Below are 68,194 nucleotides of genomic sequence, written 5' to 3'. Positions count from 1 at the left end.
TCAATAAATATTCTTGTTTGTGACAAGAGGAAAATAAATAAATAAATAAATAAATAAAACCTTCATAGTGTATTATATTGATGAAATTTTTTCTTCACAATGGGAGCTATATCTATGATCATATATATAACTGCAAACTCAAATATATGTCTACTTGGTTTATGTAACCAATTGTAGTTAGGAATTAGCACTTGCTGTGAAGCGTGTTGGCTGAATGCAATGCTAGGAACATGAATCCAACAAAGACTATGAGTCTAGTTAGTGGTTAAAAAGTGATAGGTGCAAATTGAACCTTGATTTCTGGGGTGATAGTTTATATTAGTCAATTCAATATTAATTAATCATCGTTTGGCTTTTAATATAGATCTCCTTCAACCCATTATGTCTGAAGATCCCCCGCCTTCCGAGCTCAAAGTAAACGTATATATATATATATATATATATAAAAACTTTTATATTTACATTAAATTAACAAAATAAAAGTTGCATGCATGTTAGAGTACTATACATCCGTGTATATTTATATAATTGATTCTTTCTATGAAGATTTCTAATTGGAGACTTGAACCTATATTTTGGACCAAAAGATTTGAACGCCCAAGGAAAAGAAAAAAAAGAAAAGAAAAAAATTCAGCTTTATAGAGACATAATATTTGTCGCCTTGTGTTTATCAATTTGTTGATTGTCATTATACGTATTGGTTAGGGATTATTAGTCAATAATTCTTTCAAAATTACTTTATAGCATAAAGCAGAACACATTATTGTAGTGATACATATAATCCGATTAAACAAATTTTTGTACATGATAATGTTGGTAGTTAACCATGTTAAATTTTGTTGTAGCTGTGTGTATGCATATGGTATTAAATGTGTGATCATCGCATCATTACAAATAATCTGTTTTACAGATAATCAGGTAGCGGATTATATGTAATTCGGTATGCACACATTTAATAGCAAAATTATAACTATATTAAGTTTAATTATGATTATACATTATAAATGTATTGCAATGCATATATTGTTTCCCTAATTGGAAGCTTATCTGCCAAAAGGGTGCCCCGCTTTCTTTTTCTAGCTAGCAGGAAATCATGGTTCATGGTAATAGGATTAATTATATATCTTAGTTTGCATATATCTAATCATATATATACACCCACTTCCTTTACATTATTAAAAAGGAGCTCATCAATTACTTTAATTGGTATGTTCCTTTGTAATTATTTGAAAGTGCTGCATTCTTTAGAGATTGGATTTATTGGGTCGGAAAGGGATAAAGCTTGCCACGATGTTAAGACTTAAAAGCATCGAACTTCAAGGACTGTTTGAGAGTGCTAAAGCCATATATATTTGACCAACCTACAGTTGCAGTTTATTATTTAATTATTGTTTTAACGTTAAGCACAGTAAAAAAGATAGATGATACAGCTTAAACAAAAGTCATGGCCGAGATGGTTATCGGTAGTCGGGTTTAGTCCAACAAAAAGGGAAAAAAAAAGAAAGAAGGAAATATGATATATAGAAAAGTGCATTCCTTTTTCATAAGTGCAAAATATGGAATGCAACATATAAAACTACCTAGCATATAAAAATAAGCATTTGTAGCTTTCATGGAAATTAACATGGCACCAAATATATAAGGGTATTGGAAATCTATATCTATATATTACATAATTTTTTACATTTCGATATAAAATACAAAGTGAAAAAGAAAAAAAAAATGAAGGGTTGGAGATTGAGGAGAGAGAAAGATGATTAAAAATTGAAGAAAGAGATGATTATTTTGAAAGTGATAAACAATTTAGTTAAAAAATAAATAATGTTTGGATATGTATATGAGATATTTATTAATGGTTTGTTAAAAAATAAATATTCACCCTTAGATTAGATAAATTAAAGGATTTAGATAATTTGCAAGAAGATATCTTTATTAAAAAGCTTTGTATGGTAAATACTTCTCATCTATATTATATATAAATTTTCACTTTTGAATATTTGAATTTTGTTAAAATATGAAATTAATGCAATTGACCAATGTTTTAACCGAAAAAAGATTGATCATGCATCTTGATTTTATTAAATGGAATATCGTATTGTGAAAATGATTTGTATATATATATATATATATATTATCACACAATTCCATATTCTTCAATTTTATTTTCTCTAATATAATTATCATACATATTTTTGTTTTTTTAGGAGACAACTGAATGATAAAATTTACATTAAAATCTTGAATCCAAATCTCATATCAAAATACACCATAGCAAGAAATCCTGGCATTCACATTTCTGAGTAATAGTAAGGCTTCCAATATGGAGCCAAGAGTTTCTTAATTCTTATGATATGGAGCTTAATTAAGGAGAGAAGGGGGAATAATCAAGAGAGGTTACCCATGCCATGAGTGCTCACGACAATTCCCAAAAGGAAAATTGCTGTTTTCAACTTGATCTTCTATATCTTGACTCTGATTATATATGCACAAATTTCAAGATTCTATATATTTAACATAAATGATGACAAAAGGTTGGCCTTCTTTTCATGTTTGACATATATTAAGTTTTACTAAATTAGCGTTTTGATAATTTTGACCTATGGATGCATGAGAATTATCTCTTTCATGACGTAATCAATATGGATAAAATTGTAAATTCAATCATCAGCCTTTTTTCTGAAACAACCAAATATGGACAAAATGGTAGATTTCAAACCATTAAAAACAGTAATTTTATTTTTCAATATATCAAAAACTAGAAGGGAGCGATCTAATTGTGTAATGTCAATCGTTTTGCAACTAAGTCAACTCTACAAATACTCTCTTTTATCTCATTTTAATAACAAAAATTAGTTATATATAGAGATGTTAAATTGTTTATCAAACAGATAATGTGAGAATTTTAATTGATTTATTGTTGAATTTTCATATATATTTCAATTCTCGCATATTGATATATATATATATATATATATATATTTTTTTTTTTTTAAGGAAAGGGAGAGATTTTATATTTAGATTATATAATTTTTCAATCATTAATATATAACCAATTAATCATATTATTTACGGTATCATTTAATAAATACATATGATAAACAATTTGATGCGCCTAATTCAAAATTAATATTGAATAAAGGGATTTTCCAATTTGCTGACACGAAGAATACAAAAGGCAGTTTCTAAAAAAACACCACTACCAAGAATTTGAAAAGAAAACCTGTTATTGCCACTTGGCGCACGTTAGATCTAAAGAAATTAAGAAAGCATGCACCATCCTCAAAGCTCCAAATTAAAGAAAAGAAATACAAATAAAATATATAAATTCCTTTCACATATATTTGCACACCTCTATATAAACATGAGGTATTCTTCTCACTACTCTATATATTCAAAACCACTTCGCAATAAAAACCCCTCCATTTTCCACCTTGCCCTGCAGAGACATACTTTCCCTTTTTCTTCAAATGGCTCCCAAGGGAGATAACGTTGTTGTTCCTAACATGAAGCTCGAGAATCTTCTCAGCATGAAAGGAGGCAAAGGAGCATCTAGCTATGCCAACAATTCCCAAGCCCAGGTTTTTTTTTTTTGTCTGTTATTATTAATTTATATATATATATAATACTCTATCTATATGTATCTTTTAAGCTTTCATGGGTTTCTTTTCCATTTCTTTTTATTTTATCTTTTTCCCTTATAGATCTATATTAATTCTTTGGTGGATTTGCACTTGATTGCAGAGATTAGCTTCTGAAAAAGAAAATATATATATTAGTCATTTAGAAAACTATATATATAAACACCTCCAACCTCTATACTATATATTATTCCTTCTCTTTTATCCTTTTGTTTCTACAACATATATATATACACACACACTAAGCTTATAAGTTGAGAGGTATATACCAAAAGAAACGTGAAGAAATTAATAAAAGGTGAATATGTTCCATGCACAGGCAAGACACGCTCGATCCATGTTTCATCTTCTTAAAGAAACCCTAGACGGCGTCCAACTAAGCTCCCCTGAGGAACCCTTTGTGGTTGTGGACCTCGGATGCTCCAGTGGCACCAACACCATCTTCATGGTAGATGCCATTATCAAACACATGACCAAGCGCTACGAGGTTTCTGGTCACGAGCAGCCGGAGTTCTCAGCCTTCTTCTCCGACCTCCCCAGCAATGACTTCAACACCCTTTTCCAGCTCCTCCCTCCTTTGACCAACATCGACGGTGGAAGTATGGAGGAGTGTCTTGCTGCTGATAACCATCGCTCTTACTTCGCTGCCGGAGTTCCAGGTTCCTTTTACCGGAGACTTTTTCCGGCTAGGTCCATCAACCTCTTCCACTCTGCCTTTTCCTTGCATTGGCTCTCCCAGGTTATTTTTGGTTGATTATTTATTTATTTTAGCTCTCATTATACCTTGTAGTATAATAATACGTAAAATTAAAGAATATTTAGCTTGCTGAAATTAATTTATATACAAAAAGTTTGTTCCCGAGGATAAGTTAATAAATAATATGCATGATGTTGAAATATCTTAGCCATTTGATTTCTTGCCGGCTTTTAGATAGTCAAAAAGTTAATGCCAACAATTAATATGGTTTTCAGGGTTAAAAAGAAAAAGAAAAAAGAACTATAATTCATAAAAAGACAATATATAATAATTTATATGCTTTATCTATGTTAACCTTTCCAAAAAAATTGTGAAACATATATATTAGTGATTTTTTTTTTTACAAATATTTTGGTGTTATATATTTAAATAATAAATTTTATTAGGTGGATCCGATGATGACAATTGTTTGATTTGTTTTTTTAATGGGGCTGAATCTATTTTTATTTATCTATTTGTAAAAAACTTATTTAATTTAAAAATTTTTGTTTTCTTATTTGTAACCTATTTTTTATCTCATAGGCTTTTTTAGAAATAATATTGTATTATCGAGTTGATTTAATAACAGAGTGAATATACATGATATTGATGGGATTAGCAAGAGGGTGAGGTTTGATTAGGGGGAAAAAAAATTAAGGGGAAAAGAAGAAGCTAGAGGGTGTAGTTTTACATATGGATACCATGCATGCATCTTATGTATTTTAGTGGGACCACCAGGTGCCAGAGAGTGTGCTAGACAAAACATCAGCAGCATATAACGAGGGAAGGGTATTTATCCATGGTGCCAATGAGAAAACAACAAATGCGTACAAGAAACAATTCAAATCAGACTTATCAAGCTTTCTCAGATCAAGATCCAAGGAGATGAAGAAAGGCGGGTCCATGTTTCTTGTCTGCTTAGGGAGGACCTCACAGGACCCCACAGACCAAGGTGGGGCAGGTCTCCTTTTTGGGACCCATTTTCAGGATGCTTGGGATGATCTTGTCCAAGAGGTAACAATCATATTCTCACAAAACATTCTGATTTTATGCTCTTTGTTTGTGTATGAATGTGTGTGAATAGTAATTTTTTGTTTTTTTTTTTTAACCCATTTGGCCACATTTTTTCTTTAGCTTCTTGGCAGACCAGAAAGCAACCAAACACCATAAAAAGGAGCTATAATTGAATGTTGTTGGTCTTACCAAGACCCTTATTATGATTTTTCACTGGTCATGATTAAATCACATTGTTTTTAGCCGTTAGATGATCTCCCAAAATTTGATCTAGCCCTTCCACTTGTCGCTCCTTGTGTCGGCAGAATTATAACTATTGGATGGTGGGTGTGGGCCATGTTATTGACCTTGGAAAATTGGGACATATAGAATGTGAGTATTAGTACAACATAATCATATACGGCTTGTAGCAAGACAAGAAGGACGTTTTTTATCCTTCAGATTATTGGTTCTCAAATAATCATATAAAAACAATTGGGACCCACTTTTTCAATATCTTCTGCCTTTTAAAAAAGTGAGTGCATTGAAACCTAACTATACGATCCTATCCTGTTCCATTAACTAGATTGATCATATCAGTGATACAATACAATGATCATTTTTCATGGTTTTTTGTCTGTTAGTTCACGGTGCATGTTACTTTTTTCAACCAGGAACGAAAAAACAAATGTTTTTGACATTTGAATTAGGTTAGTCTATAAGTTGTAGATACTAATTTAATTTAATTGTGAATGTCATGATAGATTATATATGTCAACTTTAAGATTTACTAGGTAATTTTGATTTGTCATGTATAGTTTACATACATAAAAAATCACTTATCATGCATCATCAAACAGCTTATATTGGACATTTAACATCCTATTAAAAATAATAAACGTAACTGCTCCTAGATCACATGATCATGATGTCCAATATAAGAGTGTTAGTGAAGCATAGCGGATAATATTTGTATATTTATATAAGCTAATTAGCTAGAGATTTGTTATATACGATATGCAGGGCTTCATAAGCAGAGAAAAACGTGACAGTTTCAATATTCCAGTGTATGCTTCAAGTTTACAAGATTTTAGACAAGTAATAGAAGCAGAAGGTTCATTTGGGATAAATAAGCTTGAGCTTTTCAAAGGAGGAAGCCCACTGGTAGTGAACCAGCCTGATGATGCAGCAGAGGTGGGTCGAGCTCTAGCCAATAGCTGCAGAAGTGTTGCTGGGGTCCTAGTTGATGCCCACATTGGGGACCAGCTGAGTGAGGAACTCTTTTTAAGAGTGGAACGCAGAGCAGCAAACCATGCCAAAGAGACACTTGAGCAACTCCAATTCTTCCACATAGTTGCTTCTTTGTCTTTTACTTAAGAGATTACCTAGAGTACAAAACAAAACAAAAGGGATTCAAATAAAGATGCTGAAAAAATCTGCCTCTTTACTTGATCTCTTTTACCCCTCCTTTTCTTTTCCTCTTTTTTGTGTGTTATTTCCACTACATAGAAAAAAGAAAGAAAAAGAAGAATCCAACATACAAAGAGAGCGGAAAAAAAAAAAAAAAAAAGATGGGCTAGCTTTTTACTCCTCTGTCTCTTCTCCTTTTTTCCTCTTCTTTTTGTGTGTGTTTCTGAACGTGTTGTTACTGACTGTGTACTTACCTTTAGTATCGATGGGCTTTGTGACTTTGTGTTCCCTTGAATGCAAGCTAAATAAATAAAGCTAGTAAAAATCCCAGTTCATTTTTGCTTCCTTTATAGCCTTATTATTACTGTCTATATGTGAAAGTTTTTGTATCAATGAAGGATTTTGCTTTCGTCTACTTGAAAATTTGTGCAATCCCATTTTGAATTACTTACTTTCATTTTTATTTTTATTTTTTACCTCACTTTATTTTAATATTAGAAACTAGGTGATGAGTTATGATTTTGGATGGTGATAGTTATTTCAGTTACAAACTCAAACAAGGTTTTGTTCTTTTCCTTTTCATTAATAGTTTTAGAGCATTTGTTTATATATATGTACACTTCTTTTTCTTTGGATATAATCTTATGGCCATTATTCCTCAACAACTTGTACTTAAACCTATTTAATTAAGTTTACATCCCCAGACAAAACTAATTTATGAATCTTCAAAGCGCCTTTATATGCTTTACTAACAGAAGATAAATGATACATGCAAAAACTAATTGCTAGATTTCATACATCCAATCAATGTCATTATAATAAACTTACATAAAGAACCTCTCCATTATTTTTCTCTACCCCAATATATTACACCAGTTTTTTATATTACACCAGTTTTTTAATAGATTTTCCACTAACAAAACCCACAAGCCAAAAAATTCTTCCAAATACATAGAAGCAAAGAGTGTATTTCATACAAATACAAAGTAAATGTTCACTAAATTCTCAAACTTGACAATCCACCTCGGGTGAATAAAATATAATTATGTCAGAGTCTTCAGGTAGCTTGAAGGTTACCCTTTTCTTTTTCTTCCCACTTTCAGTTTTGCTTACTGAAGAAAAATCCATTTCTCCAATATCAAGTACCTCTTCCTTCGTCAATAGCTTCCCCAAAGATACTCTGTCCCTAGATTCAGTGACAAAATCTGCACAATCTCCAGATAACGATGGACAAATTAAGTTGGACAATTGTTTGAGAACGTAGTAGTCTCCTCCTTTGGTCCAAAAGCAATAGTTTCCCTTGCCTGGTGAAGCTAAAAACCACTCCTCTAAAGTAACCACTTCCTTCACCACTTTCAGCTGCTGGTATTGTTGCTGCTCTTTTTGCTGCATTTTTCTATCCTTCTCTGTCCATAACCGTGATGGCTTCAAAAAATCGATAACCCAAATTGCTCTTGAACCAACACTTTGACTATCATATTCCTCCTCAGGCAATCTCTCAGCACTTGAAAATGGGCGAAAGCAAGAATTTTTGGCTCCCATGTTTCTTCTCAGATATAACAACCGCCTTAAATGAAGGACCAAAGGTGTATATATATATATATATATATATTGATCAAGTGGTTTGCATAAATGTATTCAATGTGAATGTAAGAGGCTGCTAATTGTTAGATTTGACGGAGTCTTCAAGAGGGAAGAAATTCATAGGAATGTATGGAAACTTAGTTGTTATCAATATCCAAGAAAAGGAAGAGTTATGAAATATATATATATATAATTAATTACAAACTATGATTAAATGATAAAACTACTCAATGCCTCCAGAGTAAAATTTAGATAACAAAGAATCAAAATACTTGGACACTCTCATTGCTTGTTCATACTTGAAGAAGAATCCTAAATTGCACAGAGATGAGGACAAAATCTCTTGGGCTTTCATTCAGTTTTCGACCACTGTAAAAAAGTTCATGATTTTCTTGGTAGATTTGATGATGGTGAACACAATGTGAGCTTAGCCAACGAAAGTTAAATGGGTACAAGGGAAGAAAGACAAAAGCCTAGCATATAGAGGACAAAGAAAGTACTTGTAGGTGGGAAATCATAAGCATGTATCTTAGGAAGTTGCAGTTGCTGCTCATATGGAATAATTTTATTATCATTATTTTTTTCATTTAGTCTCCAACTAATGGCAGCTATACATATCTTCAAGATGCACTCATAATTTTTTTAAAATCATTGTCTTGTTTATATCAATTAATCAAGATACTCCTCCAGAAACCAAAAAATAAGAATCAGAAAGTTGGATTTTGGGAATCGATTTCCAAAACTGGCCCTACACACGTGATGGACAAATCCTGAAATGGCCCAATATCATTTTGCTATTTTTATTTTGTTTCCTCCCCACCAAACTCATTATTTCTTTTCTTGTGTTTTCTCCTACCAGTATGTTAATTAGTTTTCGAGTTATGGAATTGCCTGCCTATTCACTTCTTTTATTGTGATCCATCAACTCCCTAACAGGACAGAATACAAGGGGTTCAAACACAGGTTTTCGTAATTGTTTAGTGACATGGTTGGGTTTCATAACTACAACTCCGAAATGGGAAAGGTTTCATTTTAAACTTGAGACATGCAGACTAACAACTCTTATACGAGTCGTTCTTGTCTGAAAATCTTAAAGAAAGTAAATGTCACTTAAATGCTCAAAAAAACTGGAGGCATATCAATACATTCACAAACGTGTATGGTGATCAAGATTAGATCGTGTGTATGTATATCCAATGACATTTACATATCAATCAAGCAAACTGACAGAAACACATCCCGGTTCCAACCAATCACAAGAACCTCACTGTTTAGCTGACGGGTTCGTCAATAATTCAAGTGATTTCCTCAAGAAATCCACTGCAACTGACACATCATCAAATGCCAATGCTCCAACTGCAAATCTGGCAGCCTTATGTGCCTCTGCAATTTTCTCTGGTGGTGGCTGGTAGTTACTGTCATACTCGTATGTCTTTGCGGGGGAAGGGACTGGTTCTGTAACCTTCCCATTTTTGCTGCTTGACTGAAATTGGGTGGTTGAGGGATAGTCTGCGGTAGGAGGAGCTGATTGGGGAGAGTAGGAAGCATCAGGGCCTTGAAAGTAGGACGGATAGTGAGATGGAACAGCCGGAAGACTACTCTCTGAAAAACCCGGATAAGATTGGAAATGAGTATATGAGTAAGAATTAGCTTCATGTGGAGGATAATTATGAGGCAAATGCTGTTGGGGTTCCTGTGGATAGGATTGGTGGTGGTATGGCTGAGAATAATCAAAACTATCTGATCTGTTTGCTGGAGGAGGTGGATGGAAATCATGGGAAGGGTAACCAGCAGTAGGGTACGATGGAAGAGTTGGTGGAAGGTTTGTAGCATGGTGGTTGCTGACTTCATCATGGAACTGCTGTGTTGGTGGAGTGTGTGGTGGAAGGTTTGTAGCATGGTGGTTGCTGACTTCATCATGGAACTGCTGTGTTGGTGGAGTGTGTGCTGAATGCTGGTCGTTGACTTTATCATGATACTGAAATGGCGGTGGGATGTTTGTAGAATGCTGGTTGTTCACTTCATCATGAAAAGATGGCGGTTCAATGCTTGTAGAATTTTGGTTGTTAACCTTGTCAGAAGAGTAGGGTGATAGACCTGATTCTGGCATGGAATTGTTAAAAGTAGGTTCACTTGGCCCAACATCCTGCAAAGATAGATATAGATGAAGCTTCTAGGATGAAAAATCACCTTTCTAGTGGCTTTGTAAACTCGTAGGATTACATGATTATAATGAAACTAAAACCTCATTCTGAACCATGTTGTATATGCAAATATCTGATAATCAGAGTAGCACATGTTCACCATCATTGCATATTATTCTGAATGAGTCCAATTACTAGAAATGTTGAGCTAGTCCTCAATCCTCTCGTTCAAAGACAAGGCCATGTCATGCTATACAAAAAACTAACAAATTAATAACTAGCCACCAAGCTGCCAACAATCAATATGCTTCTTCACTCAACTGAAGCGAGCTTAGAGGGAAGAGGTGGGAGATATATAATATTATTGTATATATGTTTCTATAAACATCCCATGTAAAACTCTGCCTAAATTAAAGAACTAGCATGGTGATCAGCACTATATGTATAGTGAATACACACACCTCCATACATGAATTACTTCAAAACTAATTGTAAATATTTCTAAGAGAAGCCCCTTTTCTAAAATGCTTAAAAATAAAGTAATGTGATCCACTGCATGACCCACAGTGAAATATTAAACCACTTAATATGGATTATATGAGCACTATATCACTTTGTTCCCATTGGTAAAAACACATATCAGTATATTGATGCATGAAAACTAATTATATCAGACAATTCTATGAGAAGCCCACTTTTTTATATTATCAAGATGTTCAAAAGTAACAACTGTCAAGTTGAGAACCATACATGTGCTCCGCTGGCAGTACTTGAAGGAACCGATAGGTCATTGTCACCAGAAGGAGGGCCTGCAATAGGTTTCCTTCCTTCTTTTAAAGCTTTCCTTATATCTGCTGCTTTCCAAGCTGCATACTTCTGCTTCTGCTCAAGCTGCAAAAGAACATAAAAGCCTTAATTACCCAAAAAATAAGCTGTCCTGTGTATATGATCTCTTTGTTAGTAATAACATTTAATACAAGGATGTATGAGCTAAAAACATTAACATAAGATTGTCTAAATCCTAAGGAAGGGTTAATGCGGAGCGAAAAAGCTTAAATGCTGCAGTATTGAACATGATTAGAAACTCACATCAGGCTGAAGTACACCAAACTGATTAAGAATCTCAAAGAAAATGCTTGCAGCATAGAATGTTTTCGCAGTATTCCTGTAAAACAGATCAGAAGAACAGACTCCTAAATCACAGACATTTATTAACTTCTCAAGAATATATATAACACATCTAACATGAACAACAGATAAATTGCTGTCACCACCCATTATTCAATATATTTAAATATGGTTACTTCAGCGGGATCATGGTCATGACCAGATACTGATGAGTTATTGATACATTCCAACCTGTTTAGATCCTAAAACTTAAACAGAAAAAAACCACAAACAAAATAGTGCGGTGTATGGTGAATACACTAAAAAGTTATTTTCCTTGTCTAAATCAATCATCAGCAGCCTACATGAATCCATATACTGTCCATTTACTCATGGGAGTATTGGACTATATGATGCGTGAATGAAAAATATAAAAATACTCAATAACATGATCTATTTTCACAAGTGCCTATTGTGAGCCACTGTGAAAACCAAAAATAAAAAATAAAATAAAAAATAAAAAAACTGAATGCAAGCAATCAAAACATAAACACCAAAATCCATTTTCAAAATTATTAGCATAAATAAGAAAATTAATCTGACATACAAATCTGCTCGTCCAGCATGATCTTGCTTGTCTGCCTTCCCGAACACATTTAAGGCAAATCCCTCCACATACAGATTGTCTTCAGGCCCCAACTTGAGGGACTTCTTATCCTGTAAAAGAAATAGACCTTGATAAAGAAGAAGCTATAGTTTCTTACAGCCGGTTTCCTATTCAAACTCTGTTCATTGGCATTACAATACATCAAATAGAAAAAGATATCATCTTTGTTCTTTCAAGACTGACAACCATTTCACAACCGAGAGGAAAACATATAAACAAACAATGTATGGGCATTACAGGCAGCAGAAACATATTATAGTTTCGGCTGCAAAGCGGATCCCAAAACATTTTTTTAGCACACATTTGAGATTTGGCAACCGGCAATCAGATGGTCAACCGCAGCCTAAGTACAGGTGCATCTAAATAAACTAATAAATTTATTATATCGAATCTAGTTTCCGAAAAATACAAGATAGTATGTATGCACAACTTTCTTATTTCACAAAATAAGACATGGATGAACGAAGAAATAAAATAAGACCCAATCTTGCAAAACCCAAAAAATAAAAATAAAATAAATAAAAAATTGACCTTTTCAAGCTGATTCATGAGAGAAACAAGGATGGAATTGGTGGTCTTGGTACGCTCGCTCTGAGGGATCTTCAACCCTCGTTCCATTGCGTATAATCGACCTACATATAGTCCCCAACCAAAAATTAAAAAAAAAAAAAAAATCGTATTAATGCAAATTCAAATTTAACGGAAGCGAAAAACACTGCGGGCAAGAAGATAATATGTTATGTAAAAATTAAAAAAAAAAAAAAGATTGAAGAGGTTTAGAAAGAGAGTTACAATAATAAGCGACAAGAGGCTCGTGCTTCTGCAATTCATCGGCTCGTTGAAGGTATGGTAACAGAAGCTTTGCAGGCTCATTTTCGCTCGCCATCTTTGGATCACACAGAGTTCTGAATTCTCTCAAAAATTCACTAGGGCTACGCCAGCTTAAAGTCCGATTTGGTCCTCTTTGACGACGTCGTTCCAAAATCCAATTCTATGTTCTAACCTTCATGGCTAAGATTTTTGAAATTGAATTTTTGTTTGACGTTTATTGGTTGAAATGTTTTTTTATTTTTTATTTTTTTTAATGTATTGGTGACCCATTTTTTTATTTTTTTATTCGATACTTCAAAGAATATTCATTTAAATTATGAAGAAAATGATTACTAATAAAGAATTCTACCAACTATTTTTGAAAAAATAGATAAGGATCAGTCCCCAGACACCCAAAAAAAAAAAAAAAAAAAAAAAAGGAAAAGATAAGGGTACAAATTTTTTTTCCCCTTTACTATAACTAAAATTCCTAAATAATACCAAAAAAATAGAAAAACTAAGTTCCTAAATGATATCTATAAACATAAAGTTAGTTTTAAAGCTTTCAAACACATTGGATTCAATAAAATTGAAAACTTAACATGCCATTACCAATCTTCATGGTATGTTGATAAGAGATTTTAGAAAAGCTCTAATCATTGATTTAACAGTCATAACAGAATGTATTATTTATAAACTTTTAACCCAAGAAAATGTGAAAAATATATAATATAACTGTATAAATCATATCAATTCTCCTATACTTTTAAGAACACAAAGAAAAAGAAAAAATAAATAAATTGATAAGCTTTAAATGCCAATATATTAATATACAAATGCTATTAAAATAAAAAATAAAAAAAAATAGAGACTACTATTCTGTTTCATAGATTATATAACATTGCTAAACGAGTGGGGAATAAGACAATGAAATTGTCTTTCGGTCTTTTCCCTACAAACAAAATAAAGGAGATAGCAATATTGACATGCTTATGGGTTTTACTTCCTCACCCCTCCAAAATGCAGTTGTCTCCTCCTGTACATAACTGATAGCTAATAAAATTCAGGATTGATCATTGTTTAACTCACACATAGATGATAACAAAAACATAGTCCTCTCAATATCAGCCATGGCCTTATCATGCCGACTATTGATCAGTTCCAAGATCCTTTTATGCTCTGCTAGTTGTTTAGCAGAATTTTGCTCCTTAGCTTTGGCTTCCTCATAAGACTTCTCAAGTCTGTTGCATTCTTCTTGCCAAGCACCAATCTTCTCATTTCCTTCCTTCAGCTTCTCTTCAAGGTCATTCAATATCTCTCGGATTTGTACAATCTCATTTTCAGTTTCGGCAAGCGAAATATTAGCACCAAGTAGTGCTTTGTGTGCTTTATCTGATTGATCACAAAGATCAAAATAATGAACTTCCATTTCCAAAATACATCCTTTCATTCTAAGTTCTTTCTTGGCCTCTGAGAGTTGCCAGTGGTACTGGATAAAATCTCTAACTGAATTATATAAATCACCAAAATCAGCATGGAGTGAGCCCAATGACACAAAAGCATCATTTGCTAAATCAACCATGGATTCCACATCAAAATTGTCTCGAGACTTGAGCTCACAAACCAAAGCCTTTTTCACAGATGCAGCTGCTGATGCATATGCTTGGCGTATAACTTCAGGCAGTTGATTCTTGTTGAGTGTTGTATTTGGAATGCGGTAGAGTCTCAGAAGAGGAGGTGGAAGGTCCACCTTCTCTTCGTTCTCAGACTGCAGGCTTACGGTCTTTGCTACAGCAGGATTTAACCAAAACAAATTGTAAGCCAAAAAATGACACATGCATTTTGCACATAACCAATGTGAGACAGTGAGAGTGCAATTTACCATCACCCCCTTCACTCCTACCACCTGGTTTCTTAGTTTGATGTAGTGGTTCGCTATGGCTGTTTGCTGTATGTCTCTGCAGTGGTGGTGGCAGCTCCACCTCCTCTTCGTTCTCAGACAGCATGTTTATGGTATCAGCTGCAGCAGGATAAAAAATTGTAAGCCAAGAAATTGACACATGATTTCGCACAAACCAATATGAGACATTGAGAGAGTAATTTAACATCACCCCCTTCACTCCTACCACCTGGTTTCTTAGTTTGAGGCAGTGGTTTGCTCTGGCTGTTTGCTCTATGTCTCTGCAGTGGAGGTGGCAGCTCCACCGCCTCTTCGTTCTCAGACTGCATGTATATGGTTTCAGCTACAGCAGGATAAAAATTGTAAGCCAAGAAATTTACACATGATTTTGCACAAAACCAATATGAGAGTGCAACTTACCATCACCCCTTTCATTCCTACCACCTTGTTTCTTGTTTTGAGGCAGTGGTTCACTCTGGCTGTTTGCTCTACTTCTCACCAATGGAGGTGGCAGCTCCACCTCCTCTTCATTCTTAGACTTCATGTTTACAGTCTCAGCTACAGCAAGATTTCATCATAACAAGTTGTAAGACAATAAATAGATACATGCATTTATTAGAGATATTAGACAGTGATCCTTATTGTTACAGTTGATAATTGTCGATGAAGGTTATCTTAACGATTGGTACATTGTTAGACTAGTGCTGTTACTTACAGATTAGTATCAGATTTAGTAGTTATCATTTTATCATTCTGTGTATATAAATATGTTGTAGCCTTTGTACTGTATTCATTAAGGTATCAATATAATTTTATTCATCACCAACACTATATAGTGCATTTTGCACAAAAACCAATATGAAAGTACAACTTACCATCACCCCCTCCCCTCCTACCACGTGGTTTCTTAGTTTGAGCCAGTGGTTTGCTCTGGCTGTTTGCTCTACGTTTCTGCAGTCGAGTTGGCAGCTCCACCTCTTCTTCAGTCTCAAAATGCATGTTTACGGTCTCAGCTACAGCAGGATTTCACATAATAATTTGTAAGCCAAGACACTGACACATTTATTATGCATAAAACCAATATGAAAGTGCAACTTACCATCAACCGTTTCACTACTACCTCCTCGTTTCTTAGTTTGAGGCAATGGTTTGCTCTGGCTGTTTGCTCTACGTTTCTCAGACTGCAAGTTTACGGTCTCAGCTACAGCAGGATTTCACATAAGAATTTGTAAGCCAAGAAACTGACACATGTATTGTGCATAAAACCAATATGAAAGTGCAACTTACCATCACCCCCTTTACGCCTACCACCTGGTTTCTTGGTTTGAAGCAGTGGCTCCCTCTGGCTTTTTATTCTGCATCTCAGCTGTCGAGGTAGCAGCTCTACCTCCTCTTCATTCTCAGACTGCACGTTTATGGTCTCAGCTACAGCAGGATTTCACCCATATCAAATAGTAAGCCAAGAAATTGACACATGCAATTTTGCAACCAAAAAAAATAAAAAACCAATATGAGAGTGCATCTTACCATCACTCCCTTCACTGCTATCACCTGAATTCTCGGTTTGAGGCGCTGGTTCCCAATGCCGGTTTGTTCTTCTTCTTGCTTTGGGCATTGTTACACTGGTAGGAGGCACTGGGGGAAAAATTATCTCACCCTTTTCCAACATACTCAAAATCAATGATTGACCTTTTCGCAAGCGACCCATTGTTCCAAAGTCTAAGCATCATACCTAACCCATAAAATGGAATCCATAATTTTAAGGTAGCTCAATCAACAGGAGAGAATCAAACAGACCACAAGTTGTACCAATTAAAATGTTCCAAACAACAAAGAGAAGCACCATAAAGTAACTCTCAAAGCAAATCAACAATGACAAACCAAGCTTCAATTAAGTTTTCTAAAATAAAAAAATTAAAAAAAAAATGCAAACAAATTTTCTTTCTTTTTTTTTTTTTTTTGACTCAATCAAAGGATTATAAATTAGAGAGGAAAAAAAAAAAAAAAAACCATAAGGTGTACAAGTGCAAGCAAGTGAGCAAAAGTGATTTAGCTTTTAAAAATGTCCTAAAAAAAATATAATTGCAAAAACTTCAAAAAAATAATAATTATTATCAGCGACAGAAACAGAGAGAAAAAGAGAGATCCGGTGCTGTACAAAGTAATGGCACGGTGGTCGTCCGACGATTTCGTCTGTCTCCTACTTCTTCTTGCAGTGACTGTGAGGACCGGACAAAACGCTTATGTGGCTTCACTCTTTAGTAGGGTAGGGCCCGCCAAGCCATCCCAGTTTCCCGCCAAGTCATACAGTTAATGTACTTTGGAATTTAATTTTACTTTTATTGAATCCTTTAATAAGATGCTTTTTTTTTTTTTTTAATTGAAAATTTTAGAAATGTATCAAATTTTGTTTCACATTATTGCGAAAAATGTTATTTTTTTAATCACATTTTTTTCTTATGGCATTTTCCAAAAGTGGCTTAAATTGGGAGGGACCTAAAAGAGAAAAATAATGGATTGAGAAAAATGCAAAAGAAGAGCTTGGTTTGTAATAGGTTATTTATGGGTCCAAAGTACCAGTGTCCTAAATTGAAGCTGTTTGAAAAGTTTGCATTAAGAGTGGTAGAGATTCTTTGGAAGACAATCACAAGTAACACTTCCAAGTTAGAAACATAATTGAAATGGAAAACTTTCAAATGACAATGTATATATATATATATATATATACAAATGCTAGAAAAGGGTCCTATGCTGATTCATAAAATTATATTCCTAAACTACAGATTTGAGTAACAAAAAATATACTTGTCTTTCCTCGCAAAATATGTATATATATATATATATATATATTGCCAGAAAATGGTGATTGGAAAGGTATATATATATATATATATATATATGTCTTTCCTCACTAAAACTTCTTCTATTTCGATTTCCATAAAATTGAAAACTTAACATGCCATTACAAGCTTCATGTTTTTTTCCCTTTTTGTATTTTTTGATAAGAATCTTCGTGGTATGTTGATTGAAGATTTTAGAAAAGCTCTAATTATGATTTAACTGACATGACAGAATGGTTGTATTATTTATAAGCTTAATCCAAAAAATGAACAATATATATTGTATAAATCATATCAATTCTCTTAAGATTCAAGGACATTGAGGGAGAAAAAATAAAAATAAAAGCTTTTCAAATGCCAATATACAATATATATATATATATATATACATACACAATGCTAAAAAGACAAACATACTGTTATATATATATATATATTATATTCCTAGAGGAGTAACGAATAAGACAGTGTAGTTGTCTTTCGGTCTTTCCCTACAAAGATATAAAAGGAGATATCAACATTGACATACCTATGGTCATGGGTTTCACTTCTTCACCCACCAAAATGAGGTTGTCTCCTGCACATTACTGATAGCTAATACCATTCAGGAATGGCCATTATTTAACTCACATAGAGATGATAACAAAACCTTAGTCCTCTCAATGTCAACCATGGCCTTATCACACCCACTACTGATCGGTTCCACAATCTTTTTATGCTCTTCTATTTGTTTGGCAGCATTTTGCTCCTCAGATTTGGCAGCCTCATAAGACTTTTCAAGTCTGTCACATTCTTCTTGCAATGCATAAAGCTTCTCATTTCCTTGCTTCAGTTTCTGTTCAAGCTCTTTCAATAACTCTCGGGTTTCCACAATCTTAGTTGCTATGGAAGTAACTTGCTTCTCAGGTTTAGCAAGCGAAATTTGAACACCAGGGAGAGCTTTGAGTGCCTTATCTGATTGATCATAAAGATAACTATGGTAAGCTTCCATCTTCCACAGACAGCCATTCCTTTCTAGTTCTTTCTTGGCCACTGAAAGTTGCCAGTGGTACAAGATAAATTCCCTAACTAAATCATATAAACCAGCATAATCAGCATGGAGTGAGGCCAACGACACGAAAACATCTTTTGCTAAATGAACCATGGATTCTACATCAAAATTGTCCCGAGAAGTGAACTCAGAAATCAAAGCCTTCTTCACAAACTCAGCTGCTGATGCATATCCTTGCTGTATAATTGCAGGCAGTTGATTCTTGTGGTGTGTTGTACTTGGAATATTGCAAAGTCCCAACAGTGGAGAAGGAGGCAGCTCCACCTCCTCTTCGTTCTCAGTCATCATGTTTACGATCTCAGCTACAGCAGGGATTTCAACATAACAAACTCTAAGCCAAAGAAAATGACATGCATTTTGCACAAAACCAATGTGAGAGTGCAGCTTACCATCACACCATTCATTCCTACCACATGGTTCATTGGATTGAGGCAGTGGTTCATTCTTGCAGTTTTCTGTACGTGTTTTCTTCCTCTCATGTGTTGGTTCACTGTTTTGGGTTAACTCTTCACTGGCTGAAGGCACCTGGGGAAACGATTTCTCACCTTTTCCAATTTACTCAAAACCAATGTCTGGCTCCTCAACTGAACTATTGCTCCACAGTCTAATATCATAAGTTAACAAGCCATAAAAATGGAGGCAATATTCTAAGATATAGCTCAATCAACTGGAGTGAAGCAACAAACACAATAATGTTCCCAATTTAATTTTCTAAAACAACTAAGAGAAGCGCATAAAATAGTTTCCAAAAGCAAAAAAGACAATGACATTTCTATACAAAGCTTCACTTAAATTTTATTTTCCATACATTTAGGTGCTTTGAAGGGGAAAAAAAAAAAAACAAAATAATTTATATTCAGTAGCATTCTTCCAAATTTCTTTTCAAAATTTTTGGGATAAATTTAGAGCCAAAGAAGCCACACTTTTAATTCAAAAAGAAAAAAGAAAAAAAAAGCCACATTTAAAATGCAAGCCCACAAAGCCTGGTGAAAGGATCTAACAAATGAAACTTTTTTAGACCCAATAAAGATCATAATTTTTCCAACAAACTGGTTCTAGCTTTATTAATGACACAATAAGGGTAAGTGACAATTAGGGACAGTAACAATACCATTTTCTATCTCCTGGAAGTTTCTTTTGCTAGCATTACCCGTATTCTTAAATTCATAAATCATTTAGACAGAACGAAAAAAAAAATCCTAAGTTGTACAAGTGCAAGCAAGAGCAATAGAAGTGCTTCCCCTGTAAAAGTGACCTAAAAAAGATAATTTTAAAACTTAAAAAAAAAAAAAAAAGTAATAATCGGCAAAACAGAGAGAAAGAAAGAAAGACCTGGTGGTGTAAGTAGTAATGGCGTGGTGGTCTTCTATTTTCTCTCTTTTACGTGGTCGTGGTCTTGTTGTACTTTTTTTTAAAAGTTCTTTCATTATTATTATTATTGAGAATTTTGTTTCACAGCATTGTCAAACATACCCAAAAAAAAAAAAAAAAAAAAAAAAAAAAAAAAAAAGGGAAGAAGAAGTTAATTTTTTATTCACTTTTCAATGATCACTTTACAATTCTAGGTTGAATGAACCATGGTTTTCATATCTGTTCCAAAGCATCCACCAATAACAGTGGCAGAGATGATTTGAAAGTCAATAAAAAGTCTGAAATTGGTTATGCTAGATCAGACTTGAACTGAGAAAATTAACATGCACAGCTTAAAAAAAAAAAAAAAAAAAAACACCTTTCACTCCCCAAAGTTTCCCTCTGCTGTTTCATAGATTGTCATCTGGGGAATGAGCAATTTCTCCGTTGAAAGATTAACATACGAAACCAAAATTGAGATGGGAAACTTTCAATATGACGATCTACTTGCATATACAAATCCCAGAGAAAGGCTTATATATTATGTTTCATAAATTTGTATTCCTAAATAACTGTTTGATTAACAAATATGTAATAATAATTGTCTTTCCTTCCAAAAACAAAAAAGGAGATATTAACATTGTCATGCTCATGGTTTTCACTTCCCCTGCATATTCAGTACTGAATGCTAGTTTGCAGTTTTGAAGTGATCACAGTCTAACTATCGCATAGATAACAAAAACTTTGGTTCGCTCAATGCCTGCCATTGCCTCGTCGCGCCGAATATTGACTGGTTGGATAATCTTTCTGTGTTCTTCTACTTGTTTAGCAGCATTTTCCTCATCAGCTTTGACACCCTTATAAGACTTCTCAAGTTTGTTGCATTCTTCTTGCAATGCATCAATCTCCTTGTTTCTTTGATTCAGTTTCTCTTAAGCTCTTTCAATAGCTCTTGGGTTTCTACAATCTGATTTACAAGGGGAGTAACATGCTTCTCGGTTTTAGCAAGGACAATTTCAGCACCATGTAGTGCATTGCCTGCTTTTTCTAATCGAGCACGAAGATCACTGTGATGAGCTTCAGTATCCTTCAGACATCCACTCCTTTCGAGTTCTTCCTTGGCCAATGAGAGTTCCCAGTGATACAACAGAAAATCACTAACTATATCATAGAAATCAGCATAATAAGCATGGAGTGAGGCCAATGATGCAAAAGCATCATTGACTAAACCAATCATGGATTCCATATCAGAATTGTCTCTAGACGTCAACTCAGAAATCAAAGCCTTCTTCACAGATTCAGCTGCTGATGCGTATCCTTGGCGTATAGTTTCAGGCAGTGGATTCATGTTGAGTATTGGATTATCGTACAGTCTCAACAGTAGAGGAGGAGGTGTCAGCTCCACCTCTTCATTGTTCTTAGACTTGATGTTTAAGGTCTCAGCTACAGAAGGATTTCACAATTGTGACTTGTAAGCCAAGAAAACAGACAAAAATACATTTGGCACGGAACAAAAATGTTATAATGCAACTTACCATTGCCATCTTCACTGCATATTGTCTGCCAGTGACAATTATATCTTCGAATCCTGTTTTGGATACAACGTTTCTTGGTCGGAGGCACAGGGAATGATTTTTCACCCTTTTTCAACTGACTCAAAACCAATGTCCCCAAGTAAACCATTGCTTGCACAGTCTAAGCATCATAACCAGTAAACAAAAATCATCATAGCAAAACCCCCCAAAAATGTAAGCTTGATTATTAAGATTGTTTAATCAACTGGACTAAGTTACCAACAATATAAACATGCGGCAACTCAATTTGTCTCAAATAGCAAAGAGAATCCCTTAAAGCATTTCCAAGAGCAAAAAAACCAATTACATTGCCACACAAAGCTTCATTGAAGTAGACGTTTAGGTGCAACAAAGAGGATTAAAGGGGAAAAAAAATGTAGAACTTCTTCTACTAACATTCTTCCAAAATTTCTCCAATTTTTGGGGATAAATTTTGGAGATAAAGAAGCCACATTTAGAAGAAAGTAACCTACAAGCTTGGTGCTGGAATCGAATAAATGATATTAAGACTCAATAACGCTGCCTTTCCAGAAAGTGAAAAAAAAATATATATATATATATATATATATACAGAGAGGCTAGCCTAAGGACCGACCGCATGCCTTACGTGCGGTCCAAAAATGTGATTAAAATTGGGCCCTCTGATTGGCACATTTGGCATCAACGGTCCTGGACAAAAGCTGGTCTCACGTGAGAATTCTCTTCTCTTCTCCCATTCGCAGCTTCGTTTCTCTGGCCAAATCTCCCATTTTCCATTTGCAAATTCCCTTCTCTTCTCCTCCCATTCGTAGCTTCATTTCTCTTCTCCATTCCAGTGACGTTGCAAGCCACCAATCTCCAGTTCTTGGGATAGCCGTTCAGCCCCACCCATGCCAGCCCTACCCCAGATAAAATCTGCAACTTCTCTGCTGCTTCCATCTGTCACCGGCCAGCCCTACCCCAGATTTTCATCGTTTTCCTTTTGCTTATCTTTGATTTTGTTCTTTATAAATGAAATTCAGCAATCTGTGTTACTATAGTTTCAGATCGGTTATCAGAACAGTGGAGGAAAATATTTAAATTATTTTGACTATTTTTTTTTGTTTCCCTATGAATATTGATAAGGTCTGAGTCGAAATGGTTTAATTTGTTTTTCATGTTGAGTAGAGCTTTTTGTTCCCTCAACACCTAGATATGATTTATCAATAAATAGGCTTGTTGAAAGTTCAAACTTGGCTGCCTCTATCGGCCAGCCCTGCCCCAGATTTTCAACTGTTTCCACTATCGAGATTGTCCAGGTTAAATCTACAACTTCTGCTTTTACCTTATATTTAGTGGTTGTTGATTGTTTATTGTTGATTGTTGATTGTTGATTGTATATTCCAGTATTAATTAAATTATAAACTTGGGAGATTGAAACATTAATGTTGCAACTAGATATGCTGCTATATATATATTTTTCCTTTTACAATGCGGTCCCCAAACTAATTATCTTGATTCCGTTCCTCATAAAAAAAGTCACATTATATGGACCATATATAGGTTCTACACAATTGTGTGGAAGTAGACCATGTGATGATCTCACTAACATCTAATTATTTTTATCAAAGGTGCAAATTTCATGTGATTATAGGACTACTTGATTCCTATAATAAAGACTTTCACGTCATATAAATTCCATATAAGTTTTTGAAATGGACATGTGATCTTTGGACCACCTAATTATTTGTTTTTTTAATCCAAGGAGGCAGTAAATTAGAACTGAGCCCTTTTAGCACCTACCTTGTCTGCTATGAAGTTGCTAATTGGTTCATTCCATTCTACTTCCAATATGATTCCAATGCTACCTCCTTGTTCTTTCTGAAAATTTATCAGAAATATATTAAAAAAGACTAAACCGATTAATCGTCTTGCAATCCTATTTGGACATAAAGCAATAAGAATATAAACCTGATATGGTCTTATGATCGAGGTCCTATGATCCTTTTTTTTTTTTAAATTTGTTTTTTTTAAATTAGGTCCTACGATCCTTTATTTTTGCTTTCTTTAAGAATCTAATTGATAACATGGAATAATTATTAGTCTATGGATGCATTTCATGTTCTTTTTAGTGATCACACAGATAGTCTAGATTAAAAAGCAAAGAAGACAAGACGGGCACTTGTCAAGCCGATGAAAACTCTTGGTAAAACTATTTGTTGAATATTAATTCAAAATACTATTTGACTGATGACAAAGTTTTACTGAGAGCTATTACAATCCAATGGGAATTACTTCAGTAGAATATAGACAAAGAAAATTGTCTATTTATTTATTTATTTATCATGTTTATTATTGTATCCTCATAATTGGATGGTATTGTATACATTTGCCCAAAGAGAACCAATTTAAATGCTAAGATGGAAGAAATATCAAGCCTCGCATGCTTAGTGGGAAAAATGCATGTAAGCTTTTGAAAAAATTAAGATAATTAATCGAAGTGAAAAGGTTCGAAAAGATATAATATATATTTAGTGGTTGCTATTGCTATTGCTTTATAGTCATTGGTATTGCTAAGTTAGATTCATTCATTCATGTAGAAAGGTTGCTGGTGGTTTTTTATCTTTTTCATTTTAGGTCTTTTGGTTTTTTATAGCGTATTAAATCCTGCCTTGTGTTCTTTAGAAGTCATAGCTAGAGATTAGTTGTGTAAGTATGTCAACAAGTACTAGTGGTGTTCAACTGATCCGGATGTGCTCATGTGGGCAATATATGCATTTAAAAACATCAAGGACAGATAAGAATCCAAGTCATTAATTCTGGAAATGCTTAGATGGAAAACAAGTTGTATACAATTTTTTATGTGTTGAATTTTTATTTGTTTTCGTTTATAAAATAATTAAATTATATATGTTTACTTGCCACAGGAAAAAGGCTGTGGTAAATTCATTTGGGCAAAAGAAGGGGAAGCTAAACTAGAAAAAATAGATGTACTTATCGGTGAAGTTCGTCATTTATCTTTGCAAGTGGAGAAATCTAATAATATGCTTGAAGCAATTCAGAAAAATACCAAGAGGAGCTACCAATATGACATTAAGACTGTCATATTTCCTGTACTTTTATTATTTATTTTCTTTAAAATGTTAGCCTACTAATGTAGTCAAGCAATATATATGTTTTTTCGGTTGGTAAACTAATTATGTAGCACCATATGTATCCTATTAAGCTCGCTTTATGTTTTGTTTCTATTAAGTGGATGTTCAGATTCCTATTTTGGTGAAGCTTTATCTATACCTCTTGCCGTACAGCCATGCCTCCCTCTCTCTCTCTCTCTCTCTCCCTCTCTCTCTCTCTCTCTATAATTCATTACAGCTTGCATGGCTTTGGAAAAAGCAAATAATATTAGTTTAGTTTATTCATTGTTACAGCTTGCATGGCTGTTGCTGGTGCTGCCGAGCTTGCTGTGTTGCTGTTGTTGCTGTTGCTGGTGCTGCTGTATTGCTGCTGAGCTTGCTGTGTTGCTGCTGGTGCTGTTGCTGGTGCTGCCAAGCTTGTTGTTGCTGCTGCCGAGCTTGCTGTGTTGCTGCTGGTGCTCCTGTATTGCTGCTAGTGCTGTTGCTGGTGCTGCCGAGCTTGCTCTAGTGCTGTTGCTGGTGCTGCTGTATTGCTGCTGGTGTTGTTGCTGGTGTTGCCGAGCTTGTTTTTGCTGCTGCCGAGCTTGTTGTGTTGCTGCTAGTGCTGTTGCTGAGCTATTGTGTTGCTGCTGAGCTACTGTTTATGTGTACTGTTTATGTGTACTGTTTACCTGTGTTTAAACATCCTTTTTTTTTTTTTACATTTTTTTTTTTGCTAAAATACCTATGTATAACCATCAATCTCCAGCTTCTCCTTCCTACTAACTGAAGTAAACCACATTGGTAAATAAATGGAAAACTAGACTAAAAGCAAACTAGCATACATTTAGTCAAATAATCAAACAAGACTTCATGTTTCCAATACATGGCAATTTAAGGAGTTTATAATCATAACTCAACTCTTTTTTAGTAACTAAGCTGATAGTTATTGCAATATGACAAAAAAAGAAAAAGAAAATATCAGAAAAAGAGGAATGTTTAAACACAGGTAAACAGTTCACGTGAACAGTATGCGTAAACAGTAATCGTGAAGCTTGCTTTCTTAAGTTTCTTGCTTTCTTAAGTTTTCTGTACTAGTTTGTACTATGGCTTTTTTATTCTAGTTAACAAATATACCAACCAATGATAGAATCCCATGAAAATAATCTAGTTTTCTACAAAACCAACGAACAAAATATCAGCTTTTTGTTCTCTGCAGAATTTACCACAGCATTGAGCATCCTATTTCTTAGAGCACTTTCCTTTTTTGTTTCGATTATTAATGTCCCATAGAATATTTCTGTGTGCTTCATCTAGCTTAAGACTTTTTAGATCTTTTTTTGAGATGCCAATCTATCCATTGACAAACACACCTAAGTAGAGGCCAGAAAATTCCTAATAAGCATAAGTCCAATAAACAGGCATAGAAAAAACATGAGAAAGATGAAATAAACAGGCCAATAAGTCTTCTAACAAATAAACTAAGGTGGTGAAGTACAATGTGGCATTTTAGAAGTAAATCAATAACATGACAGATTAGAATATTGAAGTAGAGCAAAATGGCAGTGGTATGTGGAAGAACATAATCTGTTGTAAAAACGGCTGCTCTTCTCTTCATTTATCATGATGTACAGAAATTAAACGTTCCAAACATAAAGAGTAGCATGTGAATATACGGCAAAACCAGCATACATTCAATCCAATAATCAAAACACATCTCTATTTTACATAGTCAGCTGATAGTACTTGCTATAAGATAGAAAATCCCAGACAAACCAAAATAAAAAAACAACTTCTTCTCCCAAATCTGTTGCAAGATAGGTCATCCTTTCGTTTTCTCATGCAGACCTGCCAAAGTCCAGCAAGTCCTTAGATTAGCAGCATGTTAGTTCAATAAAATATCGAAGACCATACGATACCACTTAGTTTCATACCTGTGGAAGACAAACTATCAGCTTTAGAATCATATTCCGAGGCGTGTTGAGGACTTTCCTCATTTTGTGAGGACCTATACAGATGAGCAGTATGGTTTGTACAAAGTATGATCATACAAATTGCATAAGAATAATAAACAGTAAATGTATTATTTTCTTACGAATTGTTGAGGAGTGGACAGTTTCTTTTGTTATGCGATTGCCCAATTTTTCCACATCTATTGCAACGTCGACCTCTATACTTTGCGGCATTTGTTGCCTTCTCCTTTCCCCTTTTTAATCTTTGTCCGCATCCCTTTTCCTTCACAGCAGATGGGTCTTTCAAAGCTTCATAGTCATGAGCAGTGCTACATTTTTCAGAAATGCCTCCACTTTTTGTGTTGCTAACTATGGATTCAATCTTGTCTAGCAAACTTTGAAGACCATCATTCACAATTACACTTGCCTCTTCATATATTATGGCTTTATCAATGACTTTCGAAGCAAGTTGGAATAGTTTAGCTCGTCAAGTCAACATTGAACTACGCTGTCCACCTATCTCAACACCTTGCTTATCGGTTATTATTTGACATTTTGCACCTCTCGTCCACCTTTTTATTATATATTGATTTGGCAAAGGAATGTTACCAAACAGTCTCAAAAATGCCAAGATATGTCTACAGGGAAGTCCTTCACTCTCAAACTTCTTACATGTACAAGATGCAAAGTCCAATTCTTTATCATAAGCAATTTCTCGCACTCTACGAACACCTTCTTTTGGACCACTCTCGACCACATACATTTTGTGTGTAGCATTTTCACGAACAAATTGTGGCATTATTACTAAGCTATGCCACAACTCATCTTGAAACTTAAGAAAAATCTTGCGTGTGTAAATCTCAGCCATTTGCTTTTCCGTTTCCAATGGCAATTTCAAAACAAGCTTCTCATTAATATCAACTTGATCAGCCCCTAACTCTTTGTGACGTTGATGTGCAAGTGCCCTATTAAATCGAAGTATGAAATCCATCAATAAGTTTCTCTTCGAAACATATTTCTTGAAAAATGCATGGGAGCTTTCCGCACGTTGGCTACTTGACATTCTAGCTGAGAATATATGGTTAACATATGCAGGCACCCATCTTGAACGTAGCTCAAATATTGATTTTAACTAATCATTGTTATCTAGCTTGCCTTCTCGATGGTAGTCACCCATTTTTTTTCAAACTCTTCAGGGCATTCTGATTCCCAAATGCATTGTTGGAAGTCCTTATAAAAATCTCTATAGGTGATTGCATTTAAATACGTAGAGAACTTCTCAAGTATGTGCCAACTACAGTACGTATGAAATGTATTCGGTAAGCTCTGAACTATAGCCTTTGTCATTGCAAGATCTTGATCGGTAATGATCATTTTTGGGTTGTTCGTCGGCATGCTATCCTTTAATAGCTCAAACAACCAAACAAATGATTCCATTTTTTCATCACTTAAAAAGGCACATGCAAAAAGCATTGTTTGACCATGATTGTTCACCCCCACCAAGGGTGCAAATATCATACCATATTGATTAGTGTTGTAAGTTGTATCAAATACAACTACATCACCAAAACATCCACAAGCTCTTCTAGATACAGAATCAGCCCAAAAACAATGCTTCAATTTACCATCATCATCTACATCTATTTTAAAAAAGAAGCATGGATCCTTTTCTTGCTCGGTTAGGAAATATTCCTTTAAAAGTTCTGCATCTTGTCCCCTTAATTCATTCTGCACCTTAGCTTCATGGTTATATATATCCTTCTTTGTACACCCAATATTCTCTATACCTTCAGCTTCAAATTCAAGAATGCTTATTTGTTGATGAGTTGGCACATTTGCTGCTGAAAACTGCAAGGTTAGTGACTTCTTGGCTTCAGACACACTACGATGTGACCTCACTAAATGCACTCTTTGAGGGTTTGATAATGGATGACTATGTTCTTCAACAAATACAGTGATGACAAATTTCCCTGTTTTTGACCTAACCACGGCAAGTTTAGCTTTACAATTTTCTCTTGTCATCCCCCGACACCTTTTTCTCTCACCGTCCTTTATAGAAGATACTCCTTCCTTAAAACACACAAATTCTATCCTGACAACTTCATTCGTACCTTTACATCTCTTAGTTGAACTACTACGAATACTAAACCCCGCCTCTTTTGCATATTTAATGTAGAACTCATGTACCCCATCTATCGATTCAAACTCTTGTCCAACCTTTGGTTTATAGTTTTCGGCCACTTGGGGAATGTAAACATCATCCATGGATTTTGAATGTGACAGCAAGGATATGTCTTCAACTCGTCTACAATCTGAATTTGCTTCCAACTGTTCTACACTCATGTTTCCAATCTGAATTTGCTTTCAACTATTCTACACTCAGACCAGCTTACTATTGATCAATTTGTAACCTGGTAGACGGCAAAGCAAAACCATCATGAGAGGTGGTAATATCTTTTATTTTAAGAAAGTTTAGTTTCTAAATAGAAGAGAAAAATGTTGCAAAAATAAAGGCATTTCAGCCAAAATCTGCGAGTTTGCATTATGGTTGCTGATCCAGCACACTCTATAATGAAAGAAACAAATATGCGTGCATCAACAAAAAAAATAAATAGATAAATAAATCTGAATCATGGGGTTCAAAAAGGTTAATAGTACATATAAAAATAAAAAATATAAGTTGCAAAACAATGAAATAATTACATCTTTGCTAGATAAAGGAAAAAAAAATATTGATACATAACTCTTTAATCAATGAGAGGTTAACCAATCTACGCAAAGGCTATTAAAAGAATAAAAATAAAAAGCAATGATATCAATTTAATCTATTAACTCTATGTTTCATGCATATTAACGGGATTATAATTATTCAAAGTTCTTATTCAAGACTAAACTAAGCAGTTTTGGAACGGAACACAATAGGATATATATACATATGTCTTTGTGTGTGTGTGTGTGTGTGTGTGTGTGTGTGTGTGTGTGTGTGTGTGTATAGATATAGGAATTACAAAATAGAATTACTTTGTGTTCCAATTATAACAAACTTATTTTCTCTTGTATAGTTGCATGGATTGGCCATTCGTATACTCCAAAACAAGTGGTGTAAATATCACCTTTCATGTCAGTATTATGATAGACTAAGTGAATTGATTATTACACAATGAACAGTACACGTGAACAGTGGTATTTATACACTAGGAAAGAAAAACAACATGCATACATTCATGCTTTTTCTCCGAAAAGTATCATTTTCTAAATTTTCGAAAATCATCATGAAGATTAGCCTTCATTCAAGTTATTTCTCAACCCAAATCACAATCCCACATTTAATAATTTCAACTATGCAAGACTACATAAAATCACCAACATAAAAAAACAGAATGAAAAAAAAATTACAAAACATAAACTCACTCACTCACAGATATGAAGAGCCAAAATACAGACATGCAGGGTAGAAGATTATGAGCTGGTGGGTACAGAGAAGGGTGGCAATCGTGGTGCGAGCTAGTGCGTTTGCAAGATGGCAATGCTGTGGCAATGGTGGTGCGATGTGGTGGGTTTGCAAGGATGGCAATGCTGGTTGGTGCTGGTGTGATTGGGAATTTTGTCAAAGTCCTTTCGAGCTGGTGAGAGCAGGAATGTGAGCGGGAAAGGCTCAGGGGAAATTTGGCCAGCCATTCTCATGTGAGAGTTGCTTTGAAGTTGGGCCGTAGATGCCAACATTGCAAATCGAAGAGCAGGAAATTTCATCACATGTTTGGTCCGCATATAATCCATACGGTCTGTCCTCAGGCTAGCCTCTATGTATATATATATTCTTCAAGAAAAGATACAGGCTTCATATATTCTTCAAGAAACAGATACAAGCTTCATTGCACAAGAAGGGCAAGCAACACCTAATAAAGTAAGCACTATGTTTATGTCCTAGAAGGTTTTATTGGCTAGTCACATATGCAAATTTTTTTCCTTAGAAAATAGTAACAGAACCAAAACCCAGATTGTACAATTGCAAACAACTAGCCAATTAGCAATGAAAGTGTTGTACCTTTAACCAATAATTGGAAAATCAAAAAGCAATTATCTGAGACAGAGAGAAAGAGAAACCTCGTATTGTATATGGTAGTGGCTTCAAGGTCGTCTGAGAAAGACAGAAAGACCATTCTTCTTTTTGTTACGTACTGCTTTAAGCTTTTAAGGGAATATGTGGCATTAAATTTTGGGGCCCAATATCCCATCTTGCACCAAATCAAGCTTAAAGTTTAAAGGTCTTTTCTCTTTTTTTTTTTTTTTTTTTTGGGGATAAATCACGCTATTAAAGTTAGAACTTTTAAATAGACTACTTTTCTAGTCTATTTGATTTTAGTTGTTGGCTTTCAAACAGATATCTTTTTTTGAAACAGCTCTGCTATAATATAAACTCTTTGTTAAACGCAACCTACGAGACTTGATCACTTTCCACAATCACTTTTTTTTTTATAGCATTTCCAAAAGTAGCTTAAATTATGGAGGGACCAAAGTTCACAACACAAAAGTGTTGGTGAATGAGGACTTTGCTTGGCAAACCAACTCAAAATAAACAGATGAAAATTGCAAAAGAAGCATCGTCTCTAATGTGTCCAAAAGTTAAATTACCACATTCCTAAATTGAAGCGTTGGTTTCAAATTTTCAATCTATTCCCAAGTATGCATTAACAGCGACGGAAATGATTTGAAGGACAATCAAGAAAAATGCAAGTTTTATCAGAGGTATATGATTAGTACAGTAGATAAGACTTGAATAAGAGGAAAAAAAAAAGTAAAACATGGGTTGAAAAAGCCTTCACATGCCAATATAACATACACAGCTAACACTTCACTCTCCAACTTTTCCCTCACTGTTTCATAAGAATATATCCCTACAGCAGTTAAGTAATAACAAGTAGTAATATCATAGTGACGTAAAATCCTAAAGATCCTTCATCCCTTGTCATGGAGTCGCTGGAATTGGTTCACTGCCTGAAACATGAGAATCAGCATCCTCTTTCGATATGGCAACGTAGTTAACGGGAGCAACTGGCCTAGTATTATCCCTCTTTCCTTCTTTTGTTGTGGACCTGGCTCCATTTTGCTGAGCATTAAGTGATAGCCTTCTGTTAGGAGTTCCATTTGCACCTCCATTTGTTCGAGGTCCTACAACCTTTTTCGTGCCAAGTGGTCGAGCGGGGCTAGGCCTCGAACCGAATATTGCTTCCTGTTCTGTGTGTTGTTGCTCTTGGTACTTCTTCTGATCCTGTGAAGTCCACAAGATAGTTTCAGTGCAAAAAGGAAGAAAAAAGAAAATATCAGAATGAAGCAAAAATACGAAAAACTCAAAGTACAAGGGAAAGGACCAGTTTCTAGCTCAGGTCATGTTAAGAGTAATCATTCATTTTTATATACTAATTTGAAACCATAAAATGATTCATTGAATTATTCAGTCAGTTAATACTCACCCTCAACCTCCGCTTCTCTTCTTCTCTTTCTTGCCTGAGCATGGCATATTCATCTAGCATGGCAAGGAGGGGGACACCATCGTAAGCAAATGATATGCCATGATCTTCCTCCCAAGCACGAGTTTTGGCAATCAATGTATCAACAAGAGCTGAATGACCAAGAAAACCAGTAAATACAACAATAAATTTGAAAATCCATGGCCAGAAGCAAGAAAAGAAGCCTCAAAAACTGGACACATCCCATCACTAAGAAACAAGCTTCTCAACAGACCGTTGCAAATAATAAATATCATAATCAAGCTTCAAAACCAGTTTGAAATACTGGAAGTTCTACATATAAATAAATGCAGCAGCCTTCAGACTTTCAGAATAAGGGAAAGGAAAGAACATGGAAACAACTGAATGTGCTAAGATATTCCATCAAAACAGTAGCATACCTGGAATTTTATTAACCAAGATCCGTGCTTTTTCTGCACGCTTGAGGTTCAAGTGTGCACCTCTACTTGCATTGTACCTGTTTTCATCCTGTTTCAACGGGATGATTAGGTTAGGCTAACTTACTAAAGTACAGAAAAGTCAACTAAAATGCAATGGGGTTTTAGGATAAAATTATCAATGTCAAGGTGTGAAGTTGAATAGGTCAACCATAATATAGCAACAGTTATGATGATTCCAGTTTAGTAAACAAAGGTAACAAATATTATAAATACCCGATTATAGTCTTCAAGCCAACTCTCTTCCTCACAGGCCGACATCCATTTTTCTACTTTGTCCAATATTTCCTTTCTACTGAGAGCTTCATCTTTCGCTTTTGCTATCTGATTATCCATGTCAGCTAACAACTCAGCAGGTTCAACATCCCCAGAATCAATCATTGCCATTATTTTTTCTCTGGCAGCCTCCGGATCTATTTCTATGTGAGCACGAGCAAAAATCTCTTCAAGCTCTGCTTGTCTCTTGAAAGCAATTTCCTTCATCCTGCTGGCCTTCAGCTGATCAAGCCTCTCCACTTCCACCTCAGCCTTGATAACAAATATAAATAAAATGAGCAAACAGCCATCATTTATATTAATCTTCCAAATCTGTGAACATAGGAAGCGGAAAATACCTCCTCAATTAGATCCAGAGCAAGAGCCCCAGGAACAGTCACCTCATCAACAGATGCAGACATGTTACACGTAACATGGTCAAATAGTCTTCTTTCATCTTCAGGGGTGTCCATCAGATTCCATAAATCAATTAATTGTGAAGCTAACTCTTGAAGCTACATAAATAGAAAGATGTCAAACTTAGTTCAGTCGGCGGAACAGACATGCGAATTTAAGCAAGTTTAGCAATGTACATTATTGGAGTTACAAAGAGAAAATGCAAAATGAATTACCTTGTGCAGCCTCTGCTTCTTATCTTCTTTTAATGCTAAGACTGTATTAGACAGCCTAGATAAAGTATCATTGCTAATGCTCTTGGATTGCACACCGGTTGAGTCATTTAAGCTAGGATGGACAGCAGTAACAGTACTGAAGAAGTCCATTCCAAGGACAGCACAAAGATCATGCACAGTGCTGACGAATTCAAGCACCTTGTGCAGCCTGTCACTCTGCCAGAACAAATGAATCATTAACAGTGTTCAATTCAATGCAGTTATTAGTTAATGGCGTTTTCAAATTTAAGCAGGAAAAAGTCCCTCAAGATAAGAAAATTACTATAAGAATTACCTTTTCCTTTTGAAGTTCTTGGAGTTGGGCATGATACTCCTCCAGCTTCTTGATAGATAGGTCAGCCTCGTCAACGGCAGGAGTTCCTACCTGCTCACTAAGATTCAAGTTCCCTGAAATTTCTCCACATATCTTTTGGATTTGTGACTGAACATCAGAAAATTCCTTCACTCTCTCCTCTTTCTGTTTCCATAGCTGTTCAAGTGCAGGTGCTATAGCTGCAAGCTGTTCCTTGATAGTTCCTGAAGCCTTCTCAGGCTGTAATCAATTAAAAAGTGAGTTATCATTCAAGTCCAATATACACCATCAAATTAGTACTGTTGATGTGCATCTACTATTTATCAAAAAAAAAAAAAATTTGATGTGCTTCTACTTAGCATTAGGTCCCACTTGACAAATACTTTAGCCAGCAAGCAAAATATCCATAATTAATTAAATTGTACAAATAAATGAAAATAAATAAAAATAAAAAAATCAACAATTACTCACTATTCCAACAAAGCTTTTTTCTCCAAGTGCAGATAGAAGACTGGAAAGTTCAACTTTGGCATCAGACAGTGCTTGAAGAAGCTGTGCCCTGGACTTTGTAGCCTGCTCAACCTTCCTCTTGTATACATCTAAGCACTCTTGCTCCAACTGAAGAAGCATCTTGTCACGTTCTTCATCATTTTCACCCACCTCATCCCAAATTTCCTGCAGTGAGTTATGCATATTTCATTATCGCACAAACCAGTGACAATATACTAAAAAAGTCAATATAAAATGGCAGGTACCTGCAATTTTTGCAGTAAAGAACCACAAGTGGTTTCTCCAAGTAGAGGGTTTTGAGCATCTGTCACCGCCATTCCAGCCAAACTTACAAACTAAACTGCATCACAGAATGAAATCAGAACTCTTCAGTGCCTTCTTCGGTTAAATCAGGAATCTCCAAAGTTACAAAGTGCTAGCCTGAGGTAGAAGAACCAAAATTATGTACCTTACTGACCAGGAAGAAACAACACTTGATCAGGAAAGAAAATCATAAACACCTGCCAGCATCAATTATGGATGTAAAAAGGCATCTAAACAGTCAAAAGACTCGAGAATAAATGAGGAACATAAGCACGAAGGAATTCTTGGAAAAAAAAGACAGTTAAATCACACATTTCAATCTCTTCCAAAGTTCCAGTTAAATCACACATTTCAATCTCTTCCAAAGTTCCAATAGTTTCAGTATCAAAATTCTTAAATGTCTCCAAAACTACTCAAACTGGAAAAGAAGGAGTTATACAGCTGTGAATATGCATATGACAATATATGCGGTTGTATAATTCTAAAATAATCTCAGACAACTAAATGATAAAATAATTTTTAACATTTATAAAAGTAGATTCAAACGCAGATCAAATCACATCTTACAGGTGAATAGAAATTCATATATGGACCCCAAAAAAAAAAAAAAAATCATATTACAACTTCTCAAACAGCTGAGCCTTAACTCGTTTAACCTCCAAGGTAAAGAAACTGAAATAAAGATTCCAAATCTGGAATATCTCACCCGTCGGGAGCTCGTTGGAATTCCAAATAACATACAACACAGGAGTGAAAATGTTAACTACTTCGTTTCTCTCACATTTTCTCGCGAACCAAACAGAGCATTAACTCAATTTACCAGAACCCCACAAATATTCAACCACCTATATTTAGACACTTCACCAACCAAATAAAAAACTAGTAGCTCGTTCCACTTAAAACACTTACTGACCAAATTAAAGCACTAAATCATAGATTACATGAACAAGATCACAAACCCAAAAGCAACTATAAGCTTCCATCAACATAATCACATTAAATTCACTTTCAGAATCAAGCATTGACAAACACAGAGCCCCCAAGAACCCCCCCTCCTCCCCCCATTTCCAAACAGAAAATGCACGATCAACCTAAACCCCAAAAACCCCATGTTCAAGAGCCAAGAGCAGGACCAAGGCTCTACTCCTTCAGATCGCCTCCCATTTCCCGGATCAAAAACAAGTAAACAGTCCCACAACCATAAACAGCAAATTGACAACGCAAAAAACAAAAACAAAACTGCTAGTGTAGAAGAGAAAAATGCTTACCCAGATCGTCCTAGGAACTAAGAAATTTTTGGGGTTTGTGGGTTTCAGATCTAAGTGTGTGAGTCTCAGAGCTCAGTGTTCTTGTGAGAGTGATAGAAGCTAGCAAAGGCAGAGAAAAATAGACACAGAAAGAGAGAGATAGAGAGAGAGTATGTAGAAGAAAATGGGCTTGAGGTGGGCCCTATATTCCATAATCTCATTGTCTGGAAAATCTTGATAACATGACGCCCTGTGTTCTCCAGATTATTTACAAGCATGACACTATCACTGTAAGTGTAAATGAGACTACATATGTGTTGCACGAAATTACCAGTTTGCTCCTGAGCCTTGACTGGATTCAGGAAAAGAATAACTGGTTTGACCGGTATTTACTGCAGAGAATATGTTCCATCATGGGCAATGAAGCCTCATCATTTGAGTCAGAGGGTAATTTTATGGGGGCTGAAGCTCACCAATTTTACCCTGGCCATGTGAAAAATAAAAAATAAAATAAAGATTTGGTAAAACAAATTATCGAGAATTACTTGTAAAGTGGTAGAGTTCACTTTGTACGCATCTACTGCTCAAGAATGACCAAAAATATTCAACCTACCACAAGATTAGATACTTGAAGTTGAAATTTCCACCAACAAAAATGTCTATTTTGTGTTGGGTTTTTGGGTATTACCAGTATCTATCATGATTCCTTTAAGTAATCCCATAATTAAACCTCACTGTTATTACGTTTTACCAAACATTTTATCCAAGTGACCAAAACTTGTACTTGGGTGTTGTTCATCTAGTTTTGTTCAATGTTTTTGCTTAATTTTATGCAATGCCCTTTGATTAATTAAAGCTTAAGCTTTCCTGTTCGACATGTGAAATAGGTCATGATTAAGGTTGTTCATAGTTGGCTATATATCTCTATATATAACAAAAGACCCATCAAGAATTGGGGGTGGCAATTATGTAATTGGGTTGAAAAAATAGGGTGGGTTTTGATTGGTGAAATAAAAGAATCGAAAAGGACATTAAATAAAAAGTAATGGTGTGTGGTGTATCAAAATGAGATTTGTTGGGGGTGCAAAAAAGTCGCATTCATTGCTTAGGTGTTATCACGAATCAAAAAGGTCTTTATCTTAATGCATTTTTACATGCAATATTGCAAGGCTTAGGCTTTAGCCTACTGAAATTTTTTCTGTTTGAGTTAGCCTCACATAACAAGTTTTGGATATTTCTATCTTCTTTTCTCTTGTCATCATCATCATTTGGTATTTACGTGACCAAACAATCCATGCATTATTTATATAATTATGAACCTCATCGATCATCATTATTTATTAACACTTTTGCCCAACATTAAATAATTTCTCATTCTTCATCAAACTTTACACCCACATAATCATAATCCATGACATTTTTATGTAATATATTGATATGTAACCTTTTAGTTTGAAAGATTTTTTTCACCTAAAAATATGGAAATTTTCTTAAGTTTTGGCTAATCATTTGCCAAATACACATGTAAAATTGATGAAAAGCCTGGTACGTCGCTGATTTTATGTATCTAAACATTGAAAATCTCAAAAATTTTGTACTTAAATTGAGAAGCACGAAAACAGCTTTCCTATTTAATTACTACTTTGTTAAGTTGTAAAAATGAAGCTTTAAAAAACGTAACATGCTTCAGGCTTACAATTTTTGTTTTTTTATCTGAAAAATTAAAGTTGAATTTAAAGAAGTAAAAGCAAAAGCAAACCATGGAGATGGTGGGAGAATATAAGAAAGTTTTGAAAAATTTTTTCAATGTGGTGTCTTGGTGTTATTGGGCTCCCGACATAAAATATATATTTGCTCAAATTAATTATAAAATGTTTGACTGCAGATCTCTAAATGAAGCACCCTTTTTTTTTTTATATAAATAGTCGTCCAGTGTTATAAATTAGGTGATTAAACTTTGACAAAAACAATAAAAACAACAATGAAAAGTGATCATTTTGTCCTTTATCTAGGGACGACTATAGAAGGTACACACTATATGGTTTATTTTTCAAATTTTGCATATTTTCATATCATGTTTGTTTGTCTTTTCGTTTTTGTTGGAGAGTAATTATAGTATCATGCTTTTATCCAGTTTAGCATTTTGCAATTATATTTTTGGATGACGATTGACATGTGTCAATGTAATCCTATTTAATGTTAACTAGTAAAGTGATCTGTAATATTTATATATATATATATATATCCTATAAATCTGATATATAAAATTTGGTAACATAATTTATTATATTTTTGAGAGAGATTTTTATGGGTGGATTAGATAGGAAAAAAAAAAAAGCATATATGTAAGACTAGGTAGTGCTTGTTTTGATTAAATAAATAAATAAAAAAGTGATTTGTCTCTTTATATATGGTCATTAATTAAAGAAATGAGATTTGACAAAAATGTTGATTAGTGATGGACTGCAATTGGGGCCTGGTGGGCATGAGATGAGATGAGAGGAGTGAACATAAAATGTCCAAAAATCGATGTGATGAGGGAGTGGAGGGAGGCAAAAACAAAACGCACAGTCAATTGGAAGGCTGTAGGGTTTTGCTTCATGTGGCCTGGGCAGGGAATGAATGGGGCTTGTTTGGGTGCATGGAACCAGCCAAACTCCACCTCACATGTTTTTTGGACTTATTATTATTTGCTTCCCTCATGCATATTTTTTAGTTAACAGAGTGTAGGATTCGAATCTATCGAATGCAACGTAGGGAAAGAAAATACATATATATATATATATATATATATATATATTATATATACAGTCCGTTTATAATGCGGTACTCATGCGGATCACAGTATTATTGATAATTTTTCATAGTATTGGTGATGATCTTCTAAAAAACCATCGTTAATACTATAAAAAACCATCACTAATACTACGGTTCTCATATGAACCGTTCTCACCATAAAATTTTACGTGTGTATATATATATATATATATATAAATACTGCCCAGGGAATACTTGGTTAAAATTCCTTATCAAAGTTAAGAGGTAAAAAAAAAAAAAGTCAATGATAAGGTTGGACTATTATACTGTTTTCAAGTAGCCCTAATGATGAAAAAAATATATATATTATATATTACGGAATTAGAGAAAGTAGGAAAATGTTGGGAAACAATTGACTGTGCACCTGTTGGGGTTTGAAATTTTCAAAAATTGAGTCACTTTCATCTACTGCTTTCAAGATGTTTTATGGCTCGCAAAACATGAAATTGGAAATAACAGTTTAGAATAAGATGTTAGAGTACAAAGAATTTTACTTCAAGGCATGCGGATAAATTTTTTTTTTTTTAAAAAAAGAAAAGAAGTATGGAGATAAATAATTTTCGTTTTTATTTAACAAAAATAACAATTTTGGTTTTTTTTTTCTTTTTCCCTTTTAAACAAAATATAGTTTTTTATCAAAAACAAAATATTGTTAAAAAACTCACGAATGAGGAAAAATAATAAATTATCTCATGAATGTTTTTTACATTGAAAATATATGGTATGTGTTTTAAAGTTTTTGCACGTGTATCCAGCTCAATTTTATAGTTATCTTATAATTGATTTTTTTTTTTTAATAATTTTACAATAAAATCTTGATATTTTGTATTCATGATCTTCTATGCTATTTCGAATTCATAATCTCTTTTATTAAATTAATTTTACATGATTATAATTAAATTTTGCTTATGTATTACATTATATTATATTACATTATTTGGCGTATAAAATAATAATTAATAAATTTACATAACTATAATTAAATTTGTTAACAGGATTGTTTATACATTACATTATATTGTATTACATTATTTGGCGTATAACATAATAATTAATAAGAATAATACCGCACAACAATAGTCTTTTTTTTTGTTTTTTTTTTTTTGGGGGGGTAATACCTGCATAACAATAGTCTTGCTAACGTTAAAACTAAAAAAATAAAAATCATGAATATATCAAAACTATTAATCATGTGATTCATAAATGCATTTACGATGAAGATAAATGTTACAAAAGTGCAAAATGAAGTGTTTTCGTTGTTATGAGGCGAGATGTAAACCTCAAGATGTTGGGATGTAAGCTTTTTTGAAAATTAAATTCTAATATTAAAAATTAAATTGATATTAAATTAAAGAATATAACTATAAATACAAATACCTTTAAAACTACAAAATAAAACAACTATAATTTACATAAACATAAAATTAACAAATTATAAGTAAACATACAGTAAAACATATATTTTTAATCTATAAATAATAATTTATAAAGATAATATAAATTTTTTTTATAAGATTACAAAATAAATAAAAAATAGATTTAATTTTAAAAGGCATATGCCTCACTATTCAAAGTGAAAAAAAAAAAAAGTATTTTTGCATCCAAAGCGGATAACCCATTTTCTAAAACATGTGCTTCATAAAAATAATACTCCAATTTATTTTTTATTTTTTTTTTTATGTATTTCATTTCAAAATGAGCCCGAACACAAAGAGTATTTTTTAAAAATATTCAAAAAGATATTCTTTTTTTCGTTTGATAAATTCCAAATATATATATATCGTAATGATTGACCAGACAATTACATGTTGAAAGGACATACAATAACAAGAAAAATATCTTTCTTTTCATAGACCAACATACTGATAGGGTGTTTTATTTTCTTTGTGGATGTCATTTTATTATTAAAATCTTGTCCTTTAAGTTATATTTTTTTATTTTTAACATAAAATAAGAAAATATATTGTGGTATGAAAAATGCGATAACTCAATTAATAACTTAATTTTAAAAATTTAATTAGACAAATGATAATATTTATTTAACACTTATTGTATCGGTAAGTTTTAGATATAAGATCAGAACTAAAATACTTATCATATGTATATATATATATATATATATATATAAACTACAAACTCGTCACATTTGTTTTAAACAAATAAAATATAAATTATAGAATTATTTCACAAAAAAAATAAAAATATACATATAATTAATATTGTAAGATATTTAAATTTAATAAGCGATGCAGTCAAACTTAGAGGCATAATTGAAATCACACAAAAATCAATTTTATTTATTTTTTGTTAAAATTTGGTTAACAAAAAAAAAAAAAAAAAAATGTACGTGGCGGTAGAGGGAAGTTCCCGGGTCCTGGAAAGTGGGCCAACTGGTATAACGGTCCAAGGAGCACTTGTTCCCATTAGTTTTGCTCTCTCTCTCTCTCTCTCTCTCTCTGTTTCTCTAATTCTATCATGGCTTTTCCAAATCCCTGACTCACCACAACCAACAAGAAGAAGAAGAAAAAACAACAAGTAGAAGTATCATCATATGTCACAATTTTGTTTGCATTGGCGTTGATCCACTGGCATTGCTCATTTCACAATCTTCGTTATCGTTGCTGTTTTTTCCCCAGATTCAAAACTGTTGTAAGGATCCCATTCCCATTCTCTTATTCAAACACCTCCATGCTTGCTAGCTGTTTTTCATTTTTTTCTAATTTTATCAAATGGGTTATAATTTCCTATTCATGCTTTTGATTAACATGTTTTTTTTTTTTTCTTTTTTTTTTTTCCTGTTCTGTTGTTTATAGTCTATAATGTACAATTTATTTAGCATTTCAATGAAAGCAGGAACTTGTATCTATACCCAGAATAGAAAAAAATTATTAGATTCTCTTGGTAAAAGTTTGGCAAGCTATTAGATGCGACCATTAGGCTTTTCTTCCATGGTGGTTGGTTTAATTATATCTTCTTGATTTTTCTTTATAAAAGAAAAAGAGAAAAAAAAAAAAATTTTGGTAATGGAGATACAGTTGAAAAATGATATATTCCAATGCTCATGTGGATCAAGGTGTGGCTGGCAGGATGCAGATGGGCTTCTTAGACGACCTACAATGGGGTAGACCTGATTATTTAGTTCTGGAATGAGTTTGGATATTTTTTTTTTTTTTTCATTTACCAAAGAAGGCCTTTGTATTCAAGTTTTATGGTGGTTACACAAAGTTGACAAGTGTTCTTACGGAGTGTTCCTGTGCATAAATCGTTTTGGACTTGATTTGGATCGATCGCCAAAATATTAATAAGAGATATGGACAAGCATCACAATGTCGCTCCACCACCCACATCTACACCTCGCATTCGACATAGAAGGCGTTCCAATGAGGTTAGTATATGTCTGAATGCAGTTTTAGTCGGGGCATAAGAATAGTATTACCCCCCCCCAAAAAAAAAAAAAAAAAAAAAAAAAAAAAAAAAAAAACAGGGGCATATATATGGGAATTCGAGCATATGTATGTTATATATATATATATATATATGGAATTTTGATTTCCCATTAGGAAAGTTGTTATGTCTGCAAAAGAGAGCGTTTATAATACTAATGTAAAAATAAGAGCAAATAGTGCATTTGGCACTCTAGGCAATTATATGTGTTATTATTGCCTTATTTATGGACTATTAAATGTTCACTTTTTTTGTGCATTCTTGTTAGTAAACCAATGGTTGCTAGGCTGTTTTTCTGTCAAAACAAAGTTCTTATGAATTTATATGGGGTTTTGGTAAGTTGACATGGCTTCCTTTGTGGGTTAGAATTTTAAGATTTTTATTTGGTGGACATAAAAAAGCATATAAAAAAAGTAAGGAAATATTTGTTGTTCACAAACCCACAAAGGGTCTTGTAAAAATGACAACCCATCTGTGGCATGGGATGATATGGCAATGAGAAAAGAGAAGCAAAGAGCCAACGATAATTGATCAATTTATTTGGGCATATTATGTGCCCCTAATGCTTGTTATTTGCCAGATTCCTTCTGAGTTTAGCAGATCAAATGGAAGCCATTCACCTGTCAAGGATCAAAGCAAATATAGAACAATGTGGATCCGAGCTTATTCATCTATGTGGATGTTTGGTGTTGTTTCGGCTGTCATCTATTTGGGTCATCTTTACATATGGGCTCTGGTTGTTGTTATACAAATATTTATGGCGAGTGAGCTTTTCAGTCTACTTAGAAGAACTCGTGAAGATAGGCATCTTCCCGGATTTAGGCTCTTGAACTGGTAAGGTTTGTTGTAATTGAAATGGAGTTGGGCCTTTTTAACATTAACACTGATTATGCACCTTGGTAATATGCATACTGTGTTATACAGGCATTTTTTCTTCACAGCAATGCTATTTGTATATGGTCGAATTCTCAATCAACAGCTTGTGAATACAGTTACCTCAGATAAATTTTTCAATAGGCTAGTGAGTGGCTTTATCAAGTATCAGATGGTTATTTGTTACTTCTTGTATATTGCAGGTCTGTTTTCTTTCCCTACTGTTAAAACTTACTTCATAAATTCATAAATAGATAAATAATATTTTCCCCTCATTTGTTGCACAGAGTCTTATGCTGTGAATTCTCAGGAGTGAGGACTATGAGCAATTTATATTCTGATACTACTATTGTTATATACTGTGAATCTTCTTAGCTGTTCTAGCTTATTGGAATATCATTCTTACAAAGAATTCCTTTAGGAAATGATTTTTACTTATAATGGCTTCAGGTTTCGTGTGGTTTATTCTTACATTAAAGAAAAGGATGTACAAGTATCAATTTAGCCAGTATGCATGGACACACATGATTCTTATTGTGGTGTTCACCCAGTCTGCGTTCACTGTAGCCAATACATTTGAAGGGATGTTCTGGTAACATGATTTCCAAGCTATTTGGCCAAACGCTTTTGCACTTTTATAAGTTTTCTTTAAATCATTGATGCCAAATTGCATGTGCTCTTTGATCTTGCTGCTGTTTCTATTGTTTCTAGTAATCTCGTTTGTCTTGTGCCAAAAAATCAATTTGTAATTAAGGTGTTGTTCCTAATTGCCATATTTTTAAGTCTCAATATCTTTGGTTTTAAATTTTGTCTCCGTAGGAACTATCTAGACGAGGTTCACGTTTCATGCACATATCAATTATCAAACATGTTATTTTGTGGGATTATTTACTATATTTGCAATTAGCCTATTAAATTTTTCTTATAGTTGTTTTGCCTCATATGGTAGCATTTTGTTGGTATTATAATTTCATTGCAATTAATGTCATTTCAGTTTCAGTTGACTTCTACTTAACTGTAATGATTTAATATGTGAGATCCTCATTGTAACAGTAACTAATTTCTGAAGATTGAGATGCTTTTAACATGCTTTCTTGGACATGATTCTTTTGTGTTTGTCCTCATATTGCTCTTTCTCAGAAACTAAATCCATTGTGATGGATCCTATAACTTCATGGTTACAGGTCTCTTCTACCAGCATCACTTATTGCCATCAATGACGTTGCTGCTTATTTCTTTGGTTTCTTTTTTGGAAGAACACCATTGATCAAGCTATCTCCAAAGAAAACATGGGAGGGTTTTATTGGAGCATCAATCGCAACTCTGACCTCAGCATTCTTGGTAAGCAACTAAGCACTTATGCAGTCATAAAAACAGTTTCGTGAGAATGATGGAAAGGGTTTGTTCCTTCTTTGTCATATTATTCTCAATGATCTACGTTTCAGAATTGAATTCCTAAAATTGTAAGTTTTGGAAATATCAGCCTGGCTTTTTTAATATGTAAAACCCAACTTCACTTGGTAATTTTTGACTTTGCATAGACTATGGAAACTGGAGTTAGAAGACTTGTAGTGTGAGAGATTTGGTAGTGGAACTTGTATATCCATCAGCATCATGATAATTTACCATCTGTTATGCAGTTTGCCAACATATTAGGCCGTTTCCAGTGGCTGACCTGTCCAAGGAAGGTAACTGTGTTTGACACTCAGTGCAGACATTGCCATTCTATGTTATGCTCATATGGAGGAAATGCACGCAGGACTTGTCAACTGGTTGGCTTCACTGTGATCCTGACCCGCTTTTTAAGCCTGAGTATTTCTCCTTACCAGGATGGCTGACTCATTGGGTGAGTTTCCAGTTGTAGAGGGGTTTTTTTTCTACACATTATTTTGCTGCCAATTTTTTGGGTAATCCTTTCATGTTTGTGACTTTATTGTTGTACAGATTACATATCAGTTCCAAGTTGGTAATAAAATGCCAGACACTTTTGATATCATGCAAATAAAATTTACCAGATTTCCACAAGAGTTGCATTTTCCTTACAGTCTTAAGTTGCTAGATTTGTGATTTTGTGCATAAGATATTTGGTTAAGACTTCACATTATCTATTGTAAATTAAAGAATTAGAAAATGAGGACACTAATTTTGTTCAGCAATTTCTTTTAGGTTCCTTGGAAAGAGGTGCCAATTTTGCCAGTACAGTGGCATGCTTTATGCCTGGGTTTGTTTGCTTCAATAATAGCTCCATTTGGAGGCTTTTTTGCTAGTGGTTTCAAAAGAGCTTTTAATATCAAGGTGCATTTCACATTTGGATCATGGCACAGATATAATTTTATAAGCTTCTCTCATAACTAATCATATCCTTCTTTTTTCATCCTTTCGAGCAACACAGGATTTTGGTGCTAGTATTCCTGGACATGGCGGATTTACTGATAGAATGGATTGCCAAGTAAGCTGCTAAATGTAGAAAATTGTGATAAATAATTCCCATTTATGCACCCTGATTTTGAATGGTTAATTATGTATTGACACAAAGTTCTCAAATGCTATTTGGTTGGCTTATTTTTCAACTTCCACCAGGAGGCATAATTTCATTTGTTAATGGTGATATCTTCAGTATTACTCCGCTTTAAATCCTCAAAATTACAATTGATCTTAGATCTTCTAAATAATCTGGGAAACTAAAAGTTGGGTTCTGTTCTTAATTGAGGTCAACAAAATTATTTATTCTAGATGTTGGAATTCACCCAAAATCAAGATATTTCTCAACTTGGAGTAATTAGGCTCAGAAGCCAATTTTTATGTTATTTCTGTTTGCTTTCTAATTAAAACATTTTAATACTAGTATAATAAATACAACAATAGATGAATGAAGCACCATATCACTCGGAAGTATTAGAAAAGCCCTATGAATAATAGTTGTCTTGTATATTTACAGATGGTAATGTCTGTTTTTGCCTATATCTATCATCAGTCATTTGTTGTTCCTGACTATTCGGTGGATATGATAATGGACCAGGTAAGTTATATATATAAATATATATATATATATATATATATATATTTATACCTACCATTTCCATATGGGTTTTAGATTCCCAAAATTAATGTGTCATTTTTGCATCCACGAGTATTTAGGTTATCATTCTGATTTTTGACAGATATCAAGACACCTTTCTTTGGAGGAGCAGCAAGTTCTGTTTATGAAACTTGGGGAGGTACTTGACGAGAGGCATTATTTGGTGAATTAGAAGTATACATTTTTGTCTGCAATTTTCCATTTCTAAATTTCGTCCAGCATCCTATAGAAACAATATTAGATGCCTTATTTATTTATTTTTTGTGTGTGAATAGTAGTTTTTCTTTTCATATTTTTGTTGGGATCCATCAACAAACTTGAAATCTTGCTCCATAAAAATGGGCGCCATCAGAGTAATGGTACTGCCACCAAATTTTTTTACCAACTAATATAGTAAATGATGTGACATTATTTTATTAGTATGGACATTAATACAAACTAAACATGGACAATGAATTCTTAGACTATAAGTAAAACTCAACATAAGTTAATAGAATAACGCAATTCATTTGTCAAATTAGTTAGTAAATGAACTTGGTAACATGTTGGCGGCCACAGCACTGTTGATAATCAATCCTACTCTGATTGCGTCAGTTCTAACCAAACTGAAAATTATTATTTGACCATTTCTACAGAACTTGCTGCTTATTGGGTTACTCTGAGAGAGCCCAACTTATAATAAAAGCAGTTTCACACCAGAATTAAATCATACAGTAATCTTAGAGATCTAATAATTGATTTCGAGTACTTGGACCAAAATGTGATCACTTCTTCCAAGTTCCAAAGCATGTACACTTTCTCATAATATTGAATCCTATTCTCCTACTCATTTTTAGAGGATGCTATACAGATTACACATTTTTCACAATGTTATGCTGGGGGAAACAAAATTCTGAGAAGTGGCAAAGCCTCTCCAGTACTTTCTCTTATGATAAAATGAAATTTTTTTTTCCTCATCGAGTCACGTACTTAATCTCTGCGTGCTCTCTCAACCATTCAAGCACCTTTGCCCCCTCTAGAATCTCTTGAACCTGCATTATTTTGGTGGAATTCTACGATGATCAGTACTCTGTCAGCTGCGCTATAGTTCTCAAATAATTGTAAATTTGGCTATAGAAATCAAACCCAGTTCTGAAAAATCCTTATCACGATAACAAGTCAGACTAAAAGCAATAGGACTCCATCGACTAACCTGATTTCTCACACGCTCCTCATCGTATTCTTGTTTTTGACGTTTGAATTCGGCAATTGAATTCTCAACCTCTTTGACAAGCTCCTCAGTTGGAAACTACAAATAAAAACAAATTATACATACTAGTGTCAAAATTTAATGTATTGGAATATAACATCTTTAATCAAGAGTTGATTTGGCAAGCCAATGACAGAAGGTGAGAAAACCAAATTGATATTTCTTGTTGAGAGTTTGGAAGAAACATGGAATCATAATAATAATGAGCAGAAAACAATATGTAATGTACATATCAAACTCAAAAACTGATCCTACAATTTTTCGAAACAAAGTCTCTGTATTGATCTCAGTACCTGCAAATTCTCACGTTTAAAGATATCTCCCACTGCAAGATTCTGTTTTATCATATTTGTAATATTTTCCTTCTGGTTTTCAAGGAACTCATTTACAGCCTTTTGACTTGATAAAGAAGCCAACTGCTCATCACTTAACTTCATATTTCCCTGTGCACCAGAATATTAGCATGAATATCGCTACATAGACGCACATTCACATTCAAAGTCTGTCCTGAAATAACTTATACATGCAGAAAAAGGGTTAAGATTATTCATGGTCACTGATATATACTTAAACACACATGCTAACCTGTATCTCTAAAAGCCTTGCTCCATAGAGCTGTCTACCTTGTTCCTCAAACAGGGATTGAGGAATGTCAATCTCCACTATCTGAAATAACACGGAACACATTATCATGTTATCATGCCAACTATGCAAACGTACCTACTTAATGGGTCTACCTTTTTTTGTTCCAGAAAAACAATTATGGCTGTAGAAAAGGATTATAATTTTTTAACTCGAAATCTATTAATTCCAAGTGATGATGCTTTAGATTTCCCAGAAATAACTCATTGATTGTAAACTTGACACTTGTGATTGTAAATCCCAACAAGACTAATAAATTGGTCATTTGAGTTCACAGAAGTCCTAAAACCATATTCATGGAAATGCCTAATCAACAACATTTCCTTTGATCTGTTGGTGCAACAGATGAAAATACTATAATAAAAAATATCCATGTAAGCTTTGTTCCTAAGAATAATTAGACATTCTATTTTAGAGCAGAAAATACACCTTGAGAAGCTGGTCTAGAATGGCATTATCCGTTGCTTGCTCTTTAGCTGTTTGCTCGAAATCTAAACATTTTTGTAGTAATGATTCCTTGACCTGAAGATTCATGCAGCAGAGCACTTCATTTCAGAATTGAATTAAAGATAATTAGAAATTTAGAAATTTCAGTGGGATAATATTTATGTATTTGGTTACTTGTTCCAGAGTGGTGCATCCAGGTACAAGTTTATCAGCAAGGGAGTCATCCAACTCAGGTAAATCTCTGTAAAATAATTCCTTGCATTCAACCTGAAAAAGAATCAATAAAGAGGAAAAAGAAAAGGCCATTTATCAATATAAACTGCCCATCCATATAATAAAGATTCAATGAGAAAGATGGTCCAATATTTACTGTACTGAAACTGGGTAGCATAGACGTGAATAACAAATACAGGAAGATATTATCATTTTTATTCGATATTCAGCTAGAACTGAAAATTTGCTAATTCAATATGCAGCCTTTCATAAATAGTAAGGAATATGTAACAATATTCATCTTTGAAATTAAGAGCACATTAAGGGTAAGGGAACATCAATAGTAAACAAGCATATAAGTTTGGATACCATCATCTGCGGGAAATTAAAAGTTTTGCCATTGATCAGATTTGTGCCACAAATTAATAATCATATATTTAAAAACTCAGGGCCTTCCTAAATAACAAAAAATGTCGCAAATATTTCAAATTAAACAAAACAATTAACTTTAGAATAATATAGGCAAGGCTAAGTACTAGGCCCCTAAAAACAGACATTAACTCACGGTGAATTGAGCATGAACACCTCGGAGATTTTCTTGTGTCCATGTATCTGGAAATACAAGTGGAAAGGACTTGGTTTCACCTCGGTGAATTCCAACTAGTGCATCAAGGAAACTGGGAAGAACTTTATCGCCATCTTCTGTATCAAAATGAAAACCTGCAGACAGAAAACAGAGTAAGGAACAAATTTTCCATAATGTGTTAAAACTAAGAATAAAGAGAATATTGCCAAACCTTTACTCTCAGCAGATGGGATTTTCTGAACATTTGATTCATCTTGATCTATTGTTGTTGCTGAGATATCAAGGACTGCAACATCACCAACCTGTAAGAGGTTTGAACATCAACTTCGCCAACCACATAAAAAAGTGGTAAAAGGGTTTTTGATGCAAACAGCTAAGTAAGGAATTATTCCACTGCAAATCAACAATACAATAGTATGTTCCAATCAACATCATGACAAAAGGTACATTTGCATTAAGATGGCAACAATAGAAAGATGCATTTCAAAAGCTTATCAGCTGCTTCTTTTTCCTGGATGAAGAAAATTCCCTTGCATAACCAAAAATGTATTATCTTCAGATAAAAAAGATATTTGAAAACCATACAAGCAGCTTTGTTTCAAATAGTAAATCAGCATAGAAAAGCCCTAGAAACCCAAACCTCCGCAATTCCCCGGCCAAAATGGAAAAAGAATATAACCAAAATATTACTGAATAAGCTGCTGCATCTATATCAAGTATGGCATAATTCCTACTCCAGGAAACTTGAACAACCTTTGCAAATTCAACACCTTTCACGTGGATGGTCCAGGAGTATTTACTTCCTCATTTAATTGTCTGTTCCATGAACCTTTAGCCAATGGCCACTTTTAAAAAGGAATATCATAGAAACAAATTTTACTATAGGAACTTAAACTGGAGTTACCTGCAATGCCCTGTCAGTTACAATTCTCAATGAACCTAGGGACTTATGGCGGCGTCTTAATTCTTGTTCAGAGGCTTTTTGAGCATCTATGTCACTGTCTATCTCAACCACAATCTTCAAGTTCTTGTATCCATTTTCAGTAATCCATTTCACTTCAGGAGCCACATCAACAATGACATCGTAACTGGATCACAAATAGCAAAAATGAGCACATTCTATCTAATTACACAAGGAAGAGATAAAGGGTGGCTTACACCATCAGTAAACATCTAATAAGCCTCATATTTTAATACACCATGACATAAGAAGGTGAAAAATATGAGGGAAAAATATATGTCACGGTATAATACATGACAGACCTGAGAGAATTATGAGATGAATAGGCCTGCTCCATATCAGAAAATTTAGTTACAATACGGATCGAGTCTTTCAGTGCATTACCTGTCACCTATATAAATAAGAGAACATAAAGAAAAGTCAAAAGACAGTAAGCAGATATTTGGATACTGAATATTTTGCATTAAAATAAGGAGAAGATTATGGATATTGTGCAACCCGGTCCATTTTCTACAGCTGTACATATGTCTGAACAGCAAAACGAAAATAGATACAAAGGTGAAATGACAAATGGCAACCCAGAAAGTGCCCATTCGCATTAAGGGAAAAATATAAAGGTGAAACTTAAAAGACCAAATGAAAAAGTTACTTATTACTCACCGATGACATTGCATGGGGAAGGGTCCTTTTTAAAATAGATTCAACAGTAGCCTTCTGAACATTTTTCTTCCCAACGTAATTTACAATAACATCTTCTGGTACTTTCTTTCCAGGGCGAAATCCAGGGACCTGGGTATATGAAACATAATTTAACTTTCTTCACAAGTTAACTAAAGTCAATAATGAGTGGCCAATGCTAAACACTCCCAATCATCTGATTGGTGGTATAAATAAGATGAATCTATGTAACAACGAGACCACTAGATGTTCCAACATATATAGACTGAAGAACACAAAAAACTAAAAAATACAAATACAAATAAAAAAATGCAACAAGATTTAGCATCACCTGGCTTCTAACAAAGGGCACGATGCATACAATTTCCCTTTACTTTTTGACCGATTCAGAAATACCACTCTGCCTTCCCAACCCCACACTCCCCGAGACTGAACCTAAGACCACTATATTATTGAAAAATTCAATGAACACGTAGATTTAATCCATGGATCGTGCACACACACACACACACACACATATATAAATATATTTATATATATGTATTTATTTCATGGTTGGTATTGCCACAGACTATGGTATAACCATAGGCATGGCGATAAGTTACAGAAAGGCACAAAGAAGTTCAAGATCCTAAAATCAACAAGTGGACCACCAGACAATCCAAGCTGGTATTCACTAAGCATAGCTTAACGTTGATATTAAAGAGGTTCACATGGAAGAGACATTCAAAGAATCAAGAAGCACCTTTGCTTGCTTCATGAACTCGTTTAGGACCCTACTGTAACAATCATCACAGACTGCTGAAGGAACATCTACAGTCAGTTTAACCTGCACAAAGAGATATTGATCTTTTAGTAATATGAAAGATTTGAACATCTTCAATAACCAAACTTTACCAAATAATGATTAAAATAACTTCTATAGTGATTTAGACAGTAAGACACCCATAAGCCAGAGGAATAGATAATAATAATTTAAAAAAAAAAAAAAAAAAAAAAACCAAACCGATGACTAGCTAGTATAAATTCATAGCAAATTGCCGCAACAAATGCAATGTCACAATTATACACAAAGAAAACGCAACAAATGAAAAGCATCTTACAACAGTAATAGGCAAAACAATAAAAACCCACTTCTTCAAACCACGTAAATAGAAAAAGAGATAACCAAAAAAAAAATAAATAAATAAAGCCACTATTGAATATGGAAAACTTAAAAAAGAAACAGAGAAAAAAAGAAAAAGAAAAAGCTCACCCTTGAGTTGGGTTCTTCAGTCTCAGTGACCTCGATACTAGCCGGAAGCCGGTCTTTCTCGGCGCCCACAGCAACCGAAGACGAAGAAGAAGCTGAAGCCACAAAGGGTGAAGAACTTCGACGATGGAAGTGGTAGCTTTGGCGGGAAGCAAATGGGAGTCTAAGAGAAACAGAACCTCTGGTCTTGTATTGGAGAAGAGGGTATGACAGAGAAACAGAGGCCGTACGGATAAGGAATTGAGAAGAAGGGCGAGAGGAACTTAGGTTCAGAACCACTCTTGAGGAACTACTGGAACCGATACAGAGCTCCATTGTTGGTCTTCCGGTTGTCTACACAGAAAGAAGAAGAAGAAGAAGAAGATAGGAATTAGGATAACAGTAATGAGAAATAAAATAAATAGGACCTCATAAACGACGTCGCTTTTTCTCATAAGAAAAAGCGGAAAGAAAAAAGGAAGGCACGTGTCATTGGTATCTGACAAGATAACGGAAAAAGGTTTTTTGCGTGTCAACTGTCAAAGTCGAAGAGAAACGGCGCCGTGAGTCGCCGTTTTGTAGTTTTGTTTCTTTTTCTCACACCGAAATATTAAAAAAATAAAATAAAAATTGCTGTATAAACGGCACCGTGAGCATCATTCAACTTCCTTTTTAGCACCCGAACTGGTTACCATTCAACCTCGTACTGAAATAGTGGTCACTCATACACGCTATCAAAGGAGCTCCAGAGTAGAAGAAGAAGAAGAAGAAGAAGAACACCTGCCGGAAAAAAAAAAAAAGCCGCTCCGGGAAATTGGAAAACGGGTCGGAAATGGATGGTGCAGGGTCGCGATTGGGCCGGGCATCGTCACGGTACGGCCCAGCTACCACTGTGTTCAACGGCCCAGTCAGGAAATGGAAGAAGAAGTGGGTCCACGTGTATTCTTCATCAACCGTCAGTTACCAGAATCCACACTCTCAATCCAACGGCCAAAACAGCACCACCACCTCCAGCAGTAACAACGGCGGCTCTCATCTGCTCCTCTGCCGGTGGACCCCAATCCCTCCGACCACCACCTTATCATCCTCCGCTGATGACGGTGGGTCGGTCAACGGCTCAGGCAGCACTCCGGATGAGCCGCCAAAGAGGAAGTTCCGCTACACCCCTGTAAGTAAACCATGTTTTAAAAAAAAAAAAAAAAAGCATCAGTTTTACTGTTTTTGTCGCTTTAGGGTTTAATGGAGATACTTGGTTTTGCTATAAAAGATGTGGGTTACTTCTGTCTTTCTTTCTGACATTTTCTTTTTGAGTGAGGATGGGAAATGAATATGTGATTGTTTTTGAAGCTTTTCTTTTTCATTGTTTGCTTGCCTTTTGAGTATCAATATTTTTTTCTTTTTCTGAAACAACTTTTAGGTTTTGACATTAATTGGAAACTGTTTTAGTTCTAGTTCTTACTAATATTTGCACAGTTACTTTTATTGTTCTTCCAAAATTAAAATAGCCATTTTTTTTTTTCTCAAAACAAACCCAATTTGATGCTACTTTGTTGCTTTTACAAACCAAGTGTATGTTTGAGATTTGGTAATATGTAGCAAATATTGTTGGATTTAGGAGATTGGAGCAGGAGGAGGAACTGGGTTGAATAAAGTTGTACTAAAATGGATTTTGTGATCAAATAACTTAAAAAAAAGTCGTTTGATCGTGCAGATTGCGGTGCTAGAAGAACAGAAGAAGGTGGCAGAAAAGAAGGTAGAAGATGAAGAGAAAACAAGTGAGACAGAGCAATATGGAGGAGCTAAGACAACAACAACAACAACACCATCCACCAGCAGTGACGAGATGCTTGCGAAGCCAGACTTCAATGAAGTTCTCAAGAATGAAACAGAGGTGACACTTTATTATTTCTTCTTCTTTCTTCTAAACAAAATTTCTAGTTTATTTTGTGAATAAATTGATTAAGGATTTACATCTGTTTACCCTATAGAAGCAGTCCTCAAAGAGATTTCACAAATTGGGACACAAGCAATGAATTTAACCCAACAATTGAAAATAAAATTTTGTCTGGTTCTTTTGGCTTCTTCACAAAACATGAATTAAGATTTTCTGGAACCGCCATGCAGGTATCGGAGAAGAATGGATCACAGGATTCAAATACAAGCAATTTGGATTTGGGGTTAGGGTTGAAAGGTCAAGACAACCTTGAATCCCCTAACCAGAGCAAAGAGACTCAGATGACAACAGCAAACTCAACTGGATTTTGGTCGGTGGGTTGATCGATACTTAATGAGGACATTCTCACTCTGAAGCTGTGAAGCAACATCATAAGTTGGCATGGATGACTTACTCTGATGCTAACTACATATAGTACATCACATCGTAGTTATGCTATGCGTGTAGTATGCGAGTATATTGTGTGTTAGCGGTAGTAGTAATACATAATTAAAACAAAACGTAATCGCATTTCGACTCTTTAAACCGCTTGTATATATATTGGTTCACCTCTATCTACTTGTGCATTCAAACACCCGCAAAAATTAATGCAGCTCTTGTTTTTAATGCTGTAGAACAAACTTTGTTCAGTGCCATACCTAGCGGTTTGTTTGACAGGGTTAACATTTCTGCAGAAAAAGATAGTTCACAGTACCAGGCACACACGATGGTATGCAAGCGATTTGATAAACTACGCCTTTTCAATTTCTTGTTCAACCGCAAAGATCAAACATTCTTTTGAGCTTTGATGGTGCCCACACACAGGGGTGGTGAAAGTCTAAGATATGCCCTGAAAATTAGTGAATCAATCTCATTTTTAAATTATCAAAAGAAAGAAATCAGAGTACACATTTTTATCTTTACCAGTGTGAAAGTCCTAGCATCAACCGTTTAAATTCATAATTCACCAAATATCCTTCTTCAGACAACCGATTCCAGATTTTTTTTCTTCTTTAATTTAAGGAGTTAATAGTTTCTGTCTAATTAAGTACCTTCTGTAATTAACAATCCACAAAAACTGCATTTGTAAACATGATCTCTAAAGTAATCCAAGCCCTTTTGCGGCATGGTTTTTATGACTATTGAAAAAGATAAATAAAAAAAAATGGGAAAATTAGATTGTACATAATAGGTGAAATAATTGCCACCCGGAAATGTTTCCAAAACTAATCTAATAAAATTATAATTATATTTCATTCATCTCAAACACATGCAAAATTTCTTAATGACATCCAGAAGCCAAACCAGCCACCGAGCTTGAAAGCCTTGTCCTTTGCATTATTTGCCAGCGTCTTCCTCAGTCTCCACTGCTTGAGCTACACCAACTTCAGCTGGCCGAATAACTCTATCATAAAGGGTATATCCCGACTGCGATACAGATGTGAAATAAGACTATCATTTATGTAACCTATTCCATAACTTGATGAGAGCAATATAAAAGTTCTTCCTAGTTCCCACAACATTTACAAGAAACCAAAATTTGCCAGTAGCTAAGTGAGCTTTCATTAAAATAGGAACAACCAACCAGAGGAAAACACAAAAATTTATCCAGTCCCCTTAACAGATTAAGCGAACCCAACCCAATTAAACATGATGTCAAATAGTAACTTATCTCCTGTTTTAAGTCCAGTCTTTTGAAACAGAGAATTATATTCATAATACTGAAAAGACAGTAACATGAGAAAATACTTGAATATGCGTGTTTTAGAAGGCTGTTTATTCTTGAAAATGACATTTTTTAAAAGAACAAAAATGATATTTTATTGTTCTTGTTTCCACTGGTCTGAATTTTTCTGTTCGCTGTTCCAGTTTCTACTAAAAAGTAGAATAGAACTGCTAAAAGAATGTTAGGCACCTAACACATTTTTGGGAATAAAAGCACACAAGTCTGTGTTAAAAAATTCATCTACAACAAACATAGTTTTTTTCAAAAATGTGTATGCTAAACACAAACATTTCCTTTCCATTACGATATCAAATTCACAAGGAAAAAGGGGGGGAAAAAAACAAAAAGGAAAGAGCTAAATTCACTTGATACCTTCAGAACCATAGCAACAGTGCCCGGATCCTTGGTACTGTCTGGTACTTGGAATATTGCATTATGTCTATGCGGATCAAATGGCTCGTTTGTAGGGTCGAATTTTTCTACTCCGAACTTTTTAAATACCTGGTAAAAGGTAGGGGGAGAAAAGAGCATCTATCAACTTTAAGCACTGTGTCTACCATTCATAGACCATTATTAACATATAATTACAGAATAGATCAAAGAATAGCAGCAAAGAAGGTGACTCACTTATATTCCTCTTCAATATATAATGCTAATAAGAAATATGAATTCAAAGAGGGTTTAATCAGGAAAGAGAGAAACAGAGAAGTGATTACTAGTACAGATAATTATTACGATCATTATGTTTTACCTCTGCAAGTTGTTTCTCAGTCATTTCAACACCTTCTAGAAGTGTTTTTAAAAGTGGGACAGCTCCAGTCGAGTCCTTAGATGCATCAATCTTCAAAAAACTCTCTTTAACAACTGAAGAAGCTCTTCCTAAATTATCTGCAACATCCAGTAAATTCTTTGCAAAATTCTGCAGAATAATTTGAAGCAGGCATCAGGTAAGAGTAACACTTCCGAATAGGCACAAAAAAATTGCAATATAAAATTTGTACGAGTGTGAAAGCAAATGTCGACACAAAAAACCTGAATCGCAAACTTTTTTGTACTCTCTGCCTCACGTCTTGTTCTGTCCATGACATTCTCCATTTCTGCATAACTTCTGAGAACTTTATCTTGCATTTTTTCAATCTCTTTATGCTTCAACTTTAATAGTTCTTCCTTTTCTGCTACAAGCTTCACCAGATCATCCATGGAAAGATCACCCTCACCCTCCGAATCTGAATCAGAAAATGCAGTTCGTTTAGTACCTCTTCTCCTTCTTTTCACAGTTTGAGACATTTTAGATTGGGATTCTGATATAGAACCTGATTCTTTCATCTGATTTGCTCCATCACCCTCTCCAGAGCCCGAATCTTCAGGTTGAGCAGAGACTTTAGCGTCAGCTTTTACAGACTCCCCATTTGTAGAAACACCACTATTTTCTCCAGTGCTCCCATGATCCTTTTGTGAAGGCTCAGGGGATGCAGATGAAGACATTCCAAACCTTTGAAAGACGGAAGGATTGATTGCTGAATGATGGAATAACGAAACCTGTCGTGGAACCAGCTGAAAAAGAAAAGTTCAGAAACTTGCTTGATACCATAGGCCACATCAAAAAATTTTACAAGCTAAGCATTATTGAAAAGGTTTGAGAATTTATGAACTCTAATCCTATGAGGAAACAAAACTTGGAAGATACAGAATTAGAAAACCAAAGATAAACCTGAATGAATAAAGTACTCCACTGCTACAGGCTAAAATCAGGGAAAACCATTTAAACCTTGTCTAATTGAAATAAAACCATGAAAATGAAGGGTTGTGACATACAAACCATTTCAGCAAAGATTGTCACATTAAATAGATCCACAAACGCATGCACATATTTTCTTTTAATCATTTGATAGGACGAATCAATGTTTAAGCAATACAAAAGTTCCATATTATAATTGTTAATTGCTTAAACCACCAGATTTATAAAAAAACGAACTCGCAAAAAAATAATTCGAAACCAAATAAAAATCCAGAACCCAACTACAAAACATAGACTACACAGCACCCATTTGCAATCCAAAGCATATATCATCCTCACATCTACCTTTGATCTATAAAACACAGAAGACCTCAAATTTTTTTAAGGAAAAAAGAAAAGGGAATTGACGTCCAAAAACAGCATAGGTAAAAATATCATCAGAATTCAATGCGGAAAAGAGAGTAATAGTCGTGAAATTTAGCGGCAACCTAAAACCCTAGCAAAACCCTAGTGGATAAAAAGGTTAAAAATCTAGGGGCTTATCTGAGTACCTTGCTGGGAGTCTCGTAAAGGAGGGAGTTGGACTGGTTGGCGAGGATCGACATGTAGTGCTTTTGCGGAGAAGAAGAGAGGAGCAAGGAGCTCCTGGGGATTGTCCTCGAGACACGACTCAAAACCCTACTGACGGACATGGCGGAAAAATTGGACAGGTCAAGAAGCTGAGGTTTTAGACGAGCAGAGAAATTTGGCAGAATATAGAGATTTTGAAGGAAAATGCGAGAAAGTGAGGGAAAGTGAGGGAAAATTAAAACACAGGATGTGAGCTTGGAGAGGAAGGAAAACAGGGAGGCAAGGGAAGTTGGGGTTCGTCGGTGAGGTTCTTATCTATCTGACGAAATTGCCCTTGCTTGCTAACTCCAAAGTTGTGAAGTTTTTTTCATTTTTTTATGGAGATTTGGAGATATTGCAAGTGTATTTTCGTCCATTTGGTTTCGTGAAATTAGGTTCTGATTTTTAATTTAGAAGCGTCCAGAACCTCTGTGATACACGGGAGGGTTTTAACGGGTTATTTTATTGTTAAAAGTAGTAATACGACATCGTTTCCAAATCGATACCCTTTTATTTATTTATTTATTATTATTTTTTTTTATGGGAAAGCCAAATAGATACATTACATTCCACAATTTGGTTCCAAAGTTCAGCTTTACTTTGGAAGAGATTTACTTCTTACATTTTATTATATAATATTATCATCCTGGATTCAATATAGACCAAGTTTCTTCTAAAATATTTTTTGGAACAATATTACACCTTATAACATTATATTAACTAATAAAAGTCATAACTTAACTAAAAAAGATAATATCATAAATATAAATAATATAATAATTCATTTTAAGTTTATAGAAAAAATGAAAATTTAATATAATATTAAAATCGACAATTCAAAAAATTTTGAATTCAAAACTCATTCAACTAAATAAATCCATCCGTATAGCTCGATTGAGTGCAAAAATGGTAGAGGTATGGATTGTGAAAAATAACTGCTACATAAGTAATATATATATAGCATTTTAAAAAGATGGAAGATAATTCTTGAATTGGCTTCAATACATTAGATATTTAAAGCATTTCTCTGGGTGCTCTCTATTTTAAAGAGAACAATTTTCAAAATAATATCTTGAAGAATTTAAAGAATAAAAAGTGAGATTTTTCATCCAACTCTAATGTTACTCCCTATAGTTGCTTCTTATTTTGCATTTTTCTATAAACAATTATAATTTACATTTTTTTTATCTCCTCGTTATATCAAATTAGTATATAAAAAAATTGAAATACAAAAGCATAATTAATAAATTAATTAAAATTGTACACAGAAAATTGTATAGCAATAAACAAGTTCATCAAATTTTTTTTTATAAAGAATGAGTTAGGCTTTCTATATTTGGCGAATCGGTCTTACTTTTGATTTTGACTTTTCAATTTAGAAAACCCATCGAGAAGAAAAAAAAAGATAACTCTTTAAAATAGAGTAGAAAATGTTTTTAAAAAACCTATTAAAAATGTTCCAGTGCTCATATAACACTATTAATTTATAAACCATATCTAACACTATTAATTTATAAACCATATCTACAACAATCTATGTTTACTATTGAAAATGATTTTAGAATTAATGAAAACTATACAACTTTCAAAGTAACAAGAAATATATTATAATACACAATTAATGGGGTATCAACTTGTTATATTTCAACCCAAAAAGGAAGAAAAACAAAAAAGAAACATATAATATATGTGTATATCTATGGTATCCTCAAATCATCTTTTAGCTAGGTAAGTAATATATTGAAGGCAGATCATAGAGTTCGCAACTTGTAATTACTTATTTTTGTACCAATTTTGAGTAGATCGTACAATGAGGAAAGTTATTGGGAATTTGGGAAAGATCTTTCAAAAATTGTAATAAATAATAATGGGTAAAAGAAATAGCAAGCCACAAGTAAATGCATAAATTTTTTGAATATGTGGGGAATGGATGCATTAAATAATATTTCCAAGTTCCACGCAAACACGACATCCGGCTACTGTATATATGCCCAGGCTACTATCTTGCTACCATCTGTGTGTTTAGAAGCATATGTGGTCATTGCATTAGTTTGTGCTCTTAGTTTTATTAAAAAAATAATAATAATGGAGTACATTCAAAAGCATGTAATTAGGTTCATCTTATTAATTTGCATTGCTTGGTCTAACAATTTTGGCATTGGAAATGGCACAGCAGTTTTTAATGTGCTTGACTATGGTGCTGTTGGAGATGCCAAACATGACGATTCTCAGGTAAATCCATGATCTCATGGCCAGTTTTTGTGTGTTAATTTCATTTTATTTAGGCTAGTTTTTAATGTTTTTTCTCTTTATCCATGCTACATATCTCCATAAATATATACAATCAAGTTCACAACAAATTAATATGATAACTTTACATGTATGTTAGAATATTGATAACTCCGATCTTTTTTTTTTTTTTTGTGTGTAATAATTCTAATTGATTTGAAAAGGCATTTTTGAAAGCATGGAAAGCAGTATGCGGAGTAGGTAAGGACTCAGCAACACTGAAAATCCCAAATGGGAAAGCATTTCTTCTACAGCCCACGCGATTTGCAGGTCCTTGCAATTCCAACAGCCCGCATGTTCAGGTAAAATAACACACACAAGACAATAATAATAACAACTGATTTCAACTATAGCTTGTTTTAATATCACAAAAAAAGAAAAAGAAAAAAAAATGTCATTCATTGACTATTAATTGCCAAAAACAGTCAACAATTAATTAATTTGTTGTTCTTTTTTTCATGTTTAATTTTGTTGAACAATCAATAATGTTTGTACTACATTATATTGCATAAACTTGAAGTGAATTGTTTTATTTTTTGGCTGAAAAACTTAAAGGAAATTAACATATATATATATATATATATTCCTATTTATCAAGTGTTATAATTATTTTTGTTGATTGATGTGAAAAAAATTAGTAATGAATGCCGCCAGGTCCTGGGAAAAATTGTAGCACCAGAAACTCCTAATGCATGGAAACTATGTGGATCAAATTCAGAGTTCTCCTGGATCACTTTCTCAAGCGTTCAAAATCTCATCATGGATGGATCAGGAGAAATCGACGGCCAGGGTTCATCTTGGTGGAATGTAACGATACTCGTTTCTCTCCTGTCTCTGTATATTCGTCATATGTTGTGCATAAACAAATTCAATTCTAATTAAATATCAGTATATATATATATATATAGATATATATTTATCTAACACCAAGATTGCCACTGTGTTTGCAGGAGGAGAGGACCAAATGCCATCGACCTACTGTAATAAAAACAATCTTAATTGACTTTTGATAAAGATAAAAATGGATTAGTTTAATGGCAGCACCAACAACAATAATAATAATAATGAATTGGTTTGCATGCAGGCTCTACGCTTCACCAGATGTGATAATCTTCAATTGAGAGGACTCACTCATTTGAATTCCCCTTTTCAACATATTAAATTATTCAGAAGCAATAATGCTATAGTCTCCAACCTTCATATTTATGCACCAAAGATAGTCCCAATACTGATGGAATTGACATATCAGAATCAACCAATGTTCAAATCCATGACTCTGTTATAGCCACTGGTAAGTCATTTATATACATAATTGGATCGATTTAATAAAAGAGGTCCTGATAGTTTTCTATTAGGATGGTCCTGAAATGAAAATTTCTGGGTTGAGATAACAAATGGTAGGTATATTTTTATTAACATTTGGCATAAAACAGGTGATGACTGTATTGCTATCTGCAATGGGTCGAGTTTTATCAACATTAGCAACATTGCATGAGGACCTGGTCATGGGATAAGGTTTGTCACAACAAAAACCCCATTTTGTTAATTTCGTTAAACTCATTTTAGATTGTACATAACTGTGACTATGGTGGTGATATATGTAGATATGTATATTTTTCAACAGTGTGGGAAGCTTAGGGAAACATGGAGATTTTGCAGGGGTAGAAGAGGTACGAGTGCATAATTGTAGCTTCAATGGAACGCAGAATGGAGCAAGAATCAAAACTTGGCAGGTAGTTAATAAAATAGTAATAATAACTTTGCCAAACTGAATTAAATTCCAGAATATGGGCATTAAAAATGAATTTTACCTTTTTTCCAATACATTGATCCTCCATGACTTTATTTTTAGGGAGGTAGAGGTTATGCAAGGAAAATACACTTTGACAAGATCACACTAATAGCAGCTCAAAACCCAATTATCATCGACCAGAAATATTGTGCCTTTGACAGCTGCAATAACCCGGTTAGTGCAATTTATTATAATCTATAAGAGCAAATAAAAATAAAAAATAAAAACAAAAAACAAAAAAACAAACAGAGGGATTTGGAAATTAATTTTTTGAGAAATTTTTGTGTGTTGTTTTGGAATATGATGAATTTCAGCGACCATCAGTAGAAGTGAGTGATATAACATACAGTGGAGTCCAAGGGACAAGTGCGGATGAGCAAGCCATTACAATATCATGCTCTGCTTTTCCAGGCTGACTAAACATTGTCATGGACCAAGTTAACATTACTTCTGCTGTACCAGGAAAGGACATCTTTGCCACCTGCAACAATGCCAAAGGAATTTCCAAACATACTCTGCCCAAAGTGCCTTGCCTCTCACCCAACTCCATCAATAAACTCTAATTACATATAAATACCCAGGTTGGGATGTATATGATGTCCCTTTTTTTCTTTGTACTTATTTTCCCTCACTGTATATTTAAGGAAACAATAATAATACTAGAGTCATCAAATTATTTATTAAATTTAATTACTAAATTTTGTTGGCATTATTTTAATTGGATTGATTTTTTTATTCTTTACATTCAGATTATATTAATATTTCAACATATATAATACATTCATTCACACGTAATTATTATGTTATTTAGTTAATGTTTTTGGTTAAGGGAAGTAAAGAACTTGAATGATTGCAAAGGCTTGACAATTTTGTATTGATAATTATGTAATATTTATACAGACTATAGAAGCTTTGAAAGACAATTATGTTCTGTATAATATATACAAAAATAGAAAGAAATAATGCTAATTATTTGTATGCGTGTATATACACGTATTGCTGCTTCCTGCTTGATTTGTTGGCTGACTCCTGGAAACTTTCTTGATTTGTAAGATTGCTATGATTCCCTCGTTGTTGTAAACTTGCCTTAGTTCATTCATCACAATCTTCGGCTATTAGGTAGGATATATCCTTAATAGAGACCAATAAATACCTTTTTTCTTTTTTGATTTCGCATATATGATATATATATATTTATGTACATTAGTTAATAGGTTACAATCGCAAAAGATAGACTAGTCTTTACATTATTAATTGTGATGATTTAATCCTCAAATTCACCTTGTAATGCTGCTGTGATGATTTGCAGAACTGGTGCAGAATTGCAGAACTGGTGCAGAACCTGTTTTGTGTGTTTTTCAAGCTTCTGGAGGTCAAAACGGTGCACTTCATTATTTTGGAAGTAAAGAATCGCAAAATGGTCATTTTGCCTCACAGCTTAAGTAGAGTGATGTCGTTTTGAGACAACACTAATTATATGTATGTCTTCCTTCTTCACAACGAGATTAAGAGAGATGAAAATCAAATTTCCAGAAAGTTGCAGAAGCGGGAAAAAACTCCAAGAAATCGGTTTTCATTCCCTCGTGTTCTTCTTTGTGTGTGTAATTGATTCTTGGTGAGATTCTTTGTGAGCTTGGTAAAGAACACTGAGTGAAAAGGGTGTAACATGAGCTTTGGGTTGTGAATATCTGAGTGATTTCATAGTTTAAGTTGTGTAGTTATTTTCTGTGACAGTAGCTACTCAATAAAATACCAGAAGCTCTCACTGGAGCAACGGGGATGTAGGCTATCTTGGCCGAACCTCGATAACTCTTGTTGTTGTTTGTGTTACTTAGTTTTTCAGTTTTGCTTTCTAATTTTCCAACAGTGGTATCAAAGCTATTGGGTATTTCCAATTCTTGGTGAGTTGGATATTCTTCCCCTTTTTTTTTTTTTTTTTAATTCTTGGTGAATTGGGTTTCTTCAATTCTTGGTGAGTTGGGCATTTTCAATTCTTGGTGAGTTGGGTAATTTCGGTTCTTGGTGAATTTGGATATTTTCAATTCTGGGTGAGTTTTTTGATTAACAATCTTGGAAGAGAGATTTGGTTTTGGCCAATTCAAAGGATGTCTACGAAATTGGAGATTGAAGTATTCAATGGAAAGGGAGACTTCTTGCTCTGGCACAAGAAGATGAGGGCTGTGTTGGTCCAGATGAAGGTGGCAAGGGCGATTGATGGGTCATATGCAACATATGTCACCAAAGAAAAGAAGCTTGGAATTGATGAAATTGTAATGAGTACTATCATTTTTCATCTTTCTGACAATGTGTTGAGGCAGGTAGATGATGTGAGTACTACTTCACAGATGTGGCAGAAACTTGAACAGCTTTGCTTGGTGAGATCTTTACCTGACATAATTCTTTTATTAGAACAATTTTTTGGTTTCAAAATGGATACCACTAAGGACTTAGATGCTCCTTGATTCTTTTAATCGCTTAATACTGAGTCTTACAAACTGTAATGTTGTTTTTGATGATGAATATCATGCTGTGATATTATTAAACTCCTTGCCTGAGACTTATAGAGAAGTGAAGAATGCCATTAAGTATGGCAGAGACTCTTTGTCCTTAGAAACAGTAATGAGTGCCGTCAGGTCTCGAAACTTGGAATTGAAATTTGAGTCTAAAGGAGAAGGACTTACAGTAAGAGGTAGGAGCACCAATCGAAGCTGGGGTCACAATGACCATAGGAGTAAATCTAGAGAACATCCTAGATCTAAATCTAGGACAAGAGGCAGGAAGTGTTATTACAGCAAGAGGGAGGGCCATTTTATTAAAAATTGTTTTAAGAAAAGAAAAGATGAAAAAGAGAAAGGCCAAGAAACAGGTGACTTGGCAGTGGCTTATACTGGTTTGGAGCCTACAGAGGTCTTGGTTGTGTCTTCCAGTCAAGACAAATCCGAATGGGTGTTAGATTCAGGTTGTTCCTTTCATATGTGTCCTGATTTAAGTTGTATCTACTCTTATTCTGAGTGTGATGGTGGTCAAGTCCTTCTAGGAAACAACCGGTCATGTTAAGTAGTTGGCATTGGAAATGTGCAACTACAACTATTAGATGGTACCATTAAGACTCTTACTTCAGTTAGACATGTCCCTGATTTGAAGAGGAATTTAATTTCTCTTGGTATGTTAGATGAATCTGGTTTTTCTTGTAAAATTGAAAATGGTACTATGAAAGTGACTAAGTGTTCTCTTGTTGTTATGAAAGGTGTGAAAAAGAATGGTTTGTATGTTTTGCTCGGTAAAACAGTGACTAATTCTAGTAATGCTTCTGTTAGTTCATCAATTGATAAAACTATTTTGTGGCATAATAGATTGGGTCACATTAGTGAAAAAGGTTTGCATTACTTGAATAGACAGAATGTGTTTGGCAAGGACATAATCAGTAAGCTAGAATTTTGTGAAAATTGTATTTTGGGAAAACATCATAGGCTTAGCTTTAACTTGAGTACAAGTAGAGCTTTATGTTAGAATATGTGCATGCTGATTTGTGGGGCCCTGCCAAGGTACAAACAGTGGTAATAGGTATTTTTTTATCAATAATTGATGATTTTTCTCGAAAAGTTTGGGTTTACTTGCTGAAAACCAAAGATGAAGCATTTACTAGGTTTAAAGAATGGAAATTGCTTGTTGAAAATCAAACCAATAAACCTGTAAAAGTCTTGAGAACCGATAATGGTCTAGAATTTTGTAATAGAGAATTTGATAATATCTGTAAGTCTCATGGTATACTAAGACATAGAACTGTTAAGCACACACCACAGCAAAATGGTGTGGTTGAAAGGATGAATTAAACTTTGCTTGAGAAGGTGAGATGTATGCTTGTTTCATCTGGTTTGCCTAAATTGTTTTGGGGTGAGGCTGTTATGACAGCTATGCATTTAGTAAATTTATCACCATCTATTGTTTTAAATTTTAAATCCCCTGAACATGTGTGGCTTGATAAGAAGCCTAATTATAGCAAGCTTAGAATTTTTGATTGTGCTACATATGTACATCAAGCTGAGGGAAAACTTGAACCTAGGAGTATAAAATGTGTTTTCTTAGGTTATCCTTCAGGTGTTAAGGGCTATAGACTTTGAGATAAAGAAAGTCAGGGTTATAAAGTCATTATAAGTAGAGATGTGATATTTGATAAAACTTCTATGCCTTGTAAAGTTACTAACAGTGCAGGAAATGAGATGAGTAACAAGCTGAAAACAAGGAGTCTTGATTTATTTCCTGAGATGGAGAGTCAAGAGGATGAAAATCTAAGTAAGCCATATGATGAAGCTGTCCTTGAACCTCCAAGTGTTGATGAACCAGAAAAGCATACACCTGCCCAATCAGATGAAGAGTCACAAGATGAACAACCAAAGCAGAAATCCTCAAGTCCAAGACAGAAAAACATAGCTTCACCAGGATACTTGCTGATCCGAGATAGAGCAAAATGGCAAGTGAAGCCTAATAAAAAGTACAGCTATGCAAATTTCATAGCTTTTGCCTTGGTGGCATTTCAAGATCTTACATATAATGAGCCAAGAAGTTATTTGGAAGCTGTGAAATCAAAGGAAGCTGCAAAATGGAAAGAAGCTATGGTTGAAGAAATGGAATCTTTACATAAAAATGAGACTTGGGAGTTGGTACCAGCACCTGCAAACCAAAAAATTGTAGATTGCAGATGGATCTACAAAGTCAAGGAAAGAATGACAGAGTCTGAACTAGTGAGATTTAAAGCCAAATTAGTGGCTAAGGAGTTTACTCAAGTTGAAGGCATAGACTACAATGAAATTTTCTCATCGGTTGTCAAGTATACAACCATAAGGGTCATGTTGGCTTTGGTAACTCAGTTTGATTGGGAGTTAGAATAGATGGATGTTAAGACTGCGTTTCTTCATTGAGAGTTATAAGAAACTATATACATGAGACAGCCTGAAGGTTTTGAAATTAAGGAAAAAGGTGGAGATCTTGTGTGTTTGCTTAAGAAATCATTGTATGGACTTAAGCATTCACCAAGACAGTGGTACAAAAGGTTTGATTCATTTGTGGTAAAAGCTGGTTTTGTGAGAAGTAATTTTGACAGCTGTTTATATTTTAAGGACACTATGACAGACAAGACAGTGTATCTTTTATTATATGTGGATGATATGCTGCTGGCAGGTCCAGATGGTAAACTTATACTTTTTGTGAAGAATTTACTCAAGTCTGAGTTTGAAATGAAGGACCTTGGACAAGCCAAGAAGATTTTGGGAATAGAAATTGTGAGAAACAGATTGAGATATGAGATGAAGCTGCTGCAATCTTCCTACATTTAGAAAATGGTGTCCAGATTTTCTATGGAAGGTGCAAAAGCAGGAAATGTTCCACTTGGTGGACATTTCAAGCTGTCTAGTAAGCAATATCCAGCTACAGAGCAAGAGAAGGAAGATATGGTGGCTGAACCATATTCAAATACTGTGGGATCTGTGATGTATGTGATGATCTGCACTAGGCCAGATTTAGCTCATGCCATTAGTGTTTTGAGTAGATACATGGCTAATCCTGGCTGAGATCATTGGGAGGCAATGAAATGGCTTCTACGATATTTGAAGCACACAGTGAGTGAAGGTTTGATTTATAAAGGAAATTCAAGTGAAGTTGAGTTAATTGGGTATTTGGATTCTGACTATGCTGGTAATAGGGATAGAAGGAAATCTATGTCTTCTTATGTGTTCAATTTAAGTGGAAATTGTATAAGTTGGAAGTCTCAGCTGCAACCTGTGGTGGCTTTATTGACAT

At 34.2% G+C, this 68,194-nt stretch overlaps 10 protein-coding genes and 1 pseudogene across 16 annotated transcripts; 4 read left to right on the top strand and 7 right to left on the bottom strand.

Annotated features, from left to right (window-relative positions):
• The first annotated feature begins 3,376 nt into the window (after positions 1–3,376).
• Positions 3,377–7,122, top strand: LOC107434320 (indole-3-acetate O-methyltransferase 1). The gene is made up of 4 exons (XM_016045772.4): positions 3,377–3,578; positions 3,958–4,377; positions 5,113–5,388; positions 6,391–7,122. Exons 1-4 carry the CDS (start codon positions 3,468–3,470, stop codon positions 6,742–6,744), a joined length of 1,161 nt encoding a protein of 386 aa, XP_015901258.1. The 5' UTR covers positions 3,377–3,467; the 3' UTR covers positions 6,745–7,122.
• A 2,329-nt stretch (positions 7,123–9,451) lies between these two features.
• LOC107434330 (protein HOMOLOG OF MAMMALIAN LYST-INTERACTING PROTEIN 5) lies at positions 9,452–13,374 on the bottom strand. Its single transcript, XM_016045785.4, has 6 exons — positions 13,072–13,374; positions 12,811–12,911; positions 12,220–12,329; positions 11,595–11,670; positions 11,256–11,396; positions 9,452–10,507 (listed from the first exon to the last, which is right to left on the bottom strand). The coding sequence occupies exons 1-6, from the start codon at positions 13,163–13,165 to the stop codon at positions 9,626–9,628; spliced, it is 1,404 nt and encodes a 467-aa protein (XP_015901271.3). The 5' UTR covers positions 13,166–13,374; the 3' UTR covers positions 9,452–9,625.
• A 500-nt stretch (positions 13,375–13,874) lies between these two features.
• LOC112489237 (uncharacterized) lies at positions 13,875–17,270 on the bottom strand. Of its 2 annotated transcripts, none has more exons than XM_025067439.3 (9): positions 17,148–17,270; positions 16,517–16,721; positions 16,277–16,414; positions 16,089–16,190; positions 15,865–16,002; positions 15,410–15,547; positions 15,219–15,332; positions 14,972–15,109; positions 13,875–14,877 (listed from the first exon to the last, which is right to left on the bottom strand). In XM_025067439.3, exons 2-9 carry the CDS (start codon positions 16,695–16,697, stop codon positions 14,153–14,155), a joined length of 1,674 nt encoding a protein of 557 aa, XP_024923207.3. In that variant the 5' UTR covers positions 16,698–16,721; positions 17,148–17,270; the 3' UTR covers positions 13,875–14,152. The 2 variants fall into 2 exon arrangements, with proteins under 2 accessions (XP_024923207.3, XP_024923208.3); XM_025067440.3 differs by having other exon boundaries at positions 16,541–16,721.
• A 9,427-nt stretch (positions 17,271–26,697) lies between these two features.
• LOC125424188 (protein FAR1-RELATED SEQUENCE 9-like) lies at positions 26,698–27,890 on the bottom strand. The gene is made up of 4 exons (XM_060814152.1): positions 27,437–27,890; positions 27,052–27,283; positions 26,810–26,883; positions 26,698–26,723 (listed from the first exon to the last, which is right to left on the bottom strand). The coding sequence occupies exons 1-4, from the start codon at positions 27,888–27,890 to the stop codon at positions 26,698–26,700; spliced, it is 786 nt and encodes a 261-aa protein (XP_060670135.1).
• An 83-nt stretch (positions 27,891–27,973) lies between these two features.
• LOC125420838 (protein FAR1-RELATED SEQUENCE 5-like) lies at positions 27,974–29,170 on the bottom strand. Its single transcript, XM_048468017.2, has one exon. The coding sequence runs from the start codon at positions 29,168–29,170 to the stop codon at positions 27,974–27,976; it is 1,197 nt and encodes a 398-aa protein (XP_048323974.2).
• Positions 29,171–31,534: 2,364 nt separating this feature from the next.
• On the bottom strand, positions 31,535–36,265 carry LOC107403625 (65-kDa microtubule-associated protein 1). The gene is made up of 11 exons (XM_016010541.4): positions 36,113–36,265; positions 34,990–35,041; positions 34,787–34,881; positions 34,503–34,706; positions 34,014–34,271; positions 33,680–33,895; positions 33,407–33,562; positions 33,009–33,320; positions 32,736–32,823; positions 32,299–32,447; positions 31,535–32,096 (listed from the first exon to the last, which is right to left on the bottom strand). The coding sequence occupies exons 3-11, from the start codon at positions 34,856–34,858 to the stop codon at positions 31,794–31,796; spliced, it is 1,758 nt and encodes a 585-aa protein (XP_015866027.2). The 5' UTR covers positions 34,859–34,881; positions 34,990–35,041; positions 36,113–36,265; the 3' UTR covers positions 31,535–31,793.
• Positions 36,266–41,327: 5,062 nt separating this feature from the next.
• On the top strand, positions 41,328–46,757 carry LOC107403620 (phosphatidate cytidylyltransferase 1). Of its 4 annotated transcripts, none has more exons than XM_048474107.2 (12): positions 41,328–41,557; positions 42,215–42,293; positions 42,933–43,186; positions 43,277–43,428; positions 43,676–43,817; positions 44,410–44,566; positions 44,866–44,913; positions 44,985–45,071; positions 45,392–45,520; positions 45,618–45,674; positions 46,164–46,244; positions 46,387–46,757. In XM_048474107.2, the coding sequence occupies exons 2-12, from the start codon at positions 42,219–42,221 to the stop codon at positions 46,474–46,476; spliced, it is 1,272 nt and encodes a 423-aa protein (XP_048330064.2). In that variant the 5' UTR covers positions 41,328–41,557; positions 42,215–42,218; the 3' UTR covers positions 46,477–46,757. The 4 variants fall into 4 exon arrangements, with proteins under 4 accessions (XP_048330064.2, XP_048330060.2, XP_048330052.2 ...); XM_048474103.2 differs by having other exon boundaries at positions 41,329–41,557; positions 41,995–42,293; XM_048474095.2 differs by having other exon boundaries at positions 41,329–41,557; positions 41,982–42,293.
• Positions 46,758–47,005: 248 nt separating this feature from the next.
• On the bottom strand, positions 47,006–52,712 carry LOC107403611 (trigger factor-like protein TIG, Chloroplastic). The gene is made up of 13 exons (XM_048474088.2): positions 52,336–52,712; positions 51,826–51,909; positions 51,063–51,191; positions 50,705–50,793; positions 50,346–50,529; positions 49,653–49,743; positions 49,421–49,575; positions 48,817–48,909; positions 48,625–48,717; positions 48,139–48,219; positions 47,847–47,996; positions 47,497–47,592; positions 47,006–47,335 (listed from the first exon to the last, which is right to left on the bottom strand). The coding sequence occupies exons 1-13, from the start codon at positions 52,645–52,647 to the stop codon at positions 47,258–47,260; spliced, it is 1,635 nt and encodes a 544-aa protein (XP_048330045.2). The 5' UTR covers positions 52,648–52,712; the 3' UTR covers positions 47,006–47,257.
• Positions 52,713–52,970: 258 nt separating this feature from the next.
• Positions 52,971–54,819, top strand: LOC107403624 (uncharacterized). Its single transcript, XM_016010540.4, has 3 exons — positions 52,971–53,479; positions 54,023–54,202; positions 54,436–54,819. Exons 1-3 carry the CDS (start codon positions 53,144–53,146, stop codon positions 54,586–54,588), a joined length of 669 nt encoding a protein of 222 aa, XP_015866026.3. The 5' UTR covers positions 52,971–53,143; the 3' UTR covers positions 54,589–54,819.
• Positions 54,820–55,344: 525 nt separating this feature from the next.
• Positions 55,345–58,665, bottom strand: LOC107403622 (grpE protein homolog 2, mitochondrial). Of its 3 annotated transcripts, none has more exons than XM_048474116.2 (6): positions 58,260–58,665; positions 57,284–57,509; positions 57,003–57,196; positions 56,722–56,889; positions 56,343–56,471; positions 55,345–55,672 (listed from the first exon to the last, which is right to left on the bottom strand). In XM_048474116.2, exons 1-6 carry the CDS (start codon positions 58,398–58,400, stop codon positions 55,583–55,585), a joined length of 948 nt encoding a protein of 315 aa, XP_048330073.2. In that variant the 5' UTR covers positions 58,401–58,665; the 3' UTR covers positions 55,345–55,582. The 3 variants fall into 3 exon arrangements, with proteins under 3 accessions (XP_048330073.2, XP_015866025.3, XP_015866024.3); XM_016010539.4 differs by having other exon boundaries at positions 57,284–57,524; positions 58,260–58,659; XM_016010538.4 differs by having other exon boundaries at positions 57,003–57,524.
• Positions 58,666–60,402: 1,737 nt separating this feature from the next.
• Positions 60,403–62,961, top strand: LOC107403610 (probable polygalacturonase At3g15720; annotated as a pseudogene).
• The last annotated feature ends 5,233 nt before the right edge of the window (positions 62,962–68,194 follow it).

The sequence above is a fragment of the Ziziphus jujuba genome, chromosome 1 (genome assembly GCF_031755915.1).
Source record: "Ziziphus jujuba cultivar Dongzao chromosome 1, ASM3175591v1".
Classification (NCBI taxonomy): Eukaryota; Viridiplantae; Streptophyta; class Magnoliopsida; order Rosales; family Rhamnaceae; genus Ziziphus; species Ziziphus jujuba.
This window is presented reverse-complemented; position numbering and strand designations above follow the sequence as displayed.

What these genes read in the sequence shown, in the direction of transcription:
- LOC107434320 (XM_016045772.4), top strand. Translation starts at nt 3,468, where the DNA reads ATGGCTCCCAAGGGAGATAACGTTGTTGTTCCTAACATGAAGCTCGAG. An exon ending in CCAACAATTCCCAAGCCCAG is followed by an intron (nt 3,579 to 3,957) that starts GTTTTTTTTTTT and finishes TTCCATGCACAG; the next exon opens with GCAAGACACGCTCGATCCAT. An exon ending in CCTTGCATTGGCTCTCCCAG is followed by an intron (nt 4,378 to 5,112) that starts GTTATTTTTGGT and finishes TGGGACCACCAG; the next exon opens with GTGCCAGAGAGTGTGCTAGA.
- LOC107434330 (XM_016045785.4), bottom strand. Translation starts at nt 13,165, where the DNA reads ATGGCGAGCGAAAATGAGCCTGCAAAGCTTCTGTTACCATACCTTCAA. An exon ending in TTGGTGTACTTCAGCCTGAT is followed by an intron (nt 11,397 to 11,594) that starts GTGAGTTTCTAA and finishes GTTCTTTTGCAG; the next exon opens with CTTGAGCAGAAGCAGAAGTA. An exon ending in GTACTGCCAGCGGAGCACAT is followed by an intron (nt 10,508 to 11,255) that starts GTATGGTTCTCA and finishes CTATCTTTGCAG; the next exon opens with GATGTTGGGCCAAGTGAACC.
- LOC112489237 (XM_025067439.3), bottom strand. Translation starts at nt 16,697, where the DNA reads ATGGGTCGCTTGCGAAAAGGTCAATCATTGATTTTGAGTATGTTGGAA. An exon ending in TAGGCGTAAAGGGGGTGATG is followed by an intron (nt 16,191 to 16,276) that starts GTAAGTTGCACT and finishes ATCCTGCTGTAG; the next exon opens with CTGAGACCGTAAACTTGCAG. An exon ending in TAGTAGTGAAACGGTTGATG is followed by an intron (nt 16,003 to 16,088) that starts GTAAGTTGCACT and finishes ATCCTGCTGTAG; the next exon opens with CTGAGACCGTAAACATGCAT.
- LOC125424188 (XM_060814152.1), bottom strand. Translation starts at nt 27,890, where the DNA reads ATGTCAAGTAGCCAACGTGCGGAAAGCTCCCATGCATTTTTCAAGAAA. An exon ending in GGCATTTTTGAGACTGTTTG is followed by an intron (nt 27,284 to 27,436) that starts GTAACATTCCTT and finishes TTGCTTCGAAAG; the next exon opens with TCATTGATAAAGCCATAATA. An exon ending in AAGGCAACAAATGCCGCAAA is followed by an intron (nt 26,884 to 27,051) that starts GTATAGAGGTCG and finishes TCATCTGTATAG; the next exon opens with GTCCTCACAAAATGAGGAAA.
- LOC125420838 (XM_048468017.2), bottom strand. Translation starts at nt 29,170, where the DNA reads ATGAGTGTAGAACAGTTGGAAGCAAATTCAGATTGTAGACGAGTTGAA.
- LOC107403625 (XM_016010541.4), bottom strand. Translation starts at nt 34,858, where the DNA reads ATGGCGGTGACAGATGCTCAAAACCCTCTACTTGGAGAAACCACTTGT. An exon ending in GGCTTGAAGACTATAATCGG is followed by an intron (nt 32,824 to 33,008) that starts GTATTTATAATA and finishes CCGTTGAAACAG; the next exon opens with GATGAAAACAGGTACAATGC. An exon ending in CTTGGTTAATAAAATTCCAG is followed by an intron (nt 32,448 to 32,735) that starts GTATGCTACTGT and finishes TTGGTCATTCAG; the next exon opens with CTCTTGTTGATACATTGATT.
- LOC107403620 (XM_048474107.2), top strand. Translation starts at nt 42,219, where the DNA reads ATGGACAAGCATCACAATGTCGCTCCACCACCCACATCTACACCTCGC. An exon ending in ATAGAAGGCGTTCCAATGAG is followed by an intron (nt 42,294 to 42,932) that starts GTTAGTATATGT and finishes GTTATTTGCCAG; the next exon opens with ATTCCTTCTGAGTTTAGCAG. An exon ending in GGATTTAGGCTCTTGAACTG is followed by an intron (nt 43,187 to 43,276) that starts GTAAGGTTTGTT and finishes TGTGTTATACAG; the next exon opens with GCATTTTTTCTTCACAGCAA.
- LOC107403611 (XM_048474088.2), bottom strand. Translation starts at nt 52,647, where the DNA reads ATGGAGCTCTGTATCGGTTCCAGTAGTTCCTCAAGAGTGGTTCTGAAC. An exon ending in AGTTCATGAAGCAAGCAAAG is followed by an intron (nt 51,192 to 51,825) that starts GTGCTTCTTGAT and finishes TCATATACCCAG; the next exon opens with GTCCCTGGATTTCGCCCTGG. An exon ending in GATGCACCACTCTGGAACAA is followed by an intron (nt 48,718 to 48,816) that starts GTAACCAAATAC and finishes ATGAATCTTCAG; the next exon opens with GTCAAGGAATCATTACTACA.
- LOC107403624 (XM_016010540.4), top strand. Translation starts at nt 53,144, where the DNA reads ATGGATGGTGCAGGGTCGCGATTGGGCCGGGCATCGTCACGGTACGGC. An exon ending in GGAAGTTCCGCTACACCCCT is followed by an intron (nt 53,480 to 54,022) that starts GTAAGTAAACCA and finishes TTGATCGTGCAG; the next exon opens with ATTGCGGTGCTAGAAGAACA. An exon ending in TTCTCAAGAATGAAACAGAG is followed by an intron (nt 54,203 to 54,435) that starts GTGACACTTTAT and finishes ACCGCCATGCAG; the next exon opens with GTATCGGAGAAGAATGGATC.
- LOC107403622 (XM_016010538.4), bottom strand. Translation starts at nt 58,400, where the DNA reads ATGTCCGTCAGTAGGGTTTTGAGTCGTGTCTCGAGGACAATCCCCAGG. An exon ending in CAAAAAAGTTTGCGATTCAG is followed by an intron (nt 56,890 to 57,002) that starts GTTTTTTGTGTC and finishes ATTATTCTGCAG; the next exon opens with AATTTTGCAAAGAATTTACT. An exon ending in CTGAGAAACAACTTGCAGAG is followed by an intron (nt 56,472 to 56,721) that starts GTAAAACATAAT and finishes ACCTTTTACCAG; the next exon opens with GTATTTAAAAAGTTCGGAGT.